Source organism: Caretta caretta, chromosome 9 (assembly GCF_965140235.1).
Source record: "Caretta caretta isolate rCarCar2 chromosome 9, rCarCar1.hap1, whole genome shotgun sequence".
Lineage (NCBI taxonomy): Eukaryota > Metazoa > Chordata > Testudines > Cheloniidae > Caretta > Caretta caretta.
Genome location: NC_134214.1, coordinates 13,374,726 through 13,446,814, shown reverse-complemented (window position 1 = coordinate 13,446,814; position 72,089 = coordinate 13,374,726).

Here is a 72,089-nt window from a genome sequence, read left to right as displayed (position 1 = left end):
AATGCAGTTTGGGGGAAACTTAAACTATTTGTGAATTTGGACAAATTTGGTGAATAGTTTTGGCCAAAAGAATAATATTTTTTAAATGTTGAAACAATACATTTTGACTTTTCATTTTGAAAAAAACATTTCATTTAATAATTTATCTAGATTTATTTTTAAAAGGGTAAAAACACCTGAAAACTAAATAAAAAAGTCAGGAAAAACTGTTTCGTAGTGAACAAAACTAAAATTTGGCAGGTTCTTTTTCAGTGAGAAAAAAAAAAATTCTACTTTGGCTTGACCTGAAATGAACCCTTTTGGGATGTTTTAGATTTGGCTACAAGAAAAGGAGTACTTGTGGCACCTTAGAGACTAACCAATTTATTTGAGCATGAGCTTTCATGAGCTACAGCTCACTTCATTGGATGCATACCGTGGAAACTGCAGCAGATATTATATACACACAGAGATCATGAAACAATACCTCCTCCCACCCCACTGTCCTGCTGGTAATAGCTTATCTAAAGTGATCATCAAGTTGGGCCATTTCCAGCACAAATCCAGGTTTTCTCACCCTCCACCCCCCTACACACAAACTCACTCTCCTGCTGGTAATAGCCCATCCAAAGTGACAACTCTCTTCACAATGTGCATGATAACATGAAACAATACCTCCTCTCACCCCACTGTCCTGCTGGTAATAGCTTATCTAAAGTAATCAAGGTGGGCCATGTCCAGCACAGGTGAGAGAGCCTGGATTTGTGCTGGACATGGCCCACCTTGATTACCATGCACATTGTAGGGAGAGTGGTCACTTTGGATGAGCTATTACCAGCAGGAGAGTGAGTTTGTGTGTGTATGGGGGTGGGGGGGTGAGAAAACCTGGATTTGTGCTGGAAATGGCCCACCTTGATTATCATGCACATTGTAGGGAGAGTGGTCACTTTGGATGAGCTTTTACCAGCAGGAGAGTGAGTTTGTGTGTGTGGTTTTTGGAGGGGGGTGAGGGGGTGAGAGAACCTGGATTTGTGCAGGAAATGGCCCACCTTGATTATCATGCACATTGTGAAGAGAGTTGTCACTTTGGATGGGCTATTACCAGCAGGAGAGTGAGTTTGTGTTTAGGGGGGTGGAGGGTGAGAAAACCTGGATTTGTGCTGGAAATGGCCCAACTTGATGATCACTTTAGATAAGCTATTACCAGCAGGACAGTGGGGTGGGAGGAGGTATTGTTTCATGATCTCTGTGTGTATATAATATCTGCTGCAGTTTCCACGGTATGCATCCGATGAAGTGAGCTGTAGCTCACGAAAGCTCATGCTCAAATAAATTGGTTAGTCTCTAAGGTGCCACAAGTACTCCTTTTCTTTTTGGAATACAGACTAACACGGCTGTTACTCTGAAACCTAGATTTGGCTACAGAACCAGAAAAATCAATTATTTGCTCAGCTCTATGCGGACTGACTGTGAGGTTGGGGATATCTGGGATTTTGCATGTACTTATGTTCTGGAACAATTATTAAATTTGGAAACTTATACTTTTACAGCCTGATCCAAAGTTCATTAAAGTCATTGAAACTCTTTCTACTGGCTTCAGTGGGCTTTGGACCAGGCCCTAAGCCTTTTACATTTCTGATAGTCTAGAGTAAAAATTTTACAACCGAGTTATTTAAGTCTCTAAATATATGAAAGACATTTTAATACATGTGCTGACACTACTCTTTCTCGGGTTATTAAACAGCACCAATATGAACCTCTAGAATAAGGCTATGTCCATAAAATGTGTTTTTATGTGGAAGAATTTGGTGGAGAATTAGAATTGGGAATCCCTAATTTCTATTCATAATGATGGTCCATGTTTGATTATTGTAGTCCTTTAGAATTTTATTATCCAATAGGAATACTGTATTGCCATCATCAGTTGATATTTAAAATAATACATATAAAATACTAGCAGTTTAAGACCATTTAAGTAGTGCTAAAAATTGGAAACATACACTCTAAGGAGTCTAACCATCATTCGATCTTGGTGGGATTGCCTGAATGTAAAGATTAATTTCTCCACCTCCTATACCTTAACAAGATTAAAATAGATTGCATCTCTTAATCCATATATTTTATCTTTATCTTGCATTTTCAGTGTATAAACTATTCCAATGGCTGCCATTGCCTTAATATAATGCTGTTTACAAAAGAGAGACCATTCCTCATTGCAGAGAATTGCAGCCACGTGGGGTCCAGATAAATATCTCCTATATTATTGAAACTTATTTGCATGATAAACATTTTACTTTCTATTTTCCTTTTGAAATCTCTTATCTTAGCCTTTCATTTGCAGTATAAGCCGACAAGTGCATATATGGGTCTCTCTTTTCTCCTGTAGAACCTGGTTTTAACTGAGAGCATTAAAGATCAAAGTGCTAATGTTTTATGAATTTCCCCTTGCTGATGTTCATGATTATGTATAATATGTGGTTAAAAAGAAGCTCACATAGATATAGTGTTTTATAAAGGTGAGATAGAAAGGACCAATTTTTGATCCAATTCTCATCTTCTCTGAGATTTGTGCAATTTTATAAACATATGTGTAAAGGGTTCGATCCTCTGAGGTGCTGAGTAACTCCTGGAAGGGCTGACAACCTCAACTACTGTTGATTTTGATGGAACTACACATTTACTTAAGTTAAGCCTCTGCTTCAGTGCTTTGCTGAACTGGGGCTTCAAACCTTTCAGAAGCTGCTTATCTTCTTGCAGGACTAAGCCCAAAATGTTTAATACTTGGAAAATGGGGGGAAATGTACATTGGGTATGTACAGACAAGTTTCAGTTGCATTTAGAAGACAGTGTCAGCCTTATGCTTTGTTATAAATATTGTTACTGTTATCATTTTTATTTGTATTGTGGTAGCACCCAATTAGATTAAAGGTCTCCTTGTGTTCAGTGCAGTACATCTGCATCGTGAGAGTCAGTCCCTGTCCAAAGAGCCATCTAAATAGAAAAGACAGACTGTCATAAAGCGTATGGTCCCTTTAAAAGGGCATGTGCCAGTCCATATGAGTAGCGACTGGCTCTTCACAGGAGCCAATTGATCCCAGAGGGGTGTACCTGTGGATGATTAATGAGCTGGGGTGGAGGCTGAGAGGGAATATAAGACAAGGAGGGCTACCAGAGAGTAGGGGTTTGACAGGTTTTCCTGGGAGCTAGAACTGCCTGGAGCAGGGGCTCAGACAGGGTTGGGTTTTAGAAGTTAAGCTGTGGATGGTAAAGACTGTGTAAAGATTTATTTTGATAAGATGATGTCAGGAAGCAAAGGACCTGAGGGTCTCCTGCTCTTCAGCAATAAACAGACTACAAGTCTGTGGAATGGCTGGGCCAGACAATGGGTGGGAAAGAATCACATAAGGCTGGTCCATGTTGTTCCTCGTGGACATTCTGTTGAACTATGGGCACTGTGAGGAGATACCCTGTGCCCCAGTGAAAGAGCCCTGATGTCCTTTGTATTTGAGTTGAAAGAACAGTTTAAGTGGTAACCGGTGGGACCTGCATGGGTGCACACCAGATGCTACAGAGTGCTCTGGTAGGGACAACCAGCCACACAGACAAATGATGAAAGAAAGGAAATGCTGTGGTTATTTGCATTTCACAGCTGGGGAACTGAGCTTCAGAGGACCTGATGCAAAGCTCATATAATTCAATGGAAAGACTTCCATTGATTTCAGTGGGCTTTGCATCAGGCCCAGAAACATCGAAGGTCCTGATTCAGCAGAGTACTTAGACATGTGCTGGAACACACGCTTTGCTGAATAAAGGCCTTTGTGACTTGACCAGGTCACACAGGAAGTGTGGAATGCAGCCAGGGATTGAAGGTATATCTGTAGTTTTCATAGAATATCTTAACCACAGTTTCATCCTCCTCTCATTTTACCCAGCAAAACATTTGACCTGGCAGCCCTGGCTCATTGGCATAGTCCCATTTTGTCATTAGGCAGTCCTTTATATAGAGAAGAAAAACCCAGTCTATTTTAGTCAGGGATTAAGGTCTGATCCAGAGCCCATTGAAGTCTGTGTAAATCTTTCCATTGACTTCAATGGACTTTGAATAAGACCCTAGGTGAGATTTAATCAAAGTTTTGAAGAGATCTGTTTTTTAAAAGCTTTTCCCCCTTTGTAGGACAAAAATATTGTTTCAGTGATTTTTTATCAGCCTCTAAAATACTTTACTCATTCCCTGGGAGTAACACACATTAAAGTAGGCCATAACCCAGAACATCTGAAATGCCAGTTATGATGAATCACGCATGCACCAAGCCAAGGGCATATTCTCTCTGCTGATCTACACTGCAAATCTCTACTGCATATTGTATGCTCTGACTCTCCATAGATATCAGTGGGAACTCCACCGGGGAAGGAGACAAGAAAAGGAGAATTTGGCAGTGAAGACAATGAGCACAAGTAGAGAGATCATTAGCTATTTAAAGAGATGCTACCCCATTGCCATATGCTACCAAACCAGATTCAGAATTCCATGTGATCTGACTCCTCATTTGTCAAAATGTAGGAAGGAGAGCAAACAACTTCAAAAGCCCAGTACTTTGTTGGAACCAAGGAGTTTGCAAGTTCTCCTGCTAGAATGTCAGACAAGGATGGGGCTGTCCATAGAAGCTGAGAAATCAAATGCCCAGCCCCACAGATGCAAGAGGAGAACATGTCCTTTTCCATACCCTCAGCTGCTCCATTGAGTTCCCCCTCTGTCAATAAAGGGGAGCATGAGAATCTTCATGGTTGTGGACCTTTCAGGCATTTGGTTGTACCATGTCGGGTGAGTGGACTCAGAATTCAGAATCTTGGCCTGTCCCTCAAAATCCAGGTGTTCTGGGAGCTGTATACTAATCAGTAAACAAACTGATTTACTAAAAGCTCCCTGCTAAAGTCACTCTAAGGTAGGAAATTGAAAAAGTTAGGATTGTAACTCAGTTTTTAATATGTTGTGCTGTATTACAAGTGATAACAAATCTGTTAAGTGAGCTGACGCTCTAGATGCTGCAGGATGTAAGCAGAACTGATTGCATTAAAGATGGAGTCCCAGCCATAATTTTGAATGTTCTTGCTTTGCTGACTTAAGTTCAGTCCTTACCATCATTATATAAATAAAAGCCGTCATCACAGTGTCAGAGAACAAATCTTGCCTAATTGAGTGAAGATTTACTCTTCAAAATACAACACTTTTAATGTGATTTGCAGGGTATAAGCAGTAACACCGCCAAAGCACTTCTGGCGTCAGGTAATGGCATTGCAGGGGTCCTTTGCTTCTAGCACCCCCTATTCCCTCCATTCTAGTTATGCTGCAGTCTGTGTCTCCCATATCCTAGCCCTCTGGCCTGGGCACCTTTCAGTTCAGTCCCCTTTTTGTGTCACCAGATAAGTCCAAATGAAAACCTGAAGTCTTGGTGGCCACGTAGCAGGCCTTCAGCCCCAGTCTGGGATCAATAGTCTTTGCCCCTTTCCTGAGGCTCACACCACCCTCTCGTTTGGGTTCCAGCTCATGGCTCTTGTGATAAGCAGCTAAAGTCTGTTTCTTATGATTCCTCAGTGGCTCCCTGGGCTGCTTCCTACCTTTGTTTCAGAGTAGCAGCCGTGTTAGTCTGTATTTGCAAAAAGAAAAGGAGTACTTGTGGCACCTTAGAGAAGCTGTAACTCACGAAAGCTTATGCTCAAATAAATTGGTTAGTCTCTAAGGTGCCACAAGTACTCCTTTTCTTTCTACCTTTGTTTGTTTGCAAGCAACTGTCATGGAGATGTGCTCTCCGGTCCCCTCTCCCTGGAATTTGATCTCTCATGCGGCTTTTGCCAGTCTGTTGGTAGGAAGCTTTCTCCAAGCATCTCCTAGCGTCTCTGGCAGCTGCCTAGAACCCCTTCACTTTTGTTGCTCTCTCCTTTCAGGCTCAATCCCAGGGTGTATTCTCTACCACAGCTCTTTCTTTCTTTCTTTCTTTCTTTCTTTCTTTCTTTCTTTCTTTCTTTCTTTCTTTCTTTCTTTCTAAGAAGAATTGACTGAATATAGTCAATTATAATTCCTAAATACTTAGAGGTTTATGTTCTCTCACGCTGCCATGTATCCCTCAGGTAATGTAACAACACCTTTCTAATATGACCCCGGTTCCCCGACATTTTTACTAAAAACATGATGTAATTTTTGTTACCTTAAGATGTTTTAATTCCTCAGAAAGCTTTTCTCTTTCTTTATCCAAGCCTTTAGATACCCATAAAAGGTGATGCATTGCTTCTTCCACTTTAAAAAGCACATATCGTCCATCTTTATGTCTATTTATTCAAAAAAAGATTTATTTTTAAGCCACAATGGCCAGTTAGTACTCTAAAGAAAATCACTTTATTTTTCCTATCTAGGCCCTGACATATGTCATTATCCTCAGCTCTAGGGCACAATTCAAAAAATCTTCTTCCTCTCTTCATTAATCCAACTTTTTTGACATTCCTCTTCTACATTTTTCTGCGCAAGACTTTTGAATTCCTGTGTACTCAAGAGCCCTTCCGTGTCAATCTTTCCATTTCTTACTGCGTTTTTAGCTCATTTGTCCACCATTTTGTTCCTGGTTATCCTAATATGTGTTGGGATCCAAGTAATGCTACATGTATCCCCTTCTGTACTTACTCTGTTGCTAGAAATATAATTTCATTGATTACATCGCTTCTGTGTCCTGAGACACTCTTTTAATTGTCATAAAGCCTGAGACTGAATCTGAAAAAATGACCACCGCTGCTGGATGTACATCCCAGATCCAATTTAGTGCTAGCATAATTGCTACTAGTTTGGCTGTTATGACAACTACAAAATTGGATATTCTTGTGGATGTACTAATTTCCTTCATTGGCCCTGCAGTCCTTCCTTTATTCCCCAGTCTGGTTCTCCTCAGCTGGTCTGCTCCTTAATTATGTGCCTCCTCCAGGTGTCATGGAATGGACTATTTGGGCCCTTAGTTTCCCTGTTAACCCTTTATTTGCCAGTGAGGGGCATACACTCCATTATGCACCGCCTCTGGGGCAAGTACAATAGTATTTTCTGTTTATGAAAAATACGGACTTTCACTGTTGGGGCCATGTCACTGAGCTGGTTGAGGAAAGCTGCATCTTTGATTTTAAAACAAATGTGTGGAAGGATTTTTTAATGCATTGATAGGGAAAGTAACATGGTGCCCACTTATTAATTTTTATACAGTGGTGTTTTGTCCTACTTTATGCAAGGCCTTTCTACAAATGAAGCTGCTTCTGGTTAGTTGAAGCAACAATCCAAACACCTGCCCATCAAAGGTTTCATTACCTTTGTTTTCGGCAAGTCTATTTGCATCTTTGTCTGGGTCAGGGTTGGCTGGTTCTTCTGCCACCTCTCTGCAGATGACAGGACCATTTCTAAAGAAATCTTCTTTCCCCTTAATCGCCGATGCTAGACAATCTTCTTAAACATTCCCATTTGCTGGTACAGCTGTCCGCCTCCCTTCCTTATTAGTTATCAGTACAGCATTTCAAATACTGTTCACTCCCCCCTCACCTCAGCTCAGATAAAGATTCCAAAATTCTACCCCTTGTTCCTTGACACTAGGGAGTGGTCTGGAGCAGTGTCCCACAAGCCACATGCCACTTTGGAGACCCTCCCAGCCACCCAGCGGGAACCAGGCTCAACCCTCTTCCTTCAATGTTTGTACAATGCCTAGGGTGTTTAATCTGCAAATCTAACTGCAGCATTTAGGCACTGTCACAATACAAATAATCATTGCTAATAATGAATGTAGAGCCTTTGAAAGTTAGGGGAAATGAAGACTAGTGAATGGGGAGTCCTACTTGATCAGCGAACCTCCTTGCCCACCACAAAAGAAACAACTCTCAGGGTAATGGCTTAAAAACCCTTTTATGCCATTCACACTAGAGATTTCAAAGAAACATAAAATAGGATTCCATGTTGCTCAGCTGTCGTAGGAATCTTCAGAGACATAGCCACGTGTTGTGTATTTAATCCTCGGGGTTTATCCTAGTTAATTCCAAAAGAAGAGGCCATATTCAGTTCTGGGGTAAGCTGTCCATGGAGAACTCTCCTTGGGTTGAATTTCACTCAGCATGGTGAAAATCTGGATGGGGAAAAAAGTCATCTGCAGATAATTTGAAGAATTCATGTGGATTATTTTGGGCACCAGAGGTCATAGTCTTTCTGAAGAACCTATCCAAGTGTTTAAAATGTTCTTGGTGGTTGTTGTTTTTTCCCTGTGACCAGGATACGACTAAGGTAGCATTGTGTTCTGGGATGGACCTTGCAGAATTTTCCTCATTATGCACACATTCCTTTCCACACACACACAGCTGTGTGTGTGTATATATGTACAGCTGATGCAAAGCCTAAAGGGAAATTACAGCAGAACAGATATTTTGGTGTGTTTGTCAGGGACTGTCATGATTCATCTTGCATGAGCATCTGGAAATACGCATCTGCCAAATCTATTTTAATAATTGCTTGTTTTCAGCCAAACACATTCTCACCCCCAGAGTATAGCACTCTGACATGCAGGGAAGGATTAATGAATACTTTAATAACTCCAGAAATTTGCACCTTTCCGTTTTCCTCCTCCACAATCAACACAGCCATTGCTGCTCACTCCTCTTGTGCACTTGGAGAAATGACTTTTGCACCTGTTCAGTCAGTCATCTATTGTGTGAATACGTGCTGTGGAATAAACTTAAATAAACTTAAATCTTATAGGATTTAGGCTAACAGTCATCCTTTGCGGTCAGTTTTGCCCCAATACTCTTCTAAATTTCTAATTCCTATTTCCGCTGAATTTGAATCAAATCAGCACTGGGATTACTAGTCTCAATCAATGACTTGATCTCATGACAACTGATGTCCATATCCTTAGCCTCACTCTGCCAGGAGAATGTGGGGCCAGGCCAAACTACCCAAGATCATAGAATCATAGAATATCAGGGTTAGAAGGGACCTCAGGAGGTCATCTAGTCCAACCCCCTGCTCAAAGCAGGACCAATCCCCAATTTTTACACCAGATCCCAAATGGCCCCCTCAAGGATTGAACTCACAACCCTGGGTTTAGCAGGCCAATGCTCAAACCACTGAGCTATCCCTCCCCCCCATGCTGTAATGTGTAATAGATGCTCTAATAGTTGTTAATGTCCCTCATATACTGTGCTTACACTGTGTGAGACTTCATTATCAATTTTTGCTCTCATAGGCATATGACAAGGTTCATTTTATATTATTATAGTGCAACTGTAACTCAATATTTTAACGAGCTGAATGTTTAAGTATTACACTACCCTGTGCAATTCTGATTGATTAATATACTTCCCAGTTATATTATACCTTGCAATTCAATGCACTTTCCATTCAAGATACTCAAAACTTTTTTATAAACTATGGATTAAGCCTCTAAAGAGCTTTGTGACACAGGGAAGTCTGTAGTAGATTTAGGTGGGTAAACTGAGACATGGGGAGTCCAGTCTTTCAATATATGGAGTGCTCACAACTCCTGGTGAAATCCTTGGACACTGAGACTACCATGGAGATGCTTAGGACTTTGGTGCTTTGGATGGCCAAGCTTAGGAAGGATAAGCGATTTGTTCAGGGTCACACACACAGTCAGTGTCAGAATCAGGACTAGAATTTAGGTATCTTAATGTCCAGTCCTGCCATCTAACTACTAGAAGGCTCCTGCCAGCACTGAACACCCTGTGCAGCTCTTTATGGACACACCCTTCATCTTACAATTAAATACAGGAAACGTCACATCATCATTCACTCTTGTAAATAATAAATGGTCATAATACTCAGAATTTTCAACTCAAGTTACTTTTCCAATATACTTTTGAAATGAAAAGCAAGACAGCTTAGTTTTCACAATGTTGTCTGAGTCTTTCCAGTAGTTGAAGAATGCAGCAAATTAACAGCATCTTCTTACTGAACTGAAACAAGCCCACATGTGTGGTCCTTCCCTCACTCAGCGTTGTCAATGGGGAGTTTTGCCAGACGAAAGACTGCAGGATTAGTATCACCATATTTAATTTTGTTTTCGCTTCAAGCTATTTCCTTTGATTTCCTTTTTAAAAGGAAATGCAAATCAGCAAAGTAAGGCAGAGATGGTTACACATGATGTTCATTATGGCTTTCTTTTTATTACTCAAACACCTATATTGTGTGCTTGGTGTATAGCTAATAAGATACATGTAAAGATACATTCAGAGTCAGATAATTATTTGCACTATACTGTCACACAAAGGCCTTGTCTTCACTAGAGTAAAACTTGTTCTCACCTCATGTTAGCTAATACGTGCTAATTAACATGAGGTAAAAGCCTTGTAAGAGCAAGGCAGTCTGTAGTTTTTACATGTGAAAACTACAAACTGCCTTGTCCTCATTAGGTTTTCACCTCATGTTAGTTACACAATATCACAAGGTAAGACCATACCTCCTTTCCTAGTGTGGAGGCGCCCTGAAGAGGGCAAAGTGCATCTGCTTATTTTCACGCTGGAGCAGATGTGTGAAGTGGAGTGGAGCCTAGGATGACCAGATGTCCAATATTATAGGGACCCTTCCGATATTAGGGGCTTTGTCTTACATAGGCAACTATTACCACCCCTGCCCCTCCATCCCGATTTTTCACACTTGCTATCTGGTCACCTTAATCTCACCTCCTTGCTGGCCCATGCAACTGACTGGATCTGAATGGTGGTGTAATTTGCTGCTGGTATAAGCCATCAGAAAGTCACTCCACATCAGAAGCAAAGAGGAAGCAGGAGAAAAATCCTTAAGTGGTGCAATTTACAGACTACCCTTGCTCAGGGCTGTGCCCAAATCCACACACTAGCCCGTAAAAAGCAAACACAAAAAGATGAAATATATTTTTTAAACATTTTGTTTGTGATTTATTTACAATAAGAAAGAAAACCAAAAAGGAAAAAAAAAACACCCCAACCCTGTGTTTCATTTTCTAATGTGTGGTGAATTTAGGAATTCATTTTCTGTACTGGAGCTGCTAATGGCCCTTTTGGCTCACTCCTTCTCCATTCTGATGTGAGCCCTTCTGGGGCGCACATTAGCAAAATGGCCTCCTGCATATAAAAAATAATTAAGTTAATAAATATAGTGCATAAGAGGCCAGAGTAAATGGGGCATAACATTTTTTCACGAACTGGTCCCTTAAGTTTTGTCTGCAAAAGCTTTGTGTTTTTCTATATATTTATAAAAATATAAAGTAGTGAACTGATGCTTAATACACAACCTACTTAACAGTTTTAAGCATCATAGTATTTTCTCTGTCAGAAAATCCAATATCTACTACCTACAATACATAAAAGACAGAATAATGACACTTGGCTCTTATATGATACTGTAATAATGCAAGCTTTGCTCAAGAAATCGCTCATCTTCAAAACAAGACCTTTCTATTTGCCAGCATTCAAGTAGATGTATTTGCAAATTAACCATTAAGGTCAGAAGATTGGGCTCAGCATGTACCAGTTATTTAAGTATCACATTTTACGGAAATACACTTTATTAATAGAGATAGGTGAATATTAGACTTTGAAATACTACCCAGCTTGTAGTAAAAAAAAAAAAGTAGCAATTACATAGTGCTTTTGTCTATAGAGCTTTAAAGCTTGCTATGAAGATGGCTAAGTGTAATTGCCCTCATCTTATGTCTAGAGAAACTGAAGAACAGAGAAGTTAATTTCTCAAGGTTTTGCAGCAAACCAGAGAGAGAGAACTGGAATTAGAATCCACACCTCCTGACTTTCAGTTCTGTGGCCTATTCAGTGAAATACACCTTCATATCCCACAGGGATAAATGAACCATAAACTGCCAGATTTCAAGGACTGACTCATTTTAAAGAGCTGCTTTCCTGCCCTAGTGGTGTGCAGCTGAATAACTTATATATTAAGGTTGACATAATCACATAAGAAAGAAGTAGATGGTGATCTCTCAATCTTATAGATTCCATTTCTGCTGAGATCATTACCAACTTTGTTTGATAGACAAGTTAAGAGAGTCACAGAACAGTTGAATTTGTCTCTGCCCTACTACAGGTGCCTGGAAAACAACCAATTCTGTTTTGCCAACATTTCTGAGGTTTTTGGAATTTGTTTTTTGTTCAGAAGTGGAATGAAATGAAGACCTTTCCAAATGCTTCACGAAAACCCAAGGAGTCTCCCACATACCAGATTAGTGTTCTAACCACTGGGCTATTGGCTGCTCTGAGGAGGTGGGTTTCTTTCTCTCTCTCAGGCTCTTTCTCTTTCAGAAACTCCACCCCATGCTGAAGAAACCTTCCAGTGGTCTACCTTCCCAATAGCACATTTTGACAAATGGCATTTTCTGAAGGAATGAAACTTTCAGCCAGCTGTACTCACTATTATCTTTGAGTACTATTGAAATGCTCCAAGGACATATCCAGGTATGTCCCACTGAAGTTGAATTTACTTCATCACTGTTATAACATAATGCTCCGGAACGTTCCACTGAAATGTTCAGGTGATATCCCTAAACTTCAGCCACCATGCTTTCAAAACCCTCTACATAAAAACAGATACGCTCTACAGTTTTCAAAGTAGACAGCATATAGTTTCCTCCATTGCCAATATCTCCATGACAACTGCTTTTATACTTCATGCCACATAATATATAGCTTTACTTTAAAAATAATCCCTTGTAACTAACAAAAAAGGACACATTCTTAATTAATTCTTAAAAATTAAATGAATCTAGAACAGATTTTCAGAAAAAAATTAAGCATTACATAAAGATTAGGGGACATTAGGACAGTAAGGATGACAGTATTTATAGCTTGTTGCGATCATGAAATCTCATTCTCCATTTCTCCATCATTCTCGGCATTTCAAATCCCTCTAATTGATTCTGATGAAGAGTTTCAGTCGATAGCTATAAAAAGGAATGAAGAGCATGAAATGGCTCTTTGGCATTTAATGGGTAAATAATAGCACATGGAGCTTTGTACATTCTGCTAATCAATCTTATTTTAACTTTAACTTTGTAAGTGGATGAGGGAGATAACAGACTTTGAACTTGTCAGAGCACTGTAACTAAAGCAATATAATGGGTAATGAAATATGCTGTCCAATGTAGTTCAACCAGCCCTAAAAATATTAAAATGCACGCTATATGCTTCTGGATATGCACATTTTTGAAGATACACTAACCAAAGAAAACTGTAAGACCAATGGGGACACTCGCAATTGTGCTGATGTGCATTATTATATGCAATCTGGTGCAAATTTGTGTCTGTAATTTTCCCAGGAATATATATGATTCATTTCACAAGGCCAAATCCTGCTTACGGTGCATAGCTCCACTGAGGTTTAGTGAGCAGAAGCAGGGCTAACAGAGTGCAGCCTGCCATGTTTAATGGATTGTGAGCCACCCAGCTGGTGTACACTGTGCCCATTTAACTGGTAGCTTGTTTCTTTATACTAATAACTTTAGGATAAGCACCAGAGATAGTAGACCTTGAGAGATGGAGATCTTTTCTTCCTCTATTGGGAAAAGGGGAAAAGTCAGTTCTGGCTAGCTTCATTTACATGAATTATAAGGTTGTTTACCCATAATTCCATCTACTGTGTTTTGTTGTTTTGGGTTGGATTTTGTCTATGTTTTGAAGTGTAAATATGGTAATAGATTATCATCAGTATTGTATTCATGAAAGGGCATAGGAATTATTCATGATATGGTCTGGGAGAGGGGTTACCCTGACTGTACAAATAATGACTTTGGGTAAGTAACAAAGCTTGGCCTTAGCAAGGGAGTAAAGAAAAAAATGTTGTATTCTGGAAAAGATGTAATCTATTCTGGCCATCAGGGATTCTGTCCAGGGGTTTTGTTCTCCTGTGGGATCCCAACCTGGAAATTCTGTAAAAGAATGTATAAAGGAAAATACAAAACTAGACCAAACCAAAGTGGTCACCATTGAAGCAGAGCTGATTCCAGAGTGAGACCAAGTTAGAAAAGCAGCACAGAGTAGAGTTGACTCCATGACAAGACCTGACTGAAGGAATGGTAGAAGAGGAGAGCTGACTCTGCAAAGCAGAGTAGGGACTGGGTCAGTGGCAACTGCAGTATTTAGCTGATTTCCCAGCACCCTGGTCCACCCGGCTAGTGGGAGGAGATCTGAAATTGTTTAATTGGAATGGATAGCTTCACACTGGAGCAGTACCTGAGGGGGAAGTTCTCTCAGAACTGGAATGGAAAAGTGGAGGAGACCCATTCCCAGACACCCTTGGCTACCTTGAGACTAACTTGACTGTGAGTGGGGTTTTAGAGGAGTCTGGTTTGTGGTGAGACAGAGTTCTGGACCTCTATAAACTTGGTGATTATTATTTGTGATTGGGGACTTGACCAAACTCCCCATGTATTCATTTGGGTTACTCAATTTCTTATATGCAAATATACTTACTGGTTGTGACCAAAGAACATCTGAATAACAACTGGCAAAGGGCACAAGAATTCACAGGGATCCCCTGGGTTCACCAAAAGGTCTTTAATGAAAGCCTGTGTCAAACTGATCATCATCATTGTGCAATGTATATGCAGAAAATACATGAGAAGTTATGTGTATCTGCTGGAAATTATCTCTCTTCTTTAGGGCTTATAGTTAAAGACAGGTCATTCCAAGGTAATGTATCTTGAAACAAACTTTTCCAGACAGGAGGTAGGAGACACTTATCTCTCTGATGGACTATTGTGTTTTTTATTTCTTACAATAGAAGTCTATTTGGGTACTGAGTCAAATGTTAATGCAGAGCTTGCAGAAACTTTGGAAGGAAATTAACAGGAAGAGGTAAACAGAGTGATGGGGGAGGTAGGAAGTTGAGGGATATAGACCCTATTTTCAGGTAAACATCAAAGATCTAATCCGAGGTAGCTAAGGGTGTAGAGAAATACCTTGGCATCCTTAAATCTGTGAGGACATGCTGCTAGCCAGAAATAAGAGTACAGCTCCGGGTGGGGGCTTGCGCCATAATTTTATTTATTTTAGTAAAGGACCCCTAGACAAACCGAACCCGAACCTTTTTGCTGCCATTGGCTCCTGCCAGAAAGATTGCATTAGAAATATTTTAAAAGGTGAATAAAGAGGCACTTCTCATGTGATTATTAGCAAGGGATAACACAGATGAAATGACAGTGGCGGTGGGGACAAAGGTCCAAGTTCAAGGTCTGTTTCTGAAGTCTTTACTTAAGACATACTTCTGTTAGACTCAGTGGGAGATTGGGCTGAATAAGGACTGCAAGATTTGGCCCTGTGGAGGTTAACAACATTCAAAGGGCTTGTCTAGATGAACGCTTAATCTACAGTGCTCCAGCATGCCATGCACTAACTGTCATATGGACCCTGTTATTGCACTCTAAAAGGTGCCTAGTGCAGTTCTTCTCCTGCCCATCTTTGCTCCCTATCAATAGCAGCATCACTTGGTTCCCTTCTTCCAAAGAGCCTTCTCTGCACTGAATCATGTCCCTATCCCAGTCCACCTTCCTTCCGTTGTAGCTAGAGCTGGGGAAATATTTTCAGTAAATAGTAATTTCACTGAAAAAACATTTTTCTGGGCTGTGAAGCTATTTGCAAATTGAGGCTAATAGTTTTGGCCAATATAGCTATATAATCAAAACAGTTTGTTTTGACCATTTTGGAACTAAATATTTTGATTTTGAAATGAAGTTTCATTTTGGAATTTAGCTGTAGTTATTAAACAGGTAAAAAAATAAGTAAATCCAAAAACGACACCAAAACGAACTCCCCCCACCCCCCCAACAAAGACATTTTAGGTAGAACAAAATGTTTCATTCAACCTGAAGTATTTATTTTCCATTTTTCTTCCCGGTGAGGGGAAAAAATGAAAAAAAATATCAATTTCAGTTCAAACTCATCCAATTTTTTTTCCGGGTTAGCCCCCAAAGTGAAAAAATCAGTTATTTGGTTGGCTCTTTGGCCCTGTCTGTGCCTTGTCTGTCTCTGTTTATCTTCTGGATTGTAAGCTCTCTGAATCAAGAGCTCTCTTGATGTCTGGATCTCCTACAAGCCAAGCATGCTGATATTTAATAAGTAATAGTAGAGCAAGCTGTGAACACTGGCAGAGAGCTGAGCAGTGTTCACAAGTGCAAATACTGCTTCTTCTGCAGCATACAGTATCCATAAAACCTATCCAGTAGCTAAACTGTTGTTGTTTTGGCATGCATCAAAGGGTTGCAGCAATAAGTAAACATCAGAAATGTTTACTTTCCATTACCCTGCTACCCTCCAGCACATATAGCCTTTTATTGCATTGTAAATTCCTTTTAAACTGCCTTTTGAGAAGGATTTAATCTGCATGGAGCACTAACAAACAGAAGCACAGTGGAGTTATTCATTTAAGAGAATTATTAATTTAATTTTCACCATTTAGTATTTATATGCATTTATTCTCTTCATTTTTATTCATTTATCAAATATTCATTTTAATGGGTTTCATTATAACTACAGTAACTGTAGGGACAGATTTGCAATAATTTTATTCTTTAAATAGGTTTATTCTTAGAAAATCCATAGAGTAGGGAGAGGCCCCTTTTTTTCCATCAGGTTTGTTCCCTTTTACTTTCCTCAGAGCCGTTTGTCTCATTACTCCACATACATTTCTCTCAAAGTCTCATTAAATTTCTTTTCATTTCATTCATTTGTCTTGTTTCACCAGCTCCGTTTAGCACTATTGTGCCAGAGCCTCAGCTCATGTGAGTCTGCATCGCTTCACTGAAGTCTCCACACCATAGTCAATGGAACTATAATGACTTACACAAGCAGTGACTCTGAGCTCATATGTTTCTTTCTCTCTATTTGGTAGTTCATAAGCAAATTAGGGAAATGGGGTCTAGTTGAAATTACTACCAGGTAGATGCACAATTGGTTGAAAGATCATACTCAAAGAGTAGTTCTCGATGGTTTGATGTCAAACTGGGAGGCCAAATCTAGTGGTGTCCTGCAGGGCTCTGTCCTGGGCCTGATACTAGTCAATATTTTCACTAATGACTTGGATAATGGAGTGGAGAGTATGCTTATAAAATCTGTAGTGACACCTGTCATAAATATAAAGGGAAGGGTAAACACCTTTAAATCCCTCCTGGCCAGAGGAAAAACCCTTTCACCTGTAAAGGGTTAAGAAGCTAAAGATAACCTTGCTGGCACCTGACCAAAATGACCAAAGAGGAGACAAGATACTTTCAAAGCTGGGGGAGGGGGGAAAAACAAAGGTTCTCTCTGTCTGTGTGATGCTTTTGCTGGGACCAGAGCAGGAATGCAGGTCGGAACTCCTGTAAAAAGTCAGTAAGCAATCTAGTTAGATATGCGTTACATTCTGTTTTGTTTAAATGGCTGATAAAATAAGTTGTGCTGAATGGAATGTATATTCCTGTTTTTGTATCTTTTTGTAACTTAAGGTTTTGCCTAGAGGGCTTCTCTATGTTTTGAATATGATTACCCTCTAAGGTATTTACCATCCTGATTTTACAGAGGTGATTCTTTTACTTTTTCTTTAATTAAAATTCTTCTTTTAAGAACCTGATTGCTTTTCACTGTTCTTAAGATCCAAGGGTTTGGATCTGTGTTCACCTATGCAAATTGGTGAGGATTTTTATCAAGCCTTCCCCAGGAAAGGGGGTGTAGTGCTTGGGGGGGATATTTTTTGGGGTGAGAGACGTTTCCAAGTGGGCACTTCCCCTGTTCTTTGTGTAACACTTTGGTAGTGGCAGTGTTTAACCTAAGCTGGTAAGAATAAGCTTAGGGGGTCTTTCATGCAGGTCCCCACTCTTGTACACTAGAGTTCAGAGAGGGGAAGGAACCTTGACAACACCAAACTGAAAGGGGTTGCTAGCACTTTGGAGGACAGGATTAGAATTCAAAATGGCCTTGATTAATTGGAGAAAAATAAGATGAAATTCAATAAAAACAAGTGTAAAGTACTTTACTTAGGAAGGAAAAATCAAATGCACAACTTCAAGATGGGGAATAACAGGCTAAGTGGTATTACTACTGAAAAAGTTGTGGGGGCTATAGTGGATCACAAATTGTGTGAGAGTCAAGAATGGGATGCAGTTGCAAAAAAGGCTAATATCATTCTGGATTGTATTCACAGGAATGTTGTATGTAAGACACAGGAGGCAATTGTCCCGCTTTACTTGGCACTGGTGAGGCCTCAGCTGGAGTACTGTGTGCAATTTTGGGTGCCGCATTTCAGGAAAGATGTGGCTAAATTGGAGAGAGTCCACAAGAAAGCACTAAAAATGAGAAAAGTTTTAGAAAACCTGACCTATGAGAAAAGATTTTAAAAAGGGACATGTTTCATCTTCAGAATAAGACTGATGCAGAACCTGATAACAGTCTTCAGATATGTTAAGAGGTGTTAAAAAGAGCATGGTGATCAATTGTTTTCCATGTCCACTGATGATAGGAGAAGAAGTTATGGACTTAATTTGCAGCAAAGGAGATTTAGGAAAAACTTTCCAACTATACAAGTACTGTAATTAAGTTCTGGAATAGGCTTCCCAAGGAGGTCGTGGAATCCCCATCATTCGAGGTTTCTAAGAACAGGTTTGACAAACCTGTCCTGCCTCAGCTCAGGGAGCTGGTTTTGATGACCTTTTGAGGTCCCTTCCAGCCCTACATTTCTATGATTCTTTGCCTAAACACATCTTGTTCCCCTTTTATACTGGGCCCTCTAGAGTAGCCTTTTTCTTTTCAAGTGTAAAGAGTTTTACTTGAATTCATCTGAAGGATTTCTCATTTTCTCCATAGATCTCTGTTGCCTAGAAACTTGGGGCCAATAGCCAATAAGGTGGTGAATGTTCTGAACTAGGACAGGTCAACAGTTTCCGAATTTCAATTTCTGGACCAAAAAAAGGGGACAACTATTCTGAAATTCAGCTCTACTCACTGGTTTCACTAGGAGCAGAGGGAATTTACTCTTTGTACATTCAGGGCCTTATAGGAAAATGCTTCCTTATGTTGTGTGGAATCATGGGATGAATCTTTCCATTGCCTTCAATGGGCTTTATATCAGGCCTTGGGTGAGGAGAGGAGAAAAAGCACACAACGCCTTTTCAACATACAGCTGGGCTAGATTTCTACCTCTTCAGCTTTAGGCTTGGGGGGATGATAAGAACAGCAGCTGCAGGTGGGCATGGTCTTGAAGGCATGTTTAGGTATCCATGTCCCCTATGAACCGCCTGGGTTTGACAACAAGAGCTGTTGGGAGCTCATGCTGCTTCTAGTTAAAGGAGAAATAAGATTTGCCCTATGTCTGTCTGTCTAATCTGTCTCCATTTCTAATACACCTCTCACAGTGCTATCCAAGTTTCTCTCCACTCTGCAAGTTTATTATGTTAAGAGCAATATTTTACCCTCACCAATCTTGATTTCAGTATCATTAGCGAAGTCATCTAAAGAACTGAAACCATTAACTGATCCCAACTCTGAGGTCCATAATCTCTTTACAGCTATAATCCACAAACCATCCCTATTTTTTATCCCTTTCTCCAAATCCCAGAGACCCATCATTCAGAGTCCTCTGCTTTTTCAACCGAAAACAAGCCACCATAACGCCCAATAATTTGTTGGAATTTTTAAGCTGATCTTGCCAAATTTGGCATTTATAAATACAGACAGATTTGATCATTTCACATTTTATGACATATGTCAAAAGAGCGTAATGTATACATCTTTATTGAGCGCATCAGGAATTAGGTTTCAGCGTAGCAGCCGTGTTAGTCTGTATTCGCAAAAAGAAAAGGAGTACTTGTGGCACCTTAGAGACTAACAAATTTATTTGAGCATAAGCTTTCGTGAGCTACAGCTCACTTCATTGGAATGCATCCGATGAAGTGAGCTGTAGTTCACGAAAGCTTATGCTCAAATAAATTTGTTAGTCTCTAAGGTGCCACAAGTACTCCTTTTCTATCAGGAATTAGGTATTCCCTACTGCTGCATATTCAACAAACCCAGTTGCTTCAGCTATTTATTTTCAGAAGGTTATCTTCACATCCAGATGAGCTAAAAGTAAATTTCCTTTAAAATGGAAGCTTAGAATCTGTAGAAAATGTTGTGACCCTGCAGAAAGCAGCTGCATGGTCCACCTTGAAACTGTATCCCTCAGAGCTGAGAACAGCTGCATTGAACACTTCTTAGCAGCTCTAAAAAAATCTTAGCAATGTTAATTTCCAGCTGCGTAATAAATGGTCATTCTAAATAGCCAAATTCTCCCTTGGGTATCAGTGGGCTTTGGATCAGGCCCTTATTCAATAACTGTTTGCTCATGTAGTTAACCCATGCACCCCGTGCAAAAATATCTCTGCGCTAGATTCAGAGGTGGTGTTAACTCCTTCACACTAGCACAGGGCCTGATCCAACTCCTGCTGAAGTCTGGAAAGACTCCCATTAACTTCAATGAGAGTTATATCACACCCTTAGATTACCTTACAGTCTGACTTCCTTATGCCTACTTACTACTATGCTACTGACATGGATAAGACTTATTTGCAAGAAGATGTGAGTTAAAGTAAAAGATGGAGGCTAATGTAGCTCACACCTTCTTTTGTCTCGTTGGCGTGTAAATTACACCAACCTAGAGTTCTTTATACATTGGTAGGGTGGGAGTAGTTAGATCTGAGGGAGTCCATGTGTAGAAAAGACCAAGCCAGTGCAAAGGGTCGAATTCATAGTTTATCACTTTGGTTTGTGTGTGTGTGTGTGCACACATGCATGCACCATTTTTTGGATCTGGAGTGCATCCATGTAGTTTTATATTTGTCTGCCTGTCTGAAGATGGTATTTGGACTTGTCAGGTTATGTTCTGCACACTTACTTAGGAGTAGGAGACCATTTTTGTTTATTTTTCCAGTGCCATTTTTCCCAATGACACCTTGTCAGTTGTTATTACCTTTGCCTGCTCTTCCATTGAAATTTCTTAGGATGATGAGTTTGTCACTTTTTGGTTTTGACTTGAGAGAGTCGAGATCGGAATAGAACCATTCCTTAGCACCATCAGGGCTCATTAAGGTGAGCGTATATGCACTGATGATAGTAGCAAATTGTGACCTATTTAGTGGTAACTGGAGTTTCATGAGTCTTTTGTTAATGTCATTTGGAAAGTCTTCAAGACATTATGAGAGTTTGGTCTTGATGGCAATTCCCACTCCATGGATTCTATCTTTGTGTGGTTCTTTTCCCTTCCAAAAGAAGGTGTAACGCCCAGCCGGTTCTATAATAATGCCCTCATCTGCCAATCTAGTTTCACTGAGCACTGCAATGTCAATGTCATACCGGGCTACCTGTTTTGAAAGGAGAGCAATTCTTCTTTCAGATCAAGAAGTATCATCTTTGTTTATCATAGTCCTGATGTTCCAAGCAGCTGTCTTTAATGCCTTTTTAGTTATTTTTGGTTTTCAACTGCACTGAGGATGATCCACCAGCTGTGGTAAACTGGCCGGATTTAATTTGGGCAGGCAATGTTTGAAGCACCTTTTCCACCCCCTTCCCTTACAAAGGGAGAGCAGTGCAATCCTAAAAAGGGCTGCACTGTCACCTGGGGGTTGCTGGAATGTATGGGAAAGGTAATATCTTTGAGTACTTCAAGCTGCTGCACTCCTTGAGTGGTTCTTTTCCTCTCTGGTCCTCATTGTACACCCAGGTCTCACCTGGTATATGTATAACTTTCATTAACATTAACCTGATGATGTTAAGGCAATGCCTTCTGAAAAATCTAAGTGCACTCTTTATTTCTAGCATCCTAACTCTAGTCTCTCTCACAAACATTGAAGGGACCTCATTTAATTTTGCAGCTATATTAAGTTTCCTCAAATGTCCTGCTGTGGTTCAATGTCTTCCCTTGTCAACTTATTCCACTTTATATATCAGAAGGAGATTTTATTGTTTTTATTACTTACTCTGCAATCTTTTTTCATTGCCAATGTTGACTTCCTACTTTTTAACACTCATCTTTCTATAGTTTCTATCCTTTTTGTTCCCTTTACGGTACATTGTGTTTCTCATGCACGTAATGCATGTTCCTTCATTTCTTCTTATTGCTTTAATTCAAATTGGACAAGACAAACAAAAGAACCATTTTTCCAATATTATTACTGAGCAGTATAGTCACACACTGAGGTTCACGTCTGGCAACAAGTAAGAGAATCTTTTATTGAAGGGTAGAGAAGAAAGAAACCTTTCAGATTTCACTTAAGTTTCATTGTAAAAGTTTTCCATGGTCCCAGCTGTAGTTTTTAGATTTACGATTTGACAGTTGAAATATGTTACATACTAACTATGGTGGGAGTAAACTCTGGACTTATACACAACCGAGCTCAACAACTGCAAGGTTCAATATGGGAAGTGCGGTTTTTGGTACCCAGATTTATGGCTATGGTCAGGAGAAAGGGAGCAAATCACATCAACTGGTTTTGTTCAGTGCCTTTTATTTTTCCTTTTATTTTGCCTGGGTTTCATTTTTATACAATAGCCAATACCAGCTCAGACACTTTGGCTCCTCAGAAGTGAAAAATGTTAGAGTGGGAACACCGAAAGAATAAAATCAATATAAATGCACAACCTGCGTTATGTTATATCATCCTATTTTGTGAAATTCAGGGTAAGATTTATAAGTTCTTACCCTAGAAATACGTGAGCATTTTGCACAAAAAACAAAGATACAGTATTCTGTATTGATGCTGTTTTGATATCAAGATACTACAGCCTTAGAAATACGTATCACAATCTCTAATACTTTTGAAATTTGACTTTTGGCTGTCATTAGTGAAAAAAAATTGGAAAAACAAACTCATTTGCCGAATTTACCAGTTTTCCATTAGCAAAAATCACAGTTTACAGTGAACTACTTTTCAGTTAAAGAGAACTAGCCTGTGATCAGATCGGCATGGGTGGAACCTCTGGCCCATGCAGAACTCCAACGAGGCTCCATATGAGTGTTAGGATCTGCCCACATGTATCTCATTGCAGGATCGGGTCTTTTGAGGAACAGTGCTCTAGAAACAAGTGAAGGGTCAAAGGATAAATACGTGGAAAGAAGTGTCTTGTAAATGGAACATGGGAAAGGTAGCTAGGAACTGCTGGGTTCTAATCCTGGTTCTAATTCCCTCAATTGCCTTGAGTGGGTAACTCAGGTCCTTCGCCTCACTTTCTCTACTTTCATGTCTGCTTAAAGGTACCTAACTTTTATTAAACAAATAAAAGGTTGAGAAGAAAAAATGAGGTTTTAAAACCTCCATCACATGTCTTTGCCACTTGATCTCCACAGGGTTACAGTTTCATCAGGATTTTTTAAGGCTTTGAAAAATTGTATTTAAAATATTTTAAATAAATTCAAAACATTTTGAATGAGTCTGAGGTGGCCATTGTTGATCCAGTAAAATGCTCCATGCACTAGGCCCTGTATACTTCAGTGAGATTGTGCAGCAGCTTAGAGGATCAGAGGCTATGTTGGGAAGAATTTGCTTCCTTGGAGTCTTCAAAACCCGGAGTTGTCTGCCCAAGGGGAGGAGTACTTGATGGAGAGAAAAAAGGAGCAACAATCATTTAGAGAGATGAGAAATGATTTCAAATAACGGTCTGTCTTAAACCATCACCTTAGGGAGCAACAAAAATCTGCTCATTAATTGAAAATGATCTTTAACTTACGTCAAACAAACCTGTCCTGGAGGATATTTTAAAGTGGTCAAGTGAGCTGTAGCTCATGAAAGCTTATGCTCAAATAAATTGGTTAGTCTCTAAGGTGCCACAAGTACTCCTTTACTTATATAAAACACAGTAATTCTCAACCAGGGGTCCAGGACCTCCTGGTGGGGGCCACGAGCTGGGTTCGGGGGTCCACCAAAATAAACCAGAAAGCAGGGCCAGCATTAGATTCGCTGGGGCCCAGAGCAGAAAACCAAAGCCTGAGCCCCACTGCCTAGGGCTATAGCTGAAGTCTGAGCAACTTAGCTTTGCAGGGTCACCTGTGGCATCAGGCCCTGAGCCATTGCCCTGCTTGCTACCCCCTAATACCAGCCCTGGCTTTTGATCTACTGGATATGAGGAAAAACAGCTGTTGTGGCACAGGTGGGCTGGGGAACTTTCAAAGCATATTGGGGGGGGGGGGAGGGGCTCAGAAAGATAAAGGTTGAGAACCCCTGATATAAGACACCAGGTTCCCTGTTGGAAGTGCCCTCAATATCTAGCTGTGCATTTTTAGGGTGTGGAGGTTACAATTCTGGAATTGGAAAATCCTGCAGAAAGGCAATGGCTTTTTTAACAGTGCCCCATTGTTGCTCAGTGGAATTCACCCTGCAAAACAAGAACCATCTCTGGTGGGATTTTAAGGCTGCAGGGCTGTCTATATACTGGACTACATCCAAAAGGAACCATGCAGCTGAAGAGACTTTTTCCAGGTACAGGACCACCATCGGGGCTCTTGAAATTTCTGAACTTTTATGCATGAGTGAGTTGTTTTAGCAATTGTTTGTCAGTGTAAATAGGGCGCAGCAAATTTCCCAGCTCGGCTCCAATTGCATACCACTGTTTGTGTGCTCCCTGGGTAGAGCTTTTCCCTTCATTTCTTTGTACAGCACAGTACTCGTTTCACAAAAATGCTAAACCACAAAGAAACAGGGAAAGAGAAATCTATAGTTTTGCTGCTGTTTTTTTGTTGGTTGGAAATGTAAGAGAACGGGGCATGGATTTTCTTCTCATGGCACCTACAACATCGTACATTGAACTGAAAGCTAAGCCGAGGATAAAATGAATATGGGGGGCCTAATTCTCCTACTCACTCTGTTTTTACACCGGTGTAACTCCATTGACTTCAGAGGAGGTACTTCTTATTTACACTGGTGTAACTAAAGGAGGGATCAGGGGTGTAGTGTTCAAGAGAATCTGCACTAGCAGCTATTGCATAAGGAAAAGAATAGAGAGCTGTAATTTTTGTTATCCAGCAAAGATGAAGACAAAGGCGTATTGTTATTTGGACTGTTTATTGACAGTTTCTACATTTCACTTTGTAAAGGAGACATGGCGCTCTAGAGATAAAGCAATGGGCTTAAATGGACAGCAAATCAATGGTAAAGCCAGGACTGTAATCTCTGATTCTTGACATCCACTCCCATGTTCTGAACACTAGACTACTCTTCTCCTTTGGAATATACACTCCAGGAAGCAAGCACACTCGGTCAAGTTCTGCAGTGACCTAAACAGTGGGGTTAGGTGGTCAGAAAATGGGCATAATCCATACATAAAATATAAAATACAACTGTTTTGAAAATGTGGCTGAAAGTCTTAAATAACTTGTACTGATTGGTCATTCAGTGTGTGCAGATTGAGTATAATTCATATGCTGAGATGACAAAATGAAAAGGTCTACAGGAAAAGCTACTGACAGGACCATGAGAGACAGAGGATACCCTTGCTCCTGTTATACCTACCAATTTCCTCCTCTTTGTGTGGAAATTACCCTCATACTATACTCTCATTGGATGACAAATTGGTGCAAACTACAGTACTTTACTACTTACACCCACTGTGCAATTAGACAGCAGTGTTCATGTTGCTGCCCTAGAGTGTCCAATGGGAGTTACGCTCATTTATTCCTAGATTGTTAATCTAGGTCTTGTGTTTGCCCAAAATGGAGCGAGTATTAAGGAAAAAATTCTTCAGCCACTCCACACGCAGAACTCCAATTGACTTCTACATTAATTCTAAGTAACTACAGGATGAGGTCCCAAAGGCTGCTAGAACTCCTCACAGTCAGCTAGAAACTCCTACTCTAAAAGGGAGAAGGTGGTAAAGATCATTTAGGAGATGCCCACTGCCCATGTGCACAATTACCATCACTTCATTTTCAAAGTGATTTCAATGGTACAGCCACTCTTACATTTTGCTGTAGGATGTGTAGATAATTTCAGGTATAAATTACTTTGTTGTAATAATGTGTGTAATTATCTTTTTATAATCTTGGCCACTTCATTAAAACTAGGCTGCATCATACCTTTATCTCCATATAATGTATCCAAACTCTCATACGTTTTTATTTCCTGAAATGCTGATATTTTCATAAAACTCAAGGTTTTACAGACAGTTTTCTCCCTGATTATTTTATACTTTCTGATATCAAACTCCATTTACCTCACTATTGGAAAACTTTTGAGACTCAAATAATTGAAGCTATTACCGCCTGTATGGAAGTGCATTTTAATTGCTCTTGGAAAATACGTAATTTCTCAAGGAACTGCATTCCTTTTTTTTTAACCTTAAGTAAAAAGCCAGATGTTAGGGTTCATGAAATGCCTTTTCTAACACAGGCTGAACATAGGCTCACAAGAAAGAAGGTATGTTCATTCTTGTTCCAAAATGTAAAAAGTTCCTATTCAAAAGTAAAACAGAGGGAAGATCTCTTTACAGAGCCCAACTTTAGACATTATGTGAATATGTGAAAGGCTCTAGCATTTAGCTAGGAACAATACAAGCAACAGACATGGTGAAGTTCAGAGATTGTATTACTAACTTACAACATTGCAGCATTGTAGTCTTGCTAGTTGAGTATGGTAAAAGTGCAGCGGGGGGGGGGGCGGGAGGCTCTCCAATTTTACATGATAAAGGTGAAGTGTGAAGCAAAATGTTTTCTTTGTGCCCTTTGTTGAGGATTCGTGATGCACAATAAAGAGCTCATTACATTTTATTTTAAAAAAGAGGTGTCTCTTTTACTTCGACTGCATTAAACAGTATTAAATACTGCAAAAAACTTTCTATGAATATTAACAAATTCACTTCATGTGTTGCTCACACCTCTTTGTGTTTGCTTTCCATGAACAAAGAAGCCATCAGGTTTGTAGAGAGCAAATTTGAAACTTACATGTGTGAATACATGTACAAATTCACATGTATGATATTATGAGAGTTTTATATGTAAATATTAACATAAATAATGCCACCTTTTGGGACATAAAATATGTCTTGCGTCATCAGATTGTAGGATAAATAAAGTTATCTGCTGCAAATGGCTTCTCGATTGCACAGCTCATAGCATGAGTTTGTGTGTGCATATTAATTCAGAATAGGAACACTTGCATGTGACTTATGTGACCAATCAAAACTAACCAGCAAACAAATAGCAAAAGTGAATAGCAAATGCTCAGAACAGTGTGATCAATCTATAGAGTGAAACATAGATACATAAAAGAGGAATGCAGTTCAGAAACTAACCTCCTCAGGGATATTCCTTGAGCAGAAAAAAAGGCTGAATGATTAACTGATACTGTTTTGCTCAGCTCTAATTTTAACACAGGAAGATTTGATGGAGAGGTGGTGATGGATCTTGGGCCATGTCTACACTAGGAGCACTTTAACAGCATGTTATACCAGCTTACCAGTTCCTAGTGTGAACACAGCTTATGCTGTCAAAATTGTACTTATTCTGGTATAGGTTTTGTGTGTGTGTGTGTGTGTGTGCGCCAGCCAGTATAATTGTGTCTACCAGGGGCGTTTGGTGGCACAGCTACGTCAGTCAGACCTCATCACACGCCTGATCAACATAGCTATTCTGGCTATACTGCTCCAAAGGGAAGCAGTCTGGCGTAATAGAGCACTGTGGTGGGATTCGAGAGACCCAAGATCTATTCCTGGTTCTGCCACTAGCCTGCTGGGTGACCTTGGGTAAGTCACTTCACCTCTATGACTTTCACCATGTTGAAAATGGGGATAATGATACTGATCTCCTTTGTCTAGCACCTTGAAATGTATGGATGAAAAGCACCATATGAGAGCTGTTCCTATGCTGCCTACAATAGAGTTAATATATACTATTTTTTCCATATGTGTATGAGTGTGTATATGTATATATGGAAAATAGTATTTGGTCATATATTTAAACACTGTACCAGAATGCAAACACACAAGGGGAATGAGGCATGAGGGATATGATATCACACGGGAATTTATGGGGAGAGTTAATTTCTTTTTTAAAAATGCTAGGAAATTACAAACTAAAAACGACACTAAAAGAACATTAACAACATTTGCAAAGTCAAACAGTCAGAAGTGAGGAAGCGTTCAGGTGGCCCTGCATACCTGAACGCTTCCTCACTTCTGACTGTTTGAATTTGCAAATGTTGTTAATGTTCTTTTAGTGTCGTTTTTAGTTTGTAATTTCCTAGCATTTTTAAAAAAGAAATTAACTCTCCCCATAAATTCCCGTGTGATATCATATCCCTCATGCTTACAATCAATTTGTAAGCACCTAGAGCAATGCTTTTCAACATATTTACCATTGTGGGTTGCCTAGGCAGCTCTCTGTGTGTTATGTGGGCCACGTCCACAAAATATATATACTACCTGTATGGCCCTGAGGAAGTCACATGGGCCACAGCTGTGTGCTGATTGGGTTGCAAGTAGCCCGTGGGCCATGGGTTGAGAACCACTGACCTAGAGGATAATAGTGGGACAAGATAAAGCCAACATGGATTTGTCAAGAACAAATCATAAGAAACTAATCTAATTTCTTCTTTGACAGGGTTATTGGTCTAGTTGATAGGGGACAAGCAGTCAAGGTGATATTTACATCAGCAGGTCCAGGTAACTTGCATCCAAGAGTTTTAAAAGAGCTGGTTAATATTGTTATTTTTCAATAAGTCCTGGAGCACTGGGGAAGTTCCAGAAGACTGGAGGAATGCTAATGTCGTGCCACTATTTAAAAAGGGTAAAGAGGATGGTCCTGATAATTATAAGCCTGGCATTGATCCCTGGCAAGCTAATGAAGCAGCTGATATGGACCTCTATTAATAAAGAACCAAAGGAGAATAATGTAATTAATGCAAATGAACCTGGGTTTATTGAAAATAGATCCTGTCAAACTAACTTGATATTGTTTTATGATGAGATTACAAGTTTAGTTAATAAAGATAATAATGTTGACATAACAGGCTTAGACTTCTGAAAGGCGTTTGACTTGGTACCACACAACATTTTGATTGAAAAACTAGAACAAAATGCAATTAATGTGCCACACATTAAAAGGATTAAAATCTGGCTTAGTGATAGGTCTCAAAATGTAATTGTAAATGGAGGACTCTCATCAAGGGGGTCTGTTGCCAGTGCCATCCCGCTGGGATTGGTTCTTGGCCCTATCCTATTTAATTTTTTTATCAATGACCTGGAAGCAGAGATGATAGTAGGGGAGGAGAAGGGGCAGAATGAGGGCAGCTGGCTTCTCGCAGTGTTACTGAGCATGCTTAATATTAGCCAAGCAACAAATTTGGGGGGCACGTGACCCCCCCATACCTCCCCATGTGTCCCCTCTTCCTGGAAGAAAATATAAAATAATCACTCATAAAGTTTACAGATGACACAAAAATTGGGGGAGTGGTAGATAATGAAGAGGAAAGGTCACTGATTCAGAGCAATATGGATTTGTTGATAAACTGGGCGCAAGCAAACATATACATTTTAATATGGCTAAATGTCAGTGTGTACATCTAGGGACAAAGAATGTAGGCCATATTTACAGGATGGGGGACTCTATCCTGGGAAGAAAAAACTCTGAAAAAGCTTGGGGGTTGTGGTGGATAATCAGCTGAACATGAGCTCCGGTGGTGGTGTTGTAGCCGAAAGAGAGAATGTGATTCTGGGACGCATAAACAAGGGAATCTTGAGTAGAAGTAGAAAGGTTATTTTCTCTGTGTGTTTGGCACTGTGTGACCACTGCTGGACTCTTGTGTCCAGTTCTGGTGCCCACAATTCAGGAAGGCTGTTGATAAATTGGATAGTGTTCAGAAACGAGCAACAAGAATGATTAAAAGATTAAAATATATGCCTTAAAATGTTAGACTCAAGCTCAATCTATTTAGCTTAACAAAGAGGAGGTTAAGAGGTGACTTGATTCCAGTCTGTAAGTATCTACATGGGGAACAAATACTTAATAATGGGCTCTTCAGAGAAAGATATGTCACAATTCTCATAGGTAAATATAGTCTAGATTAAATCATTTTAAGGTGGGTGCACAGCTAGTTGAAAAAAACATATTGTCAAAGAGGGAGGCCATATCTAGTGTGGTCCCACAGGGGTCTGTGCTGGGTCCAGTACAATTCAACATTTTCATTAATGGTTGGGATAATAGAGTGGAGCATGTGCTTATAAAAAGTGTTTAAATAACATCAAGTTTGGGAGGGTTTGCAAGAACTTTGGAGGATAGGATTAGAATTGAAAATGAATCGGTCTTGAAATCAACAAGGTGAAATATAATGAAGAGAGTTGCAAAGTGCTAGACATAGGAAGGAGAAATCAAATGCACAAATACAAAATGGTGAATAACTAGCTCGGGTAGTAATGCTGTAGAAATGGAACTGGGGGTTGTAGTGGACCACAAACTGAATATGAGTCAATAATGCGATGCAGTTACACTCCAGAATGATATTTGCCATTTTTGTATTATGTGGAGGTAATTCTTCTGCTGTGCTTGGCACTGGTAAGGCTCAGCTGGAGTAGTGTGTCCAGTGTGGGGCAGCACATTTAAGAAAGATGTGAACAAAGTGTAGAGAGTCCGGATGAGAGCAACACAAATAATAAAAGGTTTAGAACACCTGACCTATGAGGAAGGGTTAAAAAAAAACTGGGAATGTTTAGTCTTGAGAAAAGAAGACTGAGGGCGGAAGCTGATACCTGTTTTCAAATATGTTCAGGGCTGTTATAAAGAGGATGGTGATCAATTGTTCTACATTATTTCTACTGAAGATAGGAGAAGAAGCAATCGTAAGATGCAGCAAGGTTAGATATTAGGTAAGATGTATTAGATGCATCTGACGAAGTGGGTATTCACCCACGAAAGCTTATGCTCCAATATGTCTGTTAGTCTATAAGGTGCCAAAGGACTCTTTTCCGCTTTTACAGATCCAGACTAACATGGCTACCCCTCTGATACCTGACCCATAATTTGAGATTTTTAAGAAAGGTTGGACAAACACCTATCAGGGATGGTCTACATTTATTTGGTCCTGACATAGTGCAAGGGAAGGACCAAATGACCTCTCAAGATCCTTTCCAGACCTATATTTGTATGGTTAATCAGCATGGTTGGAACCTTTAGCTCCCCAGCACAGACCTCTGCCACTTGAGTTAATGGAATAACTGACAGCAGTAGTAAGTTATCATCCTCAATGTGGACTGGAACTAGAGAAGGATGAGACACTTTGCCAGTAGGTTTCACAAGTATTTGCTGACAGCAGAGGAATGGTGAGACTCAGGAATCTTGGGCTCCATTCCAGCTCCTGAAGAACAATGTTCATAATGGTCACAGACTGTTTTTTCCCATTCTCTCCAAGCCTGGCTCCTTTTGTCTCTGTTCCCTCCAGCCTGTCCCACTCCTCTCTCTTTTCCCTTTCCCATCTTACTGTCCCTGTCTCAGCCTCAGTGTGTCCTTGTGCCAGTGTCCTCACCTAGCCAATCTTGGGCTTCTCATCCCAGACTCAATCTCCTTTCCCAGTTTCTTCCTCAGGACTCTCCATCTGAGTCCCAATCCCCACCCCCACCTTGCTACTTGCCCCAGACTCATTTACCAGCATTTTTACTTTCACAGTTACTTCCCCAGACTCCCTTCCCACTGGGCTCCCAGTCTCTTTGCTCAGCCAGGTCCAGTCCCAGACTACCTTCCGCCAAAAATTTCTGGTTCTAGTCTCCCCGTGCTTTCCTCAGGCCGCTTATACTAACCTACACCTTTGGCCAACCCCGGGTCTGGTTCTTGTGCCCTCTACATTCGAGTCAGTCTCCTTCCTCCTCCATGATGTTGAGGTACCATGTCACGTTGTTGAGAACAATTAGACTGGGTAATTGTAAATCGTATTCATAATCTGAGATGATGACCTCAGAAATATCACTGCAGGATTTACAGTGCAGGTTATAGCACCCTATGGCTGTTTTTACAACTCCAGGAAGTATATTATTTAATCTATGACCCCCCCCCATTGAAAATAAATGATCTAACAATATGAGCATTTTTAATAAAGACTCCAATCCTACAACCTTTAGCCACAGGAGTAACCCTTACTCAAGCAAGTAACCCTCTTGGATTCAATAGGAATGTTCATGTTCAAGACCTAAGCCTAAGCCCTTAGGGAGCGATAAGAAACTGGGTATTTTCAAAGCTAATACCAAGGACATTGTTAACCCAAATTCCATTTCAATAGACTACACGACCCCTTGGGAAGTTTTAATATATGTTCTATTAAGTTCTCCCTTGAACCTTACCAGCCGATTTAATTTCTGATACTCTGGCTAAGAGGTTATGATTACCTGTGATGAACACCATGTACAACTTGAAATATTTCTGCTGGCTGGTTATTTCACACATTAGTGGCTGTAATTGATTTGGTATTAGTCTTGCACACTTGATTTTGCTTAATAGGTTATGCTGAGCAGTGAGCAGTATGAGCATGTACAGGTGGCTTACAACAGGCAGATCTATTCCTTCTTTTAAATGCACGCTTGAGCAGCCTCTGGATGAAAGATTCTTATTTCGTCCTTTGCTATCTTGTTTTCTTGGAATGTGCTGAATATTTTTATTATTTTGGGCGTCTCAGTTTCTGTTCCCCACAAAAAGTTTTATATATGTTTTCACCCCCTTGAATTCAAGGCACTTTCATCTATCATGCCTCCAAGTAAGGGTATATTCCAGCCATAGCTCACCACAGTATCTTTCACTAGCAATAATCGCCCCGATCATGAGGTTCTAACTCTGGTGAAATCAGTGGAATTCAACAGATGTAAAATTGGTGTGAGACCAGAATCAGGCCCAAGACCAATCTCCTCAGAGGATGAAACTCATCCATATATGGAGAACTTTGCAGTAGGGATCTGTAGGGGTGATCCATTGTAGGTGGAATGACTGCATGGGAGAACTCTGTATCCTCTGCACAAGGGTGGTGGGCTCCATCCAGGTCAAAAGAGGCTGGTGTACAGGGGAGAATTGGGAAATCGATCCAGTTCCTGGTTACACTAACATAATGCACATGGAGTGGCCACTTTTTCAGCTTATAGCATGAAGCATCGCACAGGGACATATTGTGCTCCATTACTATATGGCTACCCTGGTTGTCTCGAAAATTCCTGGCTGACTAGTTGTTTCCTAGAATTTGAGAAGATCTTGCGTTTCTCTGGGATTTGGGGGTTTCTATAGGGTCACTACGGGTATTTTCCCCTCCTTTCCAGGACAATGCAGCAATAAATAGATAACCAGGGCCACCTACATAAGTGAAGTGAGATGCTGGGCAAACCTCTAAAAGTGAAAAGGTTTAATCATTGCTACTGAGTAATCTTCCTGGCATTGAGGCTTGAAATGGCCAGCAGCAGATCAAAGCTCTAGGTAAAGTCACCTGGTGAACTGGGCAGATTCAGCAGGAAGGCCTTGCAGGGAGACACCACTGCATTTCTCCAGCCCCAGGAATCCTCAGACAAAGGAGATGGGGAGGAGGAGGCTGTCTGTCACAAACCTGAATGAGGTAAAGAAAGGGTAAAGGCTCCAATGCAGAACAGTTTGTAGGCTTCAATAAATAAATAAAAGTCTGAAGCAAAATAACAAAACTCACTGGGCTGACTTGAATGCCAGAGCTCAGTCTACCGAAGACAGAATTAGTAATGATGGCTGCACAATCTCAGGAAGAGCTGCTTGCGAATTTTTCAATCAAATATTTTTTTCAAAAAATGCCAATTTAGCAAAACTGAAACTTTACAAGGGACCACATTTGTTTTCTCAAAACTTTTATGGAACATCTCAAAGAGAGGCTGAGAGACTTATATCCCTCCCCTCTTCTTTCCCTCACAAATAGCTGGTAGCCCAATACTTAGAGCACTCATGTGCACTGTGCCAGGCACAGATTCAAATCGCTGCTCTGCATGAATAGATTTTATTCTACTGTTCTTTTACTTTTACCGTGCACTGAGAATTAGGGTTGTTTTTTTAAAATGCTTTATTTGTTTACTGTGATCTCATGCTGCCAGTCAGAACAGACACTGGCAATTGGTCAGAGTAGTTTATTAGCTGAATGCCACTATCTTTTCGTGTTGTTACCTAACGCCCAATGATTAATTACGGCATATACCCATGCTGAGCAGTATATCCTTTATCAGCTGGTAGCACAATTCTTTGACAATCCTTTCCGAGCGTATACTAACGTGCTATTTTTATGGTGAATCCAGTCAGGGCTTTGCTTACAGTGTTGAGAGGAGAGACCAGCTATGAATGTAGTACAAGATTTGAGGCTGTTGCTGGCATGGATTAAATCAATCCTCCACAAAGTTCACTAGGCTAGATAGGGAGGCAGGTATGTACAGTGATTGCATTCTAAAGCTATCCTCTTCCCCGAGAAACACAATTTTTGGTCATTACACAATAAGGATATTGTTACAAAATTCTATGGGCCATATTCTAGGCTGGTGTAAATCTGCAGAGGTCAAAGGGGCTATGTCAATTTACACAACCTGAGGAGCGAGCCCTATATTTAAAAAATGCAGTGTTGCTTACTCTTGCAATTTTAGAACAGGAGTACTTGTGGCTATCAAGTCCATAGCCCACTCCATTGGATGCATAGAATGGAACATATAGTAAGAAGATATATATATATATACACACATACAGAGAAGGTGGAAGTTGCCCTATATCTTCTTACTATATGTTCCATTCTATGCATCCGATGAAGTGGACTATAGCCCACAAAAGCTTATGTTCTAATAAATTTGTTAGTCTCTAAGATGCCACAAGTACTCCTGTTCTTTTTGTGGATACAGACTAACATGGCTGCTACTCTGAATCTAGCGATTTTAGTGTCAGTTTCACAATATTAAAGCCCCACTTGTTGGAATCAAGTTATTACTGCAGAACCTAAATTTTCATTTAAAATTAAAAACAGTTTCTATTCCTCATGGCTGTGGAGAAAAGCTTCAAAACATGAAGCCTAATAAGTCCAATGACAGAAGGCAAATAAAAAGGACCCTAAATTTATTATAGCTCTTGATTTTTAACTCAATCTTGTGATTGTTTGTTTGTTTGGAATTGTCTCATGTCTTTTGAACTCTTGGGGCTAGCAATATTAAAAATACAAACCCAAAAAATATAATAGGGAGACAAATAATACAGAAAAATGTTTTCTGCAGTGTCTACTAGCTCAGTGGTCCTCAGAAGAAATGCCTCCAAAATGCAAAGACCCCTTTTTTATTTTGTTTCTCTTTTGGGTGTTTTTGTTCTTCCAGTGTGCTATATTGAGTGACAGGCAGCCCTACTGATAGACCTTACCTCTAAAAAAAAATGAATCAAAATAGCTTCCAATCATATGGGTTACACTCAGCCAATCAGAGAATGAGAACCAAAACCACGTGCCTAATCACAACCATCCAACTATCCGAGTTAAAAAAGCAACGTTAAAATGTTTTACTGCTATTCTAAGAGAGGGAAAAAAGTTTGCATGATATATTTTCAGTACATTTCATAAAGAATTCTTCAATTTCACTAAACATTTTTGAACATGAAAACAGGTCAATTTTGATCCAAAAATATTTCACGTACATGTTCTTCTGAGATCTTTAAGAATGGTCTTTGTAAAAGATTCATTATTGTCCCAACAGGACTATAATTTCTCCTTGGACCCATCACGATTTTCTAAAGGTTCCTCTTTCTAGTTTATTTTTTCTGATCACTGACATGACTAATAAAGTAGCTCTGCAACAGTAATATTAATACTTTGTCTTTCATATAGTATCTTGCATCTAAGTTCTTTACAGCCATAATGAAATCTCACAACTTGCCTATAAGACTATTTAGTGTTACTTGTTCCATTTCAGAGATAGGGAAACTAAGGCTCAGATAAGTCAAGTGATTTTCCAAGGTCACACAACAAAGTCAAGACAGAACCAGGAACGCAGACTTAAGGGCCTGATTCCATAACTACTTGTGAATGTGAGTAACTTTACTTTTAGGAGTATTGCCATTAATACCAAGAGGGACATCTCAGGGCAGTAAACAGTACATCTGGCAGTGAGTGGTTGCAAGACAAGACCCCCAAGTGTACTGAATCGCATTTCCCGGTCTGTCACATAAAGCCATGCCTGGGGACTTTTTATAACCATATTCTCCTATAAATTGTCTTCTGTGTAGTTTTTTTTAAAAGTAGTGACTTTGAAGCATTGACCTGCTGTAGAGTCATTTCATTCTCTTAAGTACATATTTAGTGACTTCTGAAAAATCATTTTAGTGGCCCAGTAGACCAAAAGGGTGTGGGATTGTTAAAATCTACTTTATCAATATATGTTTAGTGATGTTTAAAAAATGCAGGTTATTGACTTAATTATTGATGCAAAGGAGCCATTACAGCCTATTGGGTAATTAAATACCTTTTCATAAACAACCTATTTACTGTATGCAGCCTAAATTTATGGACACAATGAAAGCTAATGACTCCTCTGGAATCATTACATCAACTCAGGGACACGCTTCGGGAGTAGTGTTATTTTTTATTTCCATTTTCATATTAGTATTAATGAGAAAACTATGAGGTTTTCAGAAAAATACAAATTGTGCGTGTATGTTTATGTGCATGAAAAAAAGCTTAGTGAGCAAGCTACCTTTCCTTTTTATGCCTAACAAAGCTAAACCATCTCAGTGAAAACGGATGGCCATGCTTTGAGAGGTTTTGTTAGGCCAGAATGTAGCAGGTTAAAATTTATAATTTTTATTTTCACTTCTGCAACTGATTTATGAACTGTGCTAGCCACATTTTATACCTCTCCTCTGTAGCCATAATTCTACCTGGGTCAGCCTGACATTTATTGTGTAACTAATGAAGGGGTTTGGATGTATCCAGGTACAATATGGCATTGAATCTGGAAATCATTCTGGTGTCCTCAGTGGAGACTCTTTGTAATTCAGTGGTGACTTCAGTATCCAACCAACCCTATCTCATCACATTGGATTTTTTCCCCCCTTGCATCTAGATATATTTTAAGAATCTTGTAATAGATAAATTGTTTTTTTTTTAAATTTTGCTTTAGAATATCAAAGGGAATTATTCAGTTATTAAATATTAGACACCAAGGATGAGATTTTCAAGAGTGCTCAGTACCCAGAACTGATAGCAGATTTTCAAGAGCTCAGTTCCCAGTAGACATCTATATGAAGTGGCCAAAACCGAATGGGACCTGAGACCTTTTGAAAATACAGTCACTTTATTTAGGCCTCTAAATGGGAGATGATGGGTGTTGAGCTCATATGAAAATCAGGTCCTAGATCATTCAAGGAATTGTTAATTGTTATGCAGAAACTCTCATTTCTAGCTTGCCAGTTCAAATCCTCCCCATATCTATTGTAATCAAAAGTTATCATCTGAAGGTTGTTTAGTAGCCTATGCCAAATGAGTGGTTGGTCTTGAATTGTTTCCTTGTGTCCACACTACAAAATTGCCAACATGTTTTGGTGAGAACTGTCTGCTTTGTTCATAATCTCATCAGAAAGACCAAAAACTAAATAGCAATGGAGAGGAAACAGTCCTTGCTCCCAGTTTGGCAATGGACTACGTGCCAGGAAGATCACATTGCTTCTGCACATGCTGAACCTGTTCTGTGGATAAACAGAGGAATTTAGTGCCCAGGACTGTCAATCCAGCACAAAAATTCACAGAAGATTAAAAATAGATAAATCGCAAACACACCCACTGCCACGCAGTTTCTGCTTTAGGACAGAGCCATCACACGCACAGCCTGGAAGTCAGTGGCAAAACTCCCATTAACTTCCAGGGGGCCAGGATTTCACTTTTGGTTCCTCTGAACAGGAGAAGCCCAGCATTGTCTTGGTTCTTTCGAGTCTTTTGAAGGTTTCTTCATTATACCCCCATATCCCGTAAAGACATGCTCAGAGTTAGGCATGAGTGTAAATCTTTGCAAGATCAGGGTCTATATTCATAAAGAAGGCATTCACTGCACAGAATCAGTGCTTTATAAGGTGCCAGTTCAGGAGAGCATCCCTACTCAAGACAGCACTGAAGCACATGCTTCACTTTAAGCAAATATTTATTGTCAATGCGTAAAGTTAAGCACATGCTTATGGACTGTCCTGAATCAAGCCCTAAATAAGGAAAATATCATTCTGGTGTCTTCCTTAGATTATAGCAAGAGTTAAAGCAATGACAATCTTATTAATAGATTGTAAATTCAGTTCCTCTTTATTACTGTTGTGCAAAAGCTTTATTTGCCTAGTCTGGAAGATTTAGGACCCTTGAAATAGTTGGTTCCACTCTTTCACTTGAATGATTTTCAGCCTTTTTTGTTCAACACCTACCACAGAGGGGTTCTGGAACTATGGTATTTAATCATGATGTACCACAACAATACCCTCTGCCATGTACATTGGCCAAACTGGACAGTCTCTACGCAAAAGAATAAATGGACACAAAACTGACATCAGGAATTATAACATTAAAAAACCAGTAGGAGAACACTTCAATCTCCCTGGTCACGCAATAACAGACTTAAAAGTGGCAATTCTGCAACAAAAAAACAGACTCCAACGAGAAACTGCAGAACTGGAATTAATTTGCAAACTGGACACCATCAAATTAGGCCTGAATAAAGACTGGGAGTGGATGGGTCATTACAAAAACTAATTTCACTATACTAATTTCCCCCTACTGTTACTCACACCTTCTTGACAACTGTTTGAAATGGGCCACCTTCATTACCACTACAAAAGTGACATCAACAACATGACAAGAAAATAAACCCTTTGGCAGAACCACTTTTAAGTGGTCTCAGCTAATCACATAGCTAAACATAGCTTGTATATGGAACCCATAAATGGCAAGTATTTTTAGGGCCTGATTCTGCAACCACTGAAGTCAATGACAGAACTCCCACTGATTTCAGTGAGAGCAAGTCTGAATGGAAGTGCTATTCTACAGGGTATTGTTCCATTGTTTGACTATAGTCAGTCACATAGCTGAATAGAAACCAAGAGTGCCTGGTGGTCCGTTCTTAATCTTATGACAGGACAGCATTTTGAAGTTCAGCCAAGGCAACTACCCTATAACTTTCCTTTTTTTACTGTCTGTGTTGAGCCTGAAGCACAAAAGATCTTTTTTCCATCTGGGTGACTTCATCTGCTACCCCGAGATCTCATCCTTTAGGAGCTTAGTGATGTATTCACTGCACCAAATTTGGTTTCAGCATTTAGGATTTTAGTGAGTTTTGGGAGTTCGTTATTGTTACCCATTTCCTGCTCTGCTAGGAGTGTCTAAATTGTGGGTCTTCCTGGGAGAGTAGATTTCCCCCTGACTGTTTCTGAGTATCCCAGTCTTTTTCCCTGTTTTCTATAGAATTCTCAGGAAAGTTTGTTCCATGTCGCCTAGGACTACAATTAAACAAAGACAGGCGTGAGCAGCAAAATCTGGACCCGGACTGACATCCATACTTCTTCCAAAGATAACAGGTGATTGGAGCTGGGGTCCCAGTTCAGGTTTATTGCTCTACTTAACCCGAAGATGGCTCCATATATTCAACCGAATACTTGCTTCTCTAGAGTCAAGTCTGTTCTTTCATCCCTGTATCCAACACCTGCATCATCTGACACCTCTCTATGGTACAAAGATAGTAGTACAAACTTAACTACTCCAATGTAAATAACACTGCTATACTACAAAGTCAGGTCTGCGGGATACATTAAAAAGTAGAGTCTTCTTTATCACAAGTTAATAAAAGTCACCAATAAAAAAGGTCTGCAGGTTCTAATGGCAAGAAAGCACTAATGAATGAGGATTAATGGAAAATTAGGGTATAAAAAGACAGAGGAGAGCTGAAGAAAAATCAATGGCTATATCAATAAGTCTGAACTGATGATAAATCCACAGCAACAGCAGCAAGTACTTACGGATATATCAGGTTAAATTTATCAGTGGTGTAAGTTGAACGTTAAGCGTAAATAAATTGATCAGGAAGGAGTACAGGTGCCAAACAATTCCATGGTGCACCACTCTGGAATGCAGCAGCTGTGCAAAGAGAGTCTAATACCTGGTCACCCAAGATAGGGGAGGGTGGCAGCTGAACAAGGGGGTGTAAGCGGCTAAGAAAAATAACATTCCGGAGGCATCCGAAGGGGAAAGTCTCACTAAGACGATTCAGCAACAGTGTAATCGGTTGAAAAGTGCTTAACACCGGATGTGAGGTTAAAGCAGGCTCCAGTATATACCCTAAACCTACGCTGGCAGTGTGGCAGACATCCCCCACACCCCTGAGCGCGCACACAAAGATCACACATATATACACTTTTTTTCCTCTTTCATTATTCACCCAGACGTGAATGGTGCCCCCCCCCCATCAGACTGTATGACATAGCGAGACTTCAGCCAAAACTCAAAACCCTCCATCCTCCCCACTCAGCCTCCACGGGGCCTTCCTATCTTCCCTCCTACCAAAGTACAGCCTGGAAAGTGCAAAGTAGCTCATGTTACATTTCTAAACATGCCCACTGGTAAGTCGCCCGAGAAGAAAATGTGAGCCCTGTTTCTATTCTGTGTTGGCATGGCTGACGATAAAAATATTAATTCTAATTTCAGTCCTGGCAGGGCACTCATTAGGCATTTGTAAAGCTTGAAAAGCAGAACATGCTGCAGCCCAGCAGCAGTGAGACATTCTGCACAATGCTCCTTCGCCGATTCCCTTCTCCCCAGTGATGATGAATACTCACGATGGAGAGATTAGAGCATCTGCTTCGCTCAGGTAATAAAGTGTTCCGTGCCTCTTCATTGTAGTCATCTTGCTGATTCTAAGAGAATTTGACACGGCTGATAGTGGGATTCAGCTAATGCGCTACTGCAAATATTTTAAACCAGAAATTGACGGTGAACGGCAGTCGAGCCCATTGGAATAATCATTATTAGAATATTGCATGCACTTAGATTTATGGCTGTTAATTGTGATAAACGACACACACAAAAGTCTGCACCTGAATTTGAATGTGTGGAGCTATATAATTTTCCCTCTTCGTTTCTGAAAGAAAAGCCACAGTCCTTTCACCAGCAACTATTACCGTCTTTATATAACCTGCCACGGTGAATCAAGGCCCTGGATAGCACATAGTATACCCCACACATAGAGAACTCATAAACACACTGCTGGGAAGGCTGCATAACTCAGAATTCCAATTTGGGTATAAAGAATGAAAGTTACCCTCTCCTAGTGAGGCAATGTCTCCTAGTAGTTAGATCAGGAGTCCGCCTCGGTTCTATTCTTTAGTTTGTTTCTGATTAGCTATGGGTCAATTGAAAGACCACTGAAGCCAATGGAAACACTCCCTTTGATTTTGCTGGGATTTGGCTCAGGTCCTGGGTGACTTTGGGAATGTCAAGGAATCATTCTGTGCCTCAGTTTACCCCTCTGTGTGGCTTTGGGAAAGCTAAGGACCCTTTCTGTGCTTCAGTTTAATATTTGCATAAAAATACTTGCCTACCATATCTGTTGGAGGGTTAAGCAGGACACTGACTGAGCCTGAAGTTTGGTGTGGTTTGGTTTTATTTTCTGTGTTTCCCCACCTTAAAATCTAGAAATTTGCTGTCTGGTGAAGACAGCTGCCATGTCGTGTTTGACTCAGCTGTAGCTTTTCATGGAAGACACACATTGTGGCTCTAAAATAAGTCATCTAGTCCAAAAATATATGGTTGCCCTTTGTTTATGTGAATGCAACATACAGACTGATGCAGCATAATCACAACATAGATTAAACCACACTGTCAATAAAGCTGAATAAACCATTAGGTTTGAAAGTGCCTATTTGTGACTCAGCAAAGGTGATGAATCTCCTCCAAGCTAACTATTGTATTTTGTCTTCTTTTTAAGTGCTGTCAGCTTACTCATAGCTACGACATGCCACATTTTGTTGGCCAGCATCCTTGTTGCACTAATACATAACACTTACATTAGTAACTGGGCTAAGTCCTAGAGAACCTCATACGATCAATAGAAATCAAACACACGGACTAAGTCTGCAGTCAGGGGGTGGAGGGGAAGTTCCAATCAAATCAACGATTCAGTTGCTTCCATGTGTTTTAATATACCGGGGGTGGGGACCTCCAGCTGCACCATAATAATAATTAATAATAATAAAGTCAATATCATATTTTTCAGAAAGGTGTTATGAATGTGCAAAGGGCCAGATGTTGTCCTTTCATGAAGAGCTACGTGCCCTTATTCTGAACTATGCCTCATAAGATCGTCGGGTTTAAAAAGGCCACAGTTGTCTGCCTATTGTCCTCATAAAATAGAACTGTTAATGCCTTTCCTGTTTGAAGAACGAGGGTGTTTCTAGAATGACGAGGTCTGACAGCATGACATGACTAGGCCAGGGATGCTCACCTGGCTAGCAACATCAATTGCCATTTTAGTAGGAAGTGGGGCTGAAAAGGCTAAAATTTAGAGATGAGAAACTTCCGTCTTCAGAACTTGCCTTGCAAGACTGTAATTTGGGAAATACATAACAATAAGCTCATGTTTACTTTGTGCAGAATTCATGGCATGATGAGGATAATAAGACCTTCCAAGGCAATAATTGTTCACTGTAGGGTGCTTCTGCATCTCAAATTGCTCAGCATCTGGGCTTCAAATCATTTGTGCTCCTGGTGGGTAATACTGCCAGCTAAACAGGCAGGCAGACAAGTAGCATTTTTAAACTTACACAGCATGATCATAGTGTGTGTGCAGTTAGGGCTCAGCTTATTATCATCATGAATTGTTATCTGAACCATGGAGGCAAATATCAAAAAAAGCTCCTACGCGACAATGCTTTAAAAAGTTCATGTGTCTTCATTCATAAGAACTACACTTGGTCTGTGGTTATTGATATGGCATTGTTTTGGCATCTTCTTTTTGGCATGCTGTAAATAAGAAAGTAATTGTATATGTTTCAGAGTAGCAGCCGTGTTAGTCTGTATTCGCAAAAAGAAAAGGAGTACTTGTGGCACCTTAGAGACTAACCAATTTATTTGAGCATAAGCTTTCGTGAGCTACAGCTCACTTCATCGGATGCATTCAGTGTAGCTCAGGAAAGCTTATGCTCAAATAAATTTGTTAGTCTCTAAGGTGCCACAAGTCCTTCTTTTCTTTTTGCAATTGTATACGGTAGTTCAGAAAACATCTCACTTTCATTGAAAATCTGGTTGGACTTGATCATCTGGTATTTCTGATTTAGTTTTACGCTAAATGGAATGAATAGTTTAAGTAGAAAGTGAGATTTTTGCCGAGTTTCAAAAGGAATGTTATGTTGGCACTTTATAAAGCAGAAATAAGTCTGTGCTACAGCCTGGTAAAAAAGTATGGGCCCTTCTGATTATTGCTTCAAGGTTTGTCCATACTTGATGGCTGTTTAGGGGGACTTCGTAGTCCACTATTGATCAATCTTGGGTATTTATATGACACACACACACACACATCCGGTTCCTATCTGAGTGCCTCACAGTATTGATAGTATTTATCCTCACAACACCCATTAAGTAGGAATTTACTGTTATCCCCATTTTACAGATGGGAACGTGAGAGACTAAGGCCCATATTTTGTTAAAAGTGTTTAGGTATTGTACCACTCAGCATTGCAACACCTAACCCCTAGGGGTATGTTTGCACTGCAATTAGACACCCATGGTTGGCCCATGCCATCTGACTCAGGCTCGCAAGAAGCTGTTTAATTGTAGTGTAAACATTTGGACTTGGACTGCAACCTGAGCTCTGGGTCCCTTTTCCCTGGCAGGGGCTGAAAGCCCAGGTCCAAACATCTACATCACAGTTAAATAGCCCTGCAAGCCCGAGTCAGCGGGCATGAGCCAGCTGTGGGTTTTTTATTGCAGTGTAGTCATACACTAGGTGTCCTGCCACCTAGTGGAATCCCTGGACTAGAGCTAGGTGCTCAGGCTCCCCACAGTGGGTGAGTTAGAGCCATAGGAAAGCGATACTCAGAAGCCAACAACTAAGCAGGGAGCTGCCTAAGTTAGCCAGGAATGAAATGCTGGAGAGGGGGCTGGGGAGAAGAGGATGGCTTAAGCACCTAAGTGTCTGACCGGCTGCACCTGGCTGACAGGCCAGAGATAATAGGTAAGTGGGGAAGTGGGAAAGTAAGTGGGGAAGTGGGACACTGGGAGGAAACACGAGCAGGAGAACACAAGAGGGAAGGGCTCCTGCCTCATACTGAGAAAGTGGGAGGATCAGTGAGTTATCTTAAGTGCCTATACACAAATGCAAGAAGCCTGGAAAACAATCAGGGAGAACTGGAAGTCCTGGCAGAGTCAAGGAATTATGATGTGATTGGAATAACAGAGACTTGGTGGGATAACTCACATGACTGGAGTACTGTCATGGATGGATATAAACTGTTCAGGAAGGACAGGCAGAGCAGAAAAGGTCTGGGAGTTGCATTGTATGTAAGAGAGCAGTATGACTGCTCAGAGCTCTGGTATGAAACTGCAGAAAAACCTGAGACTCTCTGGATTAAGTTTAGAAGCGTGAGCAACAAGGGTGATGTCGTGATGGGAGTCTGCTACAGACCACCAGACCAGGGGGATGAGGTGAATGAGACTTTCTTCTGGCAACTAATGGAAGTTACTAGATAGCAGGCTCTGGTTCTCATAGGAGACATCAATCACCCTGATATCTACTGGGAGAGCAATACAGCGGTGCACAGACAATCCAAGAAGATTTTGGAAAGTGTAGGGGACAATTTCCTGGTGCAAGTGCTGGAGGAACCGACCTGGGGCAGAGCTCTTCTTGACCTGCTGCTCACAAACCGGGAGGAATTAGTAGGGGAAGCAAAAGTGGATGGGAACCTGGGAGGCAGTGATCATGAGATGGTCGAGTTCAGGATCCTGACACAAGGAAGAAAGGAGAGCAGCAGAATACGGACCCTGGGCTTCAGAAAAGCAGACTTTGACTTCCTCAGGGAACTGATGGGCAGGATCCCCTGGGAGAATAACATGAGGGGGAAAGGAGTCCAGGAGAGCTGGCTGTATTTTAAAGAATCCTTATTGAAGTTACAGGGACAAACCATCCCGATGTGTAGAAAGAATAGTAAATATGGCAGGTGACCAGCTTGGCTTAACAGTGAAATCCTTGCTGATCTTAAACACAAAAAAGACGCTTACAAGAAGTGGAAGATTGGACAAATGACCAGGGAGGAGTATAAAAATATTGCTCAGGCATGCAGGAGTGAAATCAGGAAGGCCAAATTACACTTGGACTTGCAGCTAGCAAGAGATGTTAAGAGTAACAAGAAGGGTTTCTTCAAGTATGTTAGCAACAAGAACAAAGTCAAGGAAAGTGTGAGCCCCTTCCTGAATGAGGGAGGCAACCTAGTGACAGAGGATGTGGAAAAAGCTAATGTACTCAATGCTTTTTTTGCCTCTGTCTTCACGAACAAGGTCAGCTCCCAGACTACTGCACTGGGCAGCACAGCATGGGGAGGAGGTGACCAGCCCTCTGTGGAGAAAGAAGTGGTTCGGGACTATTTAGAAAAGCTGGATGAGCACAAGTCCATGGGGCTGGATGCGCTGCATCCGAGAATGCTAAAGGAGTTGGCGGATGTGATTGCAGAGCCATTGGCCATTATCTTTGAAAACTCATGGCGATCGGGGACTGGAAAAAGGCTAATGTAGTGCCCATCTTTTAAAAAGGGAAGAAGGAGGATCCTGGGAACTATAGGCCAGTCAGCCTCACCTCAGTCCCTGGAAAAATCATGGAGCAGGTCCTCAAGGAATCAATTTTGAAGCACTTAAAGGAGAGGAACAGTCAGCATGGATTCACCAAGGGCAAATCATGCCTGACGAATCTAATTGCCTTCTATGAAAAGATAACTGGCTCTGTAGATGAGGGGAAAGCAGTGGACGTGTTATTCTTTGACTTTAGCAAAGCTTTTGATACGCTCTCCCACAGTATTCTTGCCAGCAAGTTAAAGAAGTATGGGCTGGATGAATGGACTATAAGGTGGATAGAAAGCTGGCTGGATCGTTGGGCTCAACTAGTAGTGATGAATGGCTCCATGTCTAGCTGGCAGCCGGTATCAAGTGGAGTGGCCCAAGGGTCGGTCCTGGGGCCGGTTTTATTCAATATCTTCATTAATGATCTGGAAGATGGCATGGACTGCACCCTCAGCAAGTTTGCAAATGACACTAAACTGGGAGGAGTGGTAGATACATTGGAGGGTAGGGATAGGATATAGAGTGCCCTAGACAAGTTAGAAGATTGGGCCAAAAGAAATCTGATGAGGTTCAACAGGGACAAGTGCAGAGTCCTGCACTTAGGATGGAACAATCCCATGCACCGCTACAGACTAGGGACTGAATGGCTCGGCAGCAGTTCTGCAGAAAAGAACCTAGGGGTTACAGTGGACGAGAAGCTGGATATGAGTCAACAGTGTGCCCTTGTTGCCAAGAAGGCATTTTGGGCTGTATAAGAAGGGGCATTGCCAGCAGATTGAGGGACGTGATCGTTCCCCTCTATTCGACATTGGTGGGGCCTCATGTGGAGTACTGTGTCCAGTTTTGGGCCCACACTAAAAGAAGGATGTGGAAAAATTGGAAAGCGTCCAGCGGAGGGCAAGAAAAATGATTAGGGGGCTGGAGTACATGACTTATGAGGAGAGGTTGAGGGAGCTGGGATTGTTTAGTCTGCAGAAGAGAAGAATGAGGGGGGATTTGATAGTTGCTTTCAACTACCTAAAAGGGGGTTCCAAAGAGGATGGATCTAGACTGTTCTCAGTGGTAGCAGATGACAGAACGAGGAGTAATGGTCTCAAGTTGCAGTGGGGGAGGTTTAGGTTGGATATTAGGAAAAACTTTTTCACTAAGCGGGTGGTGAAGCACTGGAATGCGTTACCTAGGGAGGTGGTGGAATCTCCTTCCTTTGAGGTTTTTAAGGTCAGGCTTGACAAAGCCCAGGCTGGGATGAGTTAGTTGGGGCTTTGAGCAAGGGGTTGGGCTAGATGACCTCCTGAAGTCCCTTCCAACCCTGATATTCTATGATTCTATGAATACCTCCTTCCACTTGGGATCCTGAAGTCAGGTACCAAAGTCAGTACACTCACTTAGGTAGCCCATTTCCTAATAGCCAGAGTTAGACCTCAGCTGAGCAATGGTTTTGAAAATGTCAGCGGTGCCTAAACGGTGGACCTAGCCACCTAAAGAAGCAGACAAACAACTAAATACCTTTGAGGATCTGGGCCTAAGTGCAAAAGTCACTATTGAAAATAGAATTTAGTCATATAAAATTTAATCATGGTGGCTTTGCGATGTAGATATTCCCAAAGTCAGAAAAAGTCTGTCGTGGACTAATCAATGGAACCTGGTTCTCAAGTCGTGACTAGTGCCCTAAGTACTGATCCATGTGTCAGGATGTCATGCTATTTAATTTAGGAAATTAAATTAAGGAAATGGTCATGGAATAAATCATTGTGAATAATTTATCAGAGGAACCTACAGTAACTCTTTTTTCATCTTGAGAGTATCAGTTTACAGGGTGAGATTTCACTACTAATGGGCCTGAATTTGGGTGTAGTCATGCTCATTTGCCTTTGCTGGTTTCAGTGGTAACCAATAACAATTTATAGCTAGTTTCTGATACCCTCACTTATTGCTTACATAGTCCCACTGAAGTCAACAGTGGAGTAAGAAACTAATCAGCATGGGTAAAGATATCAGCTCATCAGTAGTACAGCAGAGTGTATAGTAAAAAGCACATCTTCACAGATGATTTGAGGACTCATTCAAGTGAATGTGCATAAGCAAGATAAGTGGTGGCAAATAGTGAATAGGCTCTGGGAGTTCATTTGCAAGAATATTGGCAAAGGTTTTTTCTGTATTCTCTCAGTGCCACCTTACAGCTGTAGACAGGTTCTTCCTTTTTCAGTTGAATTGCAGAATATTGATAATGACAGCCCTTACATGACTTCTTTCTTTCTTTCTTTCTTTCTTTCTTTCTTTCTTTCTAGGTGATCCTTGAGCCAGTAAACATGTTCTGCAAGAGAAGTAGGTATTGTATGCAGTGACTTCATTATACTCTATTAAACAGTGCTATCAGATGGTACTTCCTGTGACTACCTACTTGGCCTGGACCTGAATAGGCAAAAGATTCATTCACACTAAATGCTTGTTATAATTAATTAATTCTCTGGCCCAGATCCTGGGCTCCATCTGAGCTGTACCCAACCCTGATTAGGAGTGGGGAGCACAAAGGTAGATTTAAGGCTTTGAAGATGGTCAGTCCTGGGGCATGTTTACCAGGCCAAATCCCAATGTAAAGTAGCATAGATGGTGTCCTTGGATGGCTGGGGCATCGTTATGCCTTAGCTATTCCCTTTTCTCTCCAGATATTCTTCCCTTCACCAGGGAGCCAAGAGCATGTGGTGCAGAAGTCATTACAATGGCTCTTTGTCACCAAAAGGTTCCCATAGGCAAAATGGATCTTCACCTAGCCAGCCCCACTGGGTTAGAGGTTGCTTTGTACCCCTGTAGGACACTTGAGAATCGGCCCTTAATGTTTACATAAGACCTTTGTAAAATAACCTATCTTAAGAGTGAGGTGAGATCCCTATCTTTTTCTCTGCTTTTATCTGTATGGGTCTAAGGCAATTAGTCAATAAGCAAGGACGCAGGATGAAAACATATGGGCTTTGATATTTAATAAATGGATTAACAGAGACCACCACTTAATATTCAGCTTCTGCCTTAGGAGTATAAAGTAATAAGCATTAGGTCCTTTTTAATGAAGAATTTCCTTTATCAAAAAGAGCCCTGGCAGAATGTCAAAGACATTTTCTGACCTTCTAGTATTCTGGCCTGCATGAATTTTTAACAAGATGCTATATATCTGGAAGGTCTATTAGAATTCATCTGCATGAAATCTATCCCCTTATATCCTCCACCCCTTTTTTTTTATTAATCAGACTACTGATGCAGAGAAAGGGAAAGTATCTATAATAGCAAGGGAATATTTAATTTATGTAAATGAAGTTTAAAAAAAGTCCTTATTCAAGTTAATAAAACCTCACACATCGCTCTTAAATATTAATAGTGGCTGGCAAACATCCTTTATTTATTGTGACATTTTCATTTATATTCATTTTTGAATATATCAACAAAGGAAAGTGTTCCAAGGAGCTGTTGGAAAATGCCTATTTTAAAGAGCATAACATGCATAACTTATCGTTAAATGCACATGCTTATTCCTTCGTTTCTGTAAAACATCCTCTTTTTTTTCTATATTCCAGAAACCCTTTTCGATTTGTAACCTTTTTGAAAAAAATAAATGTAATTGACCCAAAGCAGATTATTTCAATGCTATAGTATTTAGCAGAGTGTAATGCAGAAAGTTTTCCCATCGTTTCTCCCAGTTTTTATTTTTAGAGTCATTTAATGACATTTTGCAAATTTGGAGTAGCTGAAAAAAAAAATGCTGTGGTTATTTTTCCAAACTTCCATTGATAAGACCGCCACTTCCCACCTCACTTCAAATAATACTGTTCACCAGTGACATGAAAAATGTTTAACTGCCTCCTGAAATGCACACTGGCCACTGCTGGAGATAGGCTACTGGATTAGCAGGATACTTGCTCTGATCCACTATAGCAATTCTTTATGTCCTACATACTTTATCGTCAATGCAGAACATAGAAAAAAAAAAACCCTCATGGAACAAAAAAATTGATCGCCTCCTTACTGAGTCAGGTCGATAAAGCACATGGAGCAGCATCTCTAGGTTTCCTTTGATGTGATCAGTATGCTCCTTATTCATTGCTAATATCAATGCTTATGTGCAGCAAGAAGGCGGCAGACATTACATTTCCGTAAATAGATTGTTAGAAAATGGTAGGCCTTAGCCTCATGATCAATAACGACTAAGGATATGATTTGGTCACTGATTCTGTGACTTTAACGGATCTTTGCGACTTCTGTAGCTTCAACTTCAGCCTCAGGCTGTTGGCCCCGGATTGGGTGACCAGCTAGGAAGTGTGAAAAATCAGGATAGGGGGTCGGGTGTAACAGGTGCCTATATAAGACAACGCCATGAATATCGGGACTGTCCCTATGAAATCGGGGCATCTGGTCACCCTAGCCGCAGGCGGTGGGGCTCAGGCTTCAGCCCCGCATAATGGGATGCCAGCTTCAGCCCCGCCAACACCACACCCTGATTTTGTACATTTTCCCCCTGACAGTTCTGTGAATTTTGCTTAATTTTTACCGTGACAAAATTGTATTCATAATAAATGCCTCTAAGAGGATATTTTATGTAACTGGTTGTTTCTTTGCTTGTTTCACAGGCACTTTCCCTATCTTAATGAGCCAAATTCATCCCAGGGGTAATTCCACCGGTCTCACTGGAGTCTGTGTAGTTGCACCTAGGAGGAATTTGACCCAGTGTGATTGATGGGAGAGAAATACAGGGAGTTCTTCACACATTCAAACACTAACTGGTCTCTTCCAGCTTGAGTTCATTGCTGTTTGCTGCTCAGGATCTTGATGGACAACAGACCCATCTGAGCAATAGAGACTGATTTCTTTAGCTGAGACTTTTAGGGTCAAACAGGTATGTACATGAAGGACTGATGGTATTTTATCAGAGTAGCTTTCTCTGGAGTTACTCCAGTGCAGCTAACTTTTCAAATAAGCACATTTAGTGCAATGGTGTGTCTTTGTTCTTTGTTGGTAGGGCTGCAGTTTTAAGGGTGCCCTGAACTAAGGGGTCAGACTACAGCTTGTCAGAAATCTTTCAGTGAAGGGGGTTTGTTTTGTTTTGTTTTGTTTTTGCCAGGAAAGGTTTCTCAGGTCAAGGATGGAACTTCTGGTCAAAACCAGAGCCAGAGTTCTACCCAACATAGCCAAAGCCAGTGGTCAAGGCACTCACTTGGGAAGTGGGAGACCCTGGTTTAGGTTCCTGCTCTGAATTATACCTGGGTCTCCCATATCCCAGCTGAGTACCCTAACCCCTTGTGCATTCTGCAATGAGAGTGGACCAGTGGTGGGCAACCTGCGGCCTGCGGGCCGCCAGACAGTTTGTTTACATTTGCACGGCCACCCGCCGCTCCCAGCAGCTGCAGCTCACCATTCCCAGCCAATGGAAGCTGCAGGAAGCAGCACAGGTGACCTGGCAGTTACCATTTGACCTGCCCATCAGCCAGTCCCCATTAATCACGGGTGGGGTGGGGGGGTGGAGCTCAGAAAAAAGCTTTGCCAAACAGAGTAGATGGTGTCTGGGCGTATGGGAATAACTGGTGCAGCAGATAGTCTCGCCAGCATGGGCAACAGGAAGAGTCCATTTAACCTGACCCAGATGAAGAATGTACAGTGCCGTAGGCACACAGAGAGAAATGGAATGACCAGAGGAGTGAATGGGAGGTGGAACCATCCCAGAGAAAAGACACAGGGAAGCTGGTGAGGGCAGAAGTGCATCCCAGTATGGGGAGGAGGAGCTGGTGAAGACCTCAGGGGATGGAATAAAGTGAATGGGACACCTTTGCCTTAGCCCTTCTCCAGCTAAGTCTGTGGTTTCTGATTTTCAAATATATGGCTCTAAGACAGCTATCAGTGCCACTGTGAATTTCTGTTCTATATAAAATTAAAGTGCTTTTGGCTTTGGGCACAGACTCCCTGTGTGGGCAGATCAACGTGATTAATGCTTGCACCCCCCGGGCCTAGTTCAATGCATTATGCATAACACTGCTCCTAGTATGCTGCCCAGACTGAATGGGTAAGCTGATCTATGAAAAACCAATGCAAGGACTGGTATATGCCCCAGTCTGCAGGGGGCACCAATAGGAGTGTGTACAAACAAAGAAGAACAAGCTGCTTGGTAAGCAAAGGAGAAGAGGCCTGAGACTTGAATGCTTTTTATTAAACTCACAAAATGACTTACTGGTGTTACACTATACACTAGCTCATTAACATTCAGTGCCACTGCCAAGGCTTGTCATCAGCATGAAGGAGATTAAAAAAAACGCACAGAACCATAAGGATGGACAATAAAAGGAAAGCAGTGAGCTGAGAAAAAATTTTCTTTCTCGCTAGAAATTTCTGTACTGGAACCACAGTTAATCAAGCAACTAGTATATGGCAGATTCTGCAAAATCATTAGTAGCTTCACAGATATTGGTAGTTCTGCATATTTGACATCAGCAGGTTTCTATTTATTTACTATTCTGATCGTGCCCAGAGGCCACGACTGAGAGTGGTGGGGTTCTGGTATGTTAGGTGCTGTACAAACATATATAGAAAAACAGCCCCTGCTTCAAAGAACTTACAGTCCAAATAGACAAGATGGACACAGAATGAAAAACAGACAAGCACAGAGCATCAGATTTGGGACTAGAATTCAGGTTTTCTCATCCCTTATGCAGTAACCTGTCCATTTGATCACACTGTCTTATACAAAAGTTGCAAGAGCTGGGCTTGTTCATGTACTGTGGACATGCACCACTGCAGTAATTACTGCAGTGACTGTAAATGGACCTAATATAGGTCGCCTTATATTTCTAGTATAGACATATCCTGAGTGACCCCAAGCTAGACAAGCCCAAAGACAGCAAGCTACTCCCTTGTAGCAAGAAGGCCTGATCCTGCACTAGTGATGTGAATATGTGCTTTGTCATTGACTTAATTGAACTCAGGCTGAAGCCTACCAAAGGCAATTGTAGGATCTTTTATACTGAGGATATTTACTGACCGTTACACAAGTGTTAGGAAGCTAGAGCAGTGGTCCCCAAACTGTGCCCCACCCTCCGAGGGGTGTGAAGGAATGTTTGGGGGGGTGTGTGCAGTGGGGCCCAGGCCAGCCCACTGGGAGGGTGAGCAGGGAGGGATTGCCAGCCAGTCCTGCTCTGCCTCCAGCTGTGCTGGCCCTGACCACGGGTCCACTCCCGGCCCCACCCCCCAGCCACACCTCCCCAGCCTTTGCCCCCAGGTGTGGCCTGGCCCCAGCCTCGACCCCCTTACCCCTTTCTGTGCCCCCTGTTTCCGACCACAGCACTGGGTGGGGCGGGGGGTGCTGACAGGGGAAAGGGGGGGCATGACATGGAAAGTTTGGAGACCACTGAGCTGGAGAGAGAGATGATAATGAGGATATGACCACTAGAGCTGTGTATATGAGAATGCCATTGCAATGATAGAGTATAACTACATCTGTGGGAAGGGTAAAACTAGCTTTTTCAAAGCTCGACAACATTTGTGCACTTGCAAACACTAATATGCATATATAAAACAGGCAGAAACTAGGTATTCAGATACTATGGTGGTGATGTAAGAACACGGATGGATGAGGCAAATGTTTCCATTTTCATGCACAAATGTGAATTACACGAGCAAGCGCCTGTTTGTACATAAGCAGCACAGCCTAGCGGAATGAACATGGAACTGTGGGGTCATGAATAGCTATATTTTAATTCTAGCTTTTCCTCTTTCCTACTGTGTGACCTTGGCCAAGTCACTAGGCCAACATTTTGGTGGTCTAGATACCACTTAGTCCTGCCTTGAGTGTTAGGGGGCTGGACTAGATGACCTCTCGAAGTCCCTTACAGGTCTATGATTTTCTCATAATGTCAGGTACCTAAAGCCATATTTGAACCACTATTTTGGGTCTGTACAAAAGTGAGATTTTTTGGATCTAGGACTCCAGGTGAGTATCCTAACCATAGGGCTAAAGGTTGAAGGGGCAGCACCACCACTAAAACTACCATCACCTTCTCACCCTCCTCTGGCCATTTTGCAAACAGCCAAAATTATTCATGTCTAATTTGTGAACGGGGTCAACCAAAACTGCCTGTTTTGTTGAATAAAAACTATTCACTGGAAAATTTTGCCCAGCTGTACTTATGACCTTGCTCTCCTCCATACCGGTGAAAATAGGACAGAGTGCATGCAAGGTTTGGGTGGAATTATGCCAGACTCAATTTCAGGCACAATGCTTCCCTGCCATCTCAACCCCTGCCCCCACAACATAGGCCTGAGCCTTTAAAGACACAATCCAATCCAATCAATGTGTTCTGAATCTGCACGTCGTAGTTGTGTTTTGCATGGCTGGGACACGCTATAGAATCTCTTGCATGTAAATATGTTAACAGGCCTTGTCCATACTGGAGCAGATCAGGATATTTGTGCTCTTGATGGAACTGGCAAAGGTTCAACAGTTTAATGTGCCCAGTGAGAACAAGTGAATGGCGATGGGACTGTATACAGCTGAGATGCAGTACGGCATTTTATGTGTACGTATACGCAGGTGTAGCTTTTATTATTCCTTGGCACATTGTACGCCATAGGCTGATATTTTTCTGCTTACATCAGTGTATGATGTTTCTCCTGTGGGTCTTGTATACAATTTGACAGATGCATATACGACATGACCTGAATTAAGCATATTGGAATTATTTTGGTGTGGGGTAGGCACTGGTGCAGGCAAAAGTGCTTCAAATAAGGTGATTTCCTTACTTTTCAAGAGCTACAACATAGGCTAACCCTATGTATTTGTATTTTAGAGATGTAATATTAATGACAAGTAATATGACTGCTTCTGAAAAGTTGTGCCTGTCTGCAGAGAATTATTTAGTCTATCTACAAATAACGCTATAGTAACTGTGCATGGAAAAATAATACAAGAATAACTGGAAAAAGAACGAGGAGTACTTGTGGTACCTTAGAGACTAAGAAATTTATTTGAGCATAAGATTTTATGGGCTAAAACCCACTTCATCAGATGCATGCAGTGGGAAATACAGTAGGAAGATAGATATATAGACACACAGAGAACATGAAAAAATGGGTGTTGCCATACCCACTATAACGAAAGTGATCAGTTAAGGTGAGCTATTACCAGCAGGAGAAAAAAAACCTTTTCTAGTGATAATCAGGCTGGCCCATTTCCAACAGTTGACAAGAAGGTGTGAGTAACAGTAGGGGGGAAAATAAACCTGGGGAAATAGTTTTACTTTATGTAATGCCCCATCCACTCCCAGTCTTTATTCAAGCCTAAGTTAATGGTGTCCAGTTTGCAAATTAATTCCAATTCAGCAGTCTCTCGTTGGAGTCTGTTAAAAAGTAAAACTATTTCCCCAAGCTTATTTTCCCCCTACTGTTACTCACACCTTCTTGTCAACTGTTGGAAATGGGCCAGCCTGATTATTGCTAGAAAAAAAATAACTTTTCTCCGGCTGATAATACCTCACCTTAACTAATCACTCTCGTTATAGTGGGTATGGCAACACCCATTTTTTCATGTTCTCTGTGTGTATATATCTATCTTCCTACTGTATTTTCCACTGCATGCATCCGATGAAGTGGGTTTTAGCCCAAAAAATCTTATGCTCAAATAAATTTCTTAGTCTCTAAGGTGCCACAAGTACTCCTCGTTCTTTTTGCTGATACAGACTAACACGGCTACCACTCTGAAAAGAATAGCTGGGTGTCTATCATCCTCAGGCATCTAGTAGAGAGAAACTTTCCTTAGTGGTTTCAACAAGAGGACTGGAAATAAGGAATTTCTGAGTTCTAACCGTGACTCTGACATGTCTCTGCCCTGTGCCCATTGCATGTCACTTAAATACTCTGTCTTGGATTCTCCATCTTTAAAGTAGCTGAATATTGTTGTCTTTTGCTCAATATTTGATATTTTTCCTGTAAATATTAGCGTGAATTTTCAAAATAACTTCCTTTGAGAGTGCTTTCATCTCCTTTGTGTTTGCTTGCTGCACATATTATACTGGATGAGTTTGCTGGCAGGAAACTTCACAGAAGCAGCAAATTTTAAATGGTTATTAGAAAATATTCATGGAGGGTGAATTTTAAATTGGTATATGCAAGTATTCACACATGAAACTTGCTTCTAAGAGTCACGCTCTTCCAATAAAAGACCAGAAATTTAAAGTGCAACCTAGGTGGCTAATCCAAACTAGCAGTAACTCAGATTTTAAATGCTGGCCATAAATTGTTTGTCAATGACCAAGAATTATTTGCAGAAATTATTTGGGGACTAATGAACAAAGCAGTGAAAATTGTAACTGTTGACCATTGTTTGAAGATAATTTGTGAGCAAAATAAAAAGCAAATTTTATCCAATTATTCACTGCAAATTGTTCACCCATCTCTAATAGCTACCTACTGAGGCTTAATTAGATTTTGTGTATAAACCGCTATATAAGTGCTAAAGCATTATTGTTACTTTCACATTAGAGTGACAATGAATATGCTATTTTTTATAACTTTAGTTCCATTAGTCAGCTGGGCATAAGGAACACTAAATGTTCTTTGAAAAATGTAACTGCTTTTTGGTATACAGTAACAGAGTGGCTCTCTGCAAACAAAACAAATACATAAATTCACTTGTGGCTGGCTGCAGAAGCCATTTCATTTATACTTATTGGCATACAATCATCTAAATCCTTGGGAGTTGTGAAAAATCTCGTCTAATTCTCAAAAAGAAAAAAAATCATGAATTAAAAAAGGATCTTTTCTATCTGCAAGTTCATATATCTTTTAGGGATGAGCCTCATAAATCACAGACATATTTTCTGAAAGCTCAGTTCACTTTTAGTTTGACTGCTCCTTGTAAAACAGCTGTGATGACATCTTGAGCAGGAAGAATCCAGTTTTTTGGTAGGCTTTACTCAAATGAGTAATTCTTGCTTATTCCCATTGATGGCAAGAAGGACTGCTCACATAGCCTAAGGATTACTCACATGAGCAAGGGTTGCTGGGTCAAGTAGTATCCTAGTTTCTTGTGGCTCAAGAACATGACATGACTGGAAGACAGGAGTACTAAGTTTTGTTCTTGCTTCTGCCTCAAATTTCCTATGTGTCCCTGCTCAAGTCCCCCATTCAACAAAGGACTTGAGCACATGCTTTAATTTAAGCACGTGCTTAAATTCCTTTACTGAATTGGGGCTTCACTCTCCATGCTTCAGTTTTCTCATCTGCAAAATGGGGGTGATAATGCTCACTGGGGTGTTGTGGGTCTAAATTAAGGCTACATTTTAGTCATGGGTATTTTTAGTAAAAGTCATAGACAGGTCACTGGCAAAAAACAAAAATTCACGGTCCATGACCTGTCCATAACTTTTACTAGAAGTAACCCTGTCTAAATCTAAGTTGTCCTGAGGCTGTGGGGTGCAGCTGCTCTGGGGAGCCCTAAGGCGCTGCTGCTGCTCGGGGGTGGGGGGTCAGCCCAGGGTACCACTACTGCTCAGCGGGGAGGGGGGAGGCAGCCCTGGACACTCCTGCTGCTCTGGTGACCCCCGGGGCCAGCCACAGTGGCTGCTGATCCCATGGCTCCCAGAGCCAGCAGCACTGGCTGCTGCTCAAGCCTCAGGGCCAGCCCAGCAGCTCCAGCAGCCACCAGTGCAGCTAGCCTTGGGACCACTGCAGCTGCGGAAGTCATGGAGGTCCTTGAAAGTCACAGAATCTGTGACAGACTTGCAGCCTTAGTCTAAATCAATGTGTTGGAGTCCCCAGGGCATGGCCACTAGTTAAGTCGAGGGGATGGAAGGCCATAAGGGTCGAGGAGGTCTCCCTGCTGAAGGCCTAAGGGCTTCTTCTTAACCCCCCTTAATAGAATTCAGGCCTGGCTGGTTTGAGTAAGCTCTTTTGCTCTTAAAACAATGTTGCAGCCGCAGATAATGCCTTATAGTGTAAGGTTTGCTGACGCCAAGTTAAAGATAACAGGAGATAGTTACAAGGCCAGACAGAATGTGCTGGTTGTTTAAGTTGCTAGGAATGCTTGTTAGAGGTTGCAAGAAATAAACATTGTTGTAACCCATATAAGGAAGGCAGAGTATTTGTGCAAAGTTTTAATTGGCTGATGTGTAGTGCAGTAGCATTTAGGAATATAAAAGTGTGTATAATGACCCGCTCTGGTGTGCAGGATTTGAGATTCTATTCTCCCTGTACCTTGTTTGCAGCTGCAAATAAACTTTTCTGCTTCTCCACCCTGTTGTGACTATTGAGTGAAGCACACTGGGTAACGAACCCCTGCTGTTGTTTTGCCTTTCGGCACTGGGTGCCGGCAACAAATGTTTGTAAAGTGCTTGGAGATCCTCTGATGCTAGAAGCCATAGAAGGGCAAACTATTGTTACTGATCAAATTCTAGCTGTTATTTTGTTGGAAGCGTTGCCCCTTTGGCTCAGGCGGTTACCCTGGGAGGAATGTTTTGGTTAGGAGGAGAAGTGGTAGGAAGCAAGTGTATTCTTTGGTATAATCCTTTTTATTTATAAAGCATTTATGAACACAAGATTGAGCATTCTTGAACACAAGAAACTAACATTGTTGAACTAGCATTCTTGAAAACAAGAAACTAACAGCTGTGAATGTCACCATTTCCAAGTCTGCCTCTTCTGTCAAACCTGTCCCCCAAGGATCTCTGTCTCTGCTACCTCTTAGGACCACGCTCATGACTGCTTCTCTCACTGGCTGCTGGTTTTCTCTCCATACTGCCAACACACAAACAGTTGTCTAGCCCCTGCTGTTGTTTCCAGATATCTCACCCCATAAAAGAGTTTAATTACTCCTTCCATTGAGCCTGAAAGAAAGTTTCATAGCACACCATTCAGCTTTAACCAGGTCTGTAATTATCTATAGATCAAAGACCTGCTTGTTGGCATCTTCCACCATAATAGATGTGATTGCTAATTGTGTTCAAAATAAAAGAGAGAGAAAACATCCTGGCCAATGTATATAGCTAACGTTAAATACACTTCTATTCTATACAACGTCATATTTCTATAAATTATGGGTCAGATCCTCAGCTGATGTGAACTGAACAATAAAATAATAAATAATAATAGTAATAATTAATGATACCTAACTCTTGTATAGCACTTTTTATCAGTGTATCTCAAAAGACTTCACAGAGGTGATCAAATCTATGCCAGCTTACACCAATGTACTTTATGTCCCCTATCAGTTGTAAAACAAGAATTCTCATATTATGAAAGCAATAGCAAACAGTGGTGACTATAATATGACAGACTCACAGGATATAAACATAAAAACAACCAAATAAAGACTCATAAGATATGACAAAGAGAAGGTACCATTCCAATTCTATCTATTTAAAAAATCATCTCAAAGACAAAAATTTGTGAATTTTCTTGTGCATTTTTCCTTTTGACTCTTCTATTTTTCCTCTTCCATTCAGAAAAACTTTGGTGGTTACATTTCTTTTTTTCTCTTTTCACAATATGTTTTGTAAAATCCCTGAACATTAAAATATTTGCTCATAATTACACAATTGAGTCTGAGCCAAACCAAATAATACACCTATTGCTGTTTTGCATTTATTTCTTCTTCTTCCTAGATTTTCCTTGGTTAGGCTAACTTCTGCAGCAGCTATGTATGTAGCCTCAAGACAGTATCAATATATGTTAAGATAATCCTTTTTCTCAAAGTGAGATAATTGCACCTTTAGAATTAGCAAAGCTTTATCAAATTGCCCTTTCCCCCCTCCAGACATGCTTCAGCTAAGCACTCCATATTAATTCAGCTTCAGGTTTTCTACTAGTTCATCTTTATCCCTAAGCTGCTTCAAATGAAAAATGTAAACCATTTTTTTTCAACCCACAATGATTTTTTCCTCAGCTGAATATTTCTGTGAAGAGCTTTCCCCTTTTTGAAGTTTTCTGGGTTTTCATCAAAACTAAAACCCTCAATATTTTGATTCATTGTTTTGGTTTCCCTCCCTTTCTCTGTCATTCCTTTCTGTCACTTACTTAGTGCACTAGAATGAATGATGTCCAGGGCATTTTAACCATTATATATATATATATATATATATATATATATATATATTTGTCACTCCATAGCTCTTCCAAACTGCCTCAAGCTTTTGAAAAGTTACAGCTCAGCAAAAGGAAAAATGTAAAAGAGGAAAAAAAACCTGTGTGTGTGTGTGTAGGGAGGACTGACCATCATTCAATTTATTGCATGGGGGGGGTAGTAGCAACCCCCCCAAAATTCAAAACATTTGAAATTTTTCTAAAAAAAAATTGGGGGGGGGAGGGAAGGGAGAGCACAAAATAAATCCTTTTGAGCTCTGCAAAATGGAAACAAATATTTTTTTACACAATTGTTTTTCTAGTTTTCAATCAGCTCTAATTGGACCTGACCTTGCATTTGTTGTATATCAAAAAACTGCCACTGAAGTCAACAGGAGTTTTGAGCTTGCGAGGCTTGAAGAACTCAGTCAACTTATATGTGGAACAACAGGCATTTTGCTATATATGACCATAACAGAAATACTGGACTAAAGCCTCAACTGGTATAAATCAGTGTAGGTCCACTGAGGTCAATGAAGAGACCTTGATTTACACCAACAGAGAATCTGGCCCATAGACTTCAATGGGCAAGATCCTCCAACACTGACTCACATGAGTATCCCCATTGAAATAAATGGCAATTTCCATCTGCGTAAGAATTGCTCATATTGGTGAAGATTGTGGGATTTTACCTTTGGCTAGAATTGATTAAACACAAACGAAAAAAAGAACCTGTGTGTCTGGTGCAAAACTGATCTGCTCCTTCACTGCACCCTTGGGAGTTTCACTGATTTCAATGGGAGCAGATTTGAGCCTTGCCTCAAGATTTTGAACTTCCATTAAAACCTCTTGACTTAAATGGCACAGGACTTTGTGATCCTTAGATCACATTAGAGTTACCAAGCTAATGTTTTGGCGCTCAGTGTTTTAACCATATCTGAGAAGCGCATGTCAAATGGACAGTGATATGATATGCAATAGTCACTTCATGTGTATAGGGAATTTACTGAGCGCAAACCAATTAATTTCTAAAAATGTTACATTTAAGGAAAATAGCAGGTATTAATGTAGACAGCCTAAATGATAGTCTGAAAGAAGAAACTCATTGGGCCAGATTCATCCATGGTGTAACTCCATTGACTTCAGTTATTCCAAAGATCAACTTGTCCTATATTTTATAGACCTATGCCTTTGATCAAAAAAATCAGATCTTCAAGTTGCTGCAGAAGCTTAAACCATGCCTTTCCAAGTAGTTTCATCGAATTAAAAAGCACTTAGGGGCATTAAAGGGACATGCATTAGGGATAATTGCGGTGCATCTGTTACACAGAACTGTAACGATATTACTACTGTAGCAAAAACAGAGTTGGTATGAAACTGTTTAAATTTGGTGATGCAGCTTTCAATAGACTTTGACCATAGAGTATTAAAACAGCATCCAACAAAGTCATTGGCTCTCTAGGCAGCCCAGTGCAGTCTAATATTCCTCTGGAAGAGAGGTGGCTGAAAAATGGCTTTTACACTCTAGGAAAGAATCTGAGATTTTGAAAAAAAATTCCTATCCTGAATCAGGATAAAAAATTGAAATCTCAAAAATGTTTGTAAAAAGAAAAGGAGTACTTGTGGCACCTTAGAGACTAACCAATTTATTTGAGCATGAGCTTTCGTGAGCTACAGCTCACTTCATCAGATGTTTACCGTGGAAACTGCAGCAGACTTTATATACACACAGAAATCATGAAACAATACCTCCTCCCACCCCACTGTCCTGCTGGTAATAGCTTATCTAAAGTGATCAACAGGTGGGCCATTTCCAGCACAAATCCAGGTTTTCTCACCCTCCACCCCCCCACACAAATTCACTCTCCTGCTGGTGCTAGCCCATCCAAAGTGACAACTCTTTACATAATCAAGTCGGGCTATTTCCTGCATAGATCAAGGTTTTCTCACATCCCCCCCACCCCCATACACACACAAACTCACTCTCCTGCTGGTAATAGCTCATCTAAACTGACCATTCTCCAGGTTTAAATCCAAGTTAAACCAGAACATCTGGGGGGGGGGGGTAGGAAAAAACAAGAGGAAACAGGCTACCTTGCATAATGACTTGTACAGATACAGACAGACATCATCTTCCTTTCCAAATGCAAACAGATGGACATCGTACCAAAAGGACTGAAGGTCAAAAATCCATTACAATCTACATACCACACAGACTATGCTGACAGCTTGTGCCTCACGCTCTCAAAGAAACTGCGGAATCACCTGATCAAGATCCTCTACAGCAAACAGGGAAAGATTAAGAATGAGCTCTCAAAAATGGATACTCTCATAAAGAACCAACCTTCCACACAAACTTCCTCGTGGCTGGATTTTACTAAAACTAGACAAGCCATTTACAACGCACACTTTGCTTCTCTACAAAAGAAAAAAGACACTAAACTTTCTAAACTACTACATGCTACAAGGGGCCACAGCACTGGTTCCCTCACCCCACCTAGCAATATTGTTAACCTATCCAACTATACTCTCAGCCCAGCAGAAGCAGCTGTTCTATCTCGGGGCCTCTCCTTCTGCCCCTCCACCCCCACGAACATGATACAGTTCTGTGGTGACCTAGAATCCTATTTTCGACGTCTCCGTCTCAAGGAATATTTCCAAAATACCTCTGAACAACATACTAATCCACAGAGGTCTCCCTGCCAACACTACAGAAAGAGGGATTCTAGATGGACTCCTCCTGAAGGTCGAAACAGCAGACTGGACTTCTACATAGAGTGCTTCCGCCGACGTGCACGGGCTGAAATTGTGGAAAAGAAGCATCACTTGCCCCATAACCTCAGCCATGCGGAACGCAATGCCATCCACAGCCTCAGAAACAACTCTGACATCATAATCAAAAAGGCTGACAAAGGAGGTGCTGTTGTCATCATGAATAGGTCGGAATATGAACAAGAGGCTGCTCGGCAGCTCTCCAACATGAGTTTCTACAAGCCATTACCCTATGATCCCACTGAGAGTTACCAAAAGCAACTACAGCATTTGCTCAAGAAACTTCCTGAAAAAGCACAAGATCAAATCCGCACAGACACACCCCTGGAACCCCGACCTGGGATATTCTATCTACTACCCAAGATCCATAAACCTGGAAATCCTGGGCGCCCCATCATCTCAGGCATTGGCACCCTGACAGCAGGATTGTCTGGCTATGTAGACTCCCTCCTCAGGCCCTACGCTACCAGCACTCCCAGCTACCTTCGAGACACCACTGACTTCCTGAGGAAACTTCAATCCATCGGTGATCTTCCTGATAACACCATCCTGGCTACTATGGATGTAGAAGCCCTCTACACCAACATTCCACACAAAGATGGACTACAAGCCGTCAAGAACACTATCCCCGATAATGTCACGGCTAACCTGGTGGCTGAACTTTGTGACTTTGTCCTTACCCATAACTATTTCACATTTGGGGACAATGTATACCTTCAGATCAGCGGCACTGCTATGGGTACCCGCATGGCCCCACAGTATGCCAACATTTTTATGGCTGATTTAGAACAACGCTTCCTCAGCTCTCGTCCCCTAAAGCCCCTACTCTACTTGCGCTATATTGATGACATCTTCATCATCTGGACCCATGGAAAAGAAGCCCTTGAGGAATTCCACCATGATTTCAACAATTTCCATCCCACCACCAACCTCAGCCTGGTCCAGTCCACACAAGAGATCCACTTCCTGGACACTACAGTGCTAATAAACAATGGCCACATAAACACCACCCTATACCGGAAACCTACTGACCGCTATTCCTACCTGCATGCCTCCAGCTTTCACCCTGACCACACCACACGATCCATCGTCTACAGCCAAGCTCTGCGATACAACCGCATTTGCTCCAACCCCTCAGACAGAGACAAACACCTACAAGATCTCTGTCAAGCTTTCTTACAACTACAATACCCACCTGCAGAAGTAAAGAAACAGATTGATAGAGCCAGAAGAGTTCCCAGAAGTTACCTACTACAGGACAGGCCTAACAAAGAAAATAACAGAACGCCACTAGCCGTCACCTTCAGCCCCCAACTAAAACCCCTCCAACGCATTATTAAGGATCTACAACCTATCCTAAAGGATGACCCAACACTCTCACAAGTCTTGGGAGACAGGCCAGTCCTTGCCTACAGACAGCCCCGCAACCTGAAGCAAATACTCACCAACAACCACATACCACACAACAGAACCACTAACCCAGGAACTTATCCTTGCAACAAAGCCCGTTGCCAATTGTGCCCACATATCTATTCAGGGGACACCATCACAGGGCCTAATAACATCAGCCACACTATCAGAGGCTCGTTCACCTGCACATCCACCAATGTGATATATGCCATCATGTGCCAGCAATGCCCCTCTGCCATGTACATTGGTCAAACTGGACAGTCTCTACGTAAAAGAATAAATGGACACAAATCAGATGTCAAGAATTATAACATTCATAAACCAGTCGGAGAACACTTCAATCTCTCTGGTCACGCAATCACAGACATGAAGGTCGCTATCTTAAAACAAAAAAACTTCAAATCCAGACTCCAGCGAGAAACTGCTGAATTGGAATTCATTTGCAAATTGGATACTATTAATTTAGGCTTAAATAGAGACTGGGAGTGGCTAAGTCATTATGCAAGGTAGCCTGTTTCCTCTTGTTTTTTCCTACCCCCCCCCCCCAGATGTTCTGGTTTAACTTGGATTTAAACCTGGAGAATGGTCAGTTTAGATGAGCTATTACCAGCAGGAGAGTGAGTTTGTGTGTGTATGGGGGTGGGGGGGATGTGAGAAAACCTTGATCTATGCAGGAAATAGCCCGACTTGATTATGTAAAGAGTTGTCACTTTGGATGGGCTAGCACCAGCAGGAGAGTGAATTTGTGTGGGGGGGTGGAGGGTGAGAAAACCTGGATTTGTGCTGGAAATGACCCACCTGTTGATCACTTTAGATAAGCTATTACCAGCAGGACAGTGGGGTGGGAGGAGGTATTGTTTCATGATTTCTGTGTGTATATAAAGTCTGCTGCAGTTTCCACGGTAAACATCTGATGAAGTGAGCTGTAGCTCACGAAAGCTCATGCTCAAATAAATTGGTTAGTCTCTAAGGTGCCACAAGTACTCCTTTTCTTTTTGCGAATACAGACTAACACGGCTGTTCCTCTGAAACCTGTCAAAAATGTTTGTGAAACAGCAAAACTAAAAAAAAAAAAAAAAAAAGAAAAGATTCAGGTCAATAGAAACATTCTGTTTCAATAATTTCAAAATGTTTCAATCATTTTTTATTATAATTTGATCAAATTTAAAAATGAAAAGTTGTTTCAAACTGGGAAACCAGAAATTTTCATTTAGAAAAAAGAAAAGGAGGACTTGTGGCACCTCAGAGACTAACAAATTTATTTGATCATAAGCTTTCAAGAGCTACAGCTCACTTCATCAGATGCATCCGATGAAGTGAGCTGTAGCTCACGAAAGCTTATGCTCGAATAAATTGGTTAGTCTCTAAGGTGCCACAAGTCCTCCTTTTCTTTTTGCGGATACAGACTAACACGGCTGCTCTGAAATCTGTCATTTAGAAAGTGTCTCCTCACTGATACAGTCTCACTCCTCAGGTTTCTCATCCCAGTCCCAATCTCCTTGCCCAGCCATTCCTATTTCTCCCACCAAACTCCTTGTCTCAAGTCTCTTTGCCCATCAAGGTCCAATTCCCCACCCATGTTCCTCATCTAATCTGTTTGCCTCCCCCATCTTGGCCTCTAGTCACGGCTGTTGCCCGTGTTCTTCACCTCAACTGGCTCCCAGTTCCAGTCTCCCACCCTGGGCTTCTTATCCAATCTTAGTGTTTCTTCAGGCTCTTTGTTTGTCTCTTTGCCCAGCCAATCCTCATACTCTCCCACTGCAGCCTGGCTCCTGGTCAGGTCTCTCTCCCCTCCCCTGACACTTCCTGTACCACTGGTTCTTAGTACCAATCTCCTTGCCCAACCATTCCCAGTGTCCCCCCAACCACAGCTGCTCATGTAATCTCATTTACCAGTTCCTAGTCTGCCTTCCCATTTCCCTCCCTGCCTACTAGCCCCAGTTCCCCCCGCCCCCGAGCTCCCAGACTCCATCCAAAGCTCCTGTTCTTTCCCAGCCAATCCCAGGCTACTTCCTAACCCAGCTCCCACTTTCTGTCTCCCTCCCCTGCCAGTCTCCAGCCCCAGCGTCCCTGTCTACTCCAGGCTGTTTTCCCCCAATCTGTCCTCCCCATATACATTCCTCCTAGGTCCAGCTCTTGTCCCCTCTGCTTTCAAGCTGGCAACTTTCTCTGTCATGCTGACTGGACCAAGTGGAGGCTTTGAGGGGTGTCAGTGAGAGCAAATGCAAGATAATCTCCCTGGCCTCAGTTCAGGTGGCTGGACCAGAGCACAGCCCGCAGTAGCCCAAGGCTCCAACCATGGGGGGAAAGTCCTACTCAGCCCTGCGTGGGAGCATTCCACGTGCAGATAAAATCTTCAGGGAATTTAACGACTGAAAATCTAAGGAGTCTCTCCTGAGCGTGTCTGAACTGCAATTTTTCAAAGGCTTATAACTTAGAGAAATTTAAGCCAATTTTCATGTGGATGGCAAAAGGCAAAGCCATGATACAAAGCCTGTTAAGTGTCAAGACCTGGGCCAACAAAGTATGGGGGCACTAGAAAGAAGTGGTCACCAGAATTTGTTAACATGGACAAAATAATGTGTTTCCCCCTTGCTTTGTTCTCAGAAATGGCTGAACTGTTTTGGCTGAAATTTTCCAAAACAGAATTCAGCCCGAGACAGATGCCTTGCATGGAAAATTTCAAATGGAAAACCTTGACAAAGTTATACGCAATTAAAAGCAGAGTCTTGTAATGGGACATGCCAGGCAGTGATGCTACCAATTCAGTTATATATAATAACCGGTGGTGCTATTATTCGTGAAGTTGTGGATGTGTAGATATGAAATTAAGATGTAAAGGTTGTTTAGTTGAAGATGGGGAAATTACAGTGAGAACCTTGGTAGCCATGTGATTCATGTGAACCACAAACCTCGAAGAATGTACAGTTTTAAAAAAAGTAAATAGTGGGTCCTTTAAGGTTCCTAGCCTCAACATGATATAACTGCCGAAGATTCACAGGGTGATAATAAAATTCCTCTAGTTGTTAAGGGCCAGACCCTGAAACCCTTATTCAAACTGTTCAGCTACTCAAAGGCATAGTCCCATTGAAGCTGAGAAGACAACTCACAGAAGTAGGTGTTAAGTAGCATGAAAAAGGGATTAACAATGAAACCTAAATTCTAATGCCACTGAAGATCTGTTAATAAGGCAAAGATAATTTGTGACACATGCACCTCAGTGATGATTCTAAATGATTGTCAAAGTAAATGAACACAGTATATTGCCTTTTCCATATAACTAGTAATATGCACAGTATCTTTAAAAAAGGACACTTTTTCTAATAGCTGTAATTAATGAGGTTTTTTTCATGTCGCTTCTTGAACTGTGAGTCTTATCACCCTATGAAAGAGGAACTATGAACAGACTGAACATGACAGGATTAGGTTCACTTGAATGGCTTGGCAGTCTCTTGCTGAATCACTGACAGCTCTGCTTTTGTACACATTGTAAACTGGCTCTGGAATTATGGGGCGTACAAAAGACTTATTTACGGAGAGAATTTTGAGCCTGTGGTTATGTGCAAATCAGTGACCATTGGTCAACATGAGTCTATCGTATATGATGGGCAATCCCTGAACATTCTCTTCACATCAGCGCTATTCGGAAAACATAGTACCCCTGGCTCATGAATTTAGACACAGGCTACGATGCAGGAGGCATGTTAGCAAATGGGTAGAATATTGTAAAAAAATCTATTCTAAAGAAGCACCAAGTCCCCAAGAGGCCGTGCATTCAATATTGCACTGCCAGTCTGTCACCGATTTGCTCAAAAAACTACCTTAATAAAAATGGGGGCATGCTCAGGGCTGGAAAAGAAGCTGCACACTACGTTTGCATCCTTACTCTTCCTGTAGAACAGGGGTTCTCAACCCCCCTTGTGACAACAAAAATTACTAGACAATCCCAGGATGGGGGACTGAAGACCAAACCCTGCCGTCCCGGGCTGGGGGTGGGGGTGGGGAGGGGGCGGAGCTGAAGCCCAAGGGGGCTTGTAATCTTAGCCCTGGGTGGTGCGGCTTGGGCTTGAGACTTGCTGGGGCCCAGGGCCAACATCAGCGTTGGGCCCCACTTTGGGGTCCTGACCCAAAGTTTGAGAACCCCTGCTGTAGAAGGACAAGGATTTCTTTGGTGCCTGCACCTGCAATCAGCCTTGCTAAAGGAGAAATGGAAAGGATAAATCGTATGAAGTGGTGGATAGCTGTTATCTTTCTGAGGTTGTATTTCAGCACCAAACTTCTAATGCAAGAGAAGATGAGAGAAAAGTGGTGGAGGCAAAGAGAAAGAGAGATGTACAATCAACAAGTTTTATGGTTTTCCTCCTAAGAGATGCCAAATGTCTCCCTTAAAGAGCTAGACTTGGAGGAAGTTCTGAGAGCTAAATTTCCTTTGTCTTATCCTATAGCCTGTGGAATCACTCCTTAGCTTGGCTAAGTTCCTGGAATCTAAAAAATCACTTGCACAGACAATTTCGGTCAAGGACATGCTTAATCAGCTGCACTCAGATAGGAGGCATCAGCAGTGTTCTCTTGGGCTTTGTAGTGAATCTTCATGTAGACAAGCAACACATTCCACTAGCTGCTTAAAAGTGTCTATTCTGTTTGAAGCAAACTCCACAGACTCCAACCTATATTCAGAGTTACTTTGATAAATGCACTGCTTAAATATTCTGAGCACAGAAAAGTTTTTAAAACTCTGGTGAACCACCTCCTCCAAGCTTGTGAGAACTCAGTGTCATTTGCCTTTTCCTTCATGTACCTAAGCTTTAAAAATAAAAGAAAAAAGCCCTTTAGACTCAAAGAAGGGTCTCATTTTGATCCCTTTTATGTTGTCTCCCTTAAACATGGCTGTTAGTTATATGATAATGTATTGTAAATCTGAGAGAGAGTGTCCTTTTCCCCCCTCAGTGGCGTGATGCTTTGAAGCACTGGAATCTTATCATTTTCATTTTTAATGCACTTCCTTTTACCTCTAGTAGCTTAATATTAGGTTTCAGAGTAACAGCCGTGTTAGTCTGTATTTGCAAAAAGTAAAGGAGTATTTGTGGCACCTTAGAGACTAACCAATTTATTTGAGCATAAGCTTTCGTGAGCTACAGCTCACTTCATCGGATGCATATTGTGGAAACTGCAGAAGACATTATATACACAGAGACCATGAAACAATACCTCCTCCCACCCCACTCTCCTGCTGGTAATAGCTTATCTAAAGTGATCACGCTACTTACAATGTGTATGATAATCAAGTTGGGCCATTTCTGGCACAAATCCAGGTTTTCTCACCCTCCGCCCGCCCCTCCCCCCACAAACTCACTCTCCTGCTGGTAATAGCCCATCCAAAGTGACCACTTTCCTTACAATGTGTATGATAATGAAGTTGGGCCATTTCCAGCACAAATCCAGGTTTTCTCACCCTCCGCCCCCCCTCCTCCCCACAAACTCACTCTCCTGCTGGTAATAGCCCATCCAAAGTGACCACTCTCCTTACAATGTGTATGAAAATCAAGGTGGGCCATTTCCAGCACAAATCCAGGTTTTCTCACCTCCCCCCCCCTCACACACACACAGAAACTCACTCTCCTGCTGGTAATAGCTTATCCAAAGTGACCACTCTCCTTACAATGTGTATGATAATCAAGGTGGGCCATTTCCAGCATAAATCCAAGTTTAACCAGAACGTCTGGGGGGGGGGGGGGCGGGGGTAGGAAAAAACAAGGGGAAATCTCCCAAGATTTGTGAGAGTGTTGGGTCGTCCTTCAGGATAGGTTGTAGACCCTTAATAATGCGTTGGAGGGGTTTTAGTTGGGGGCTGAAGGTGACGGCTAGCGGCGTTCTGTTATTTTCTTTTTTAGGCCTGTCCTGTAGTAGGTGACTTCTGGGATCTACAACCTATCCTGAAGGATGACCCAACACTCTCACAAATCTTGGGAGACAGGCCAGTCCTTGCCTACAGACAGCCCCCCAACCTGAAGCAAATACTCACCAAAAACCACATACCACACAACAGAACCACTAACCCAGGAACCTATCCTTGCAACAAAATCCGTTGCCAACTGTGCCCACATATGTATTCAGGGGACACCATCACAGGGCCTAATAACATCAGCCACACTATCAGAGGCTCGTTCACCTGCACATCCACCAATGTGATATATGCCATCATGTGCCAGCAATGCCCCTCTGCCATGTACATTGGTCAAACTGGACAGTCTCTACGTAAAAGAATAAATGGACACAAATCAGATGTCAAGAATTATAACATTCATAAACCAGTCGGAGAACACTTCAATCTCTCTGGTCACGCAATTACAGACATGAAGGTCGCTATCTTAAAACAAAAAAACTTCAAATCCAGACTCCAGCGAGAAACTGCTGAATTGGAATTCATTTGCAAATTGGATACTATTAATTTAGGCTTAAATAGAGACTGGGAATGGCTAAGTCATTATGCAAGGTAGCCTATTTCCCCTTGTTTTTTCCTACCCCCCCCCCCCCCCCCGACGTTCTGGTTAAACTTGGATTTATGCTGGAAATGGCCCACCTTGATTGTCATACACATTGTAAGGAGAGTGGTCACTTTGGATGGGCTATTACCAGCAGGAGAGTGAGTTTGTGGGTGGGGGGGGGGGGTGGAGGGTGAGAAAACCTGGATTTGTGCTGGAAATGGCCCAGCTTGATTATCATACACATTGTAAGGAGCGTGATCACTTTAGATAAGCTATTACCAGCAGGAGAGTGGGGTGAGAGGAAGTATTGTTTCATGGTCTCTGTGTATATAATGTCTTCTGCAGTTTCCACAGTATGCATCCGATGAAGTGAGCTGTAGCTCACGAAAGCTCATGCTCAAATAAATTGGTTAGTCTCTAAGGTGCCACAAGTACTCCTTTTCTTTTAGCTTAATTTTGCCTGCTTTGCAAGATTCCCAGGAAGACATGGCACATCTGTTTTTGCTAATTGTCATCTTCCCCGTTGTCTTTAAGTTTAACTTTGATTTAAGAAGGACTGTGCTCTCCCCTGGGATGACATACCTGCAAGTTTTGTTCATGTCTTTCGATTGATAGTCCATTCTTTGGTTTTATTGTATTTTGCGTCTACTGTTGAATTTTTCCTTGAAAATGAAGAACTAGAATAAAAGCAGTAGAGAGCAACTCTGTTAGCCTAACAACTTTATACAATGGTTAACGTGTTCGCAGAACTATCTGAGACTGGCTTCTTATTATTTCCTCTGTTGTACACTTAGAATAGGAAATATCATATCTCCTAATGGTAACTGTGGATAAATATTGACTTTTTAATGGTACTATGGGCCTTTTTCAGACTCTAACTTCCATTATTCCATTACTAGAGTTTCATTTTTGGTTTTGATTATTTCAGCTGGATTAATTTGGTACTGATCTACCTAATAGTGCTACCAGCTTAATACTAGTGCATTAGTTACTATGGTATTCAGATGGCAAAGATAAGAATTAACAGTTCTATTGTTGTCCTCTGAGGACAACATCTCTGATCCATCCTCAGTGGGGTTGTATTCTATTAGTCTGCAGGAAGAGATATCTAGAGAAGGATGAAGATGTATTGGTCAGTCTGTCATTGGTTTTGCTGAGGAGACAGCTTGTGAAAAAGGTTTCTTGCATTGTGCTCTAAGAGGCAGGACATGAACAAGGAACTTCCAAGATCAGGCCATTGAATGAGGATCAGGGCATTGAACTGGATCCAGTAATAAATGGAAAGCCAGCGTACTGCATGGAAACCAATATGATATGCTTTCACCTATTGTTGAATAGATATCACTTTGTGATGGACCATCTGCAGTTTGCATATAGTGTCCATGGTCAGTTTAGTAGCTTGGTATTTGCAGAAGTCCTGCCCACAAATAAGAATAACCATAACAGTGTCCAAGAGGATTGGGACTTCTTGTCAAATAGAGCTAGGGAAAAATATTTCTGACTAATGGTACAAGCTGGGTGTCCACGTGAAGTTCGGAGTATAGTATCATTTCCACATTGTGCAGATCCC